Genomic DNA, 70,942 nt, shown 5'->3' with positions numbered 1-70,942 from the left:
CAATGAATTTAAACTTAATAAAACGAAATACACGTTTAACACAAACATTAATCAATACCATAATTCAAACTTTTAGGAACTATTAGTAGGGGCTATTCTTTCGTGTATTACCTTCCTGTGACATGGTTATCTACGGTAGAATACGACACGAAATCAAAGCTGAGGAACAATTAATTGAATACGGGAGTAGACCCAGGTTTTGCAGACTTGTTCCATTAAGTTCTTACTTCCTTGGCGTATTCTCAATAACATTTGACAAAGAAGCACTAGAATTTATAATTTCAGTAAAACAGAAAGACAAAAATAAAATTTAATGTTATCTCTTACATTATAAGGCAATTGTTTCGGCAGAAAATTGCTATGGTGGAGCTCGCTACAAATATAAAATCATAACTATTGTTCCAGTAGCGTAAATAATAATGAAATACTCGAAGTTCACGATGACCACATTTTTGCACTTCCTATTGTCAAGGTCTTGGTTGAAACTCAACACCTATACCACTACACCACTCTCACCATGGTGGGGATCAAACACACAATCTCTTGGTTGAGAGGTCGAAACCTGTACTTCTAGACCACTCTTAAAAAAACTTCTCAATAGATTATTGTTTTTAAATCTTCTTGTGAACCCCCGTTTTGTTTACCAGACATATCAGCAGAAGAAATTTTAAGTAATTGTTGAAAATAATACAACCATGCGTCATTGTTCATGTTTGGCAATGACACACTCCTTGCGCCTTGGACTAGACCTCAACATGTAAATGAACTGTCCATGGCATGAGTGTTCATCGTTGGCAATGACTTATGCCTAGCACCTAAGTCAGAACTTGAACATCTGTAATCAAGCTCTCTATTAAATGTTCATGGTTAACAATGGCATTTGTCTAGCATCTTGCACGATACATTAACATCTGCAATTAAGTTGTACATGAAATGAGTGCTCATATTTGGCAATGACATATGCCTGGCGTCTTGGTCTGGACTTGAACATCTGTAGTAAAGCTGTCCATTAAAACATGTTCATGGCTGACAATAAAATGTGTCTAGCACTTGCATTATACATTAACATCTGTAATTATGCTGTCCATTAAAGGATTGGTTGTGTCGGCAATGACATCTGTAATCAAGCTGTCCATTAGATAATTGTTTGTGGTGGGCATTGACTTATGGCAAGCATCTTGGACTAGACTATAGCATCTGTGATTGCGCTCTTCATAGAAAGAGTTTTCATGCCCGACAATAACATAAGCCTAGTACCTTGGACTATACATTAACATCTGTAATTAAGCTGTCTATGGAGGGAGTGTTCATGGTATGTAATGACATGTGCTTAGAACCCTGTCTTGGAGTAGAAGAACACAGAACATCGTTTGCAAATTTACAGGAGAACTGTTTAGGATCGGTGTCAAAAGTCAAACTTCCAGGATTAATACTTTTCCCAGAGCAATGCTTGTAACTGTTTATCACATACAATTTGTCTTTCTCATGCTTGTCAGTGAATAGTATTTCATTGCAGTTGGTATACTTTAATCTTGGTTTGAAAGTATACTCCCCCAAACCGATAAGTTCAGGTGATATTTCATTGCGGTGAGGGTCATTTAATTCTGCATTTCCACCAATGAGAATTTCTTTTTGAGAATCATTGTCATCGCTGTTGCGTTTGAACACACTGGAAGCCTGGTGATTTTCATTCTCAGTTGCAAAGAAGTCATTTCTCTCCGGTAATGGATTGTAGATTAAATAGCCTTTGCTATTTTCTTCTGAAGATTCGCACATCCAGTAGTAAATTTTTGCCCGTACCGGAAATCGGTCGCTGTAATCTCGGCTGTCCGAGGATTCCGAAATGTAACACTTCCGTAATGGTTCAGTCGCTGTGGAATTAATAAATAATGCTAAGTTGCATGGCTTTTTAACATTCGTCATCTTTTATCAGACTTACAATGATGAAATAACATGTTTCCAATTGTTAAAGTATAATATTCGGTTGTTATGATTAAGCTTTTGTACTGAAAAGGCTATGAATGATTGTTTATTGCTTTTCTTACCTGAGTTTGACTCCTCAGATTTCAGACTTCCGGTTCTTCTGGCGAAGAAGACAACAAACATGGCAGCCACGGCGAGGCAGAGGAACACGCATAAGGAAGAAATCGTTACCACGAACGCCATTGAGTTCCCCGCCGCGCTTCCGGTCTGTAAAGCCTCCGTGGAGATATCTGTTGTGTATATGACCTAATTCATAATTCTAAAAGGTTATATAACTATGAGTACTATTCTACTTGGTAAGTTTTTTGAGCATTTTTTGTGGATATTCAGATAATGTTTTTCTCCCCTTTTCAGAAAATGCTCTAGTGTCTTAATTTCTCAAATATTGTCATTACTTAAAAATGTCCTTGCAACCTTGCTTTGAAGCACTTAGATATTTTGAACTTTATAACTAGACAACCAGCTATTGTTAAAAGCCAAAAGTGCATTGATAGATAATCGGTTAAACGAATCTTATCTTGTTAATCAGTTATTATGTTACTTATTAAGTTGAGTTCGCAAACCAAAACTAGATAACCTGTTAATGTTGTACATCTAAAAAAGGTAACAGGTGGCAGTTCTTGGCACTTTTAAGCGAGTTTTGAGTCTCATGATACACGAAACACGAACTTTAACAGGTTATCTTACTGCAATTATATTGCTGCAAGTTAATCTGAAATAGTGACATAATAGGAGATATTCTCAATAACTGGAGTTATGAAGAAGTTAACATCAAAAGATGTTGATGTCGGAAAGATAATGTAGAGTAAAGAATGTTATTAAGCAACTGTCAGTTAAACAACAAATACTAAAATTGGTATTATGGCCTTAAATAATATGTGAAGATGCCGGTCGGTAAGAACCCTGCAACGTTCCAAAAGCTAATGGTCGGGTGCAAAAACGAGTAGAAGTAGCACTTCAAAACTTTTGGGGATTGCTGCCTTGTAAGTAAAAGTAACCTGTCTCCAAGAATGCATTACTTTAACCGGAAAAAAATAATCTTTGTTCAACAATTCAGTCAATTTCTTAGGACACCTCGTTATCAGTGTGTGAATAGAATAGATCTAGCTAAAAACTCTATAGTTAAAATTAGCCCATACACAGAAATGTGGGTGTAGGCGTGACAATGGGCTTGACATTTGAATGCTTACCATGACTTCAAACCTACCAAACATTCCAAGAGAAAGATAAAGCTCGTTTCTTAACTGAACAAATCCGAAAAAAATACCCAGCCAATATATTAGACTATCACAATGAAACGATATATAATGTACAAGTACCTACGTGGATGTCACGTGGTAAGAAACACAGGTGAAAGTATCAAAAGGTCAGCACAACTTTTTTGGAAATTCTGGTCGGGAAAGAACACTGAAATTGTTGCAAAATGTATCAATGGCCAACTAGTGACATCGTCGATAAATGAGAAAGCAGGAGTGACCTTTGCATACGACGAAAGTCGTTTTTGAAACATCGATCGTCGTTTGTCAGCATTAACTGTCAGTCCCATTGTTGCCATTCTCTTGCCAACTTTCAGATTAAATGTTAATATTTGTATTATTGTTTTATTATTATAAAACTTCAAACTTCCACTTACGACAGGTTTCATTTTCGTGTAAACACGTGTTGTCCGGGCAGACCTTGTACTGACCGTAAAGGCGAAAACACTCCCGAAAATCTGGTCCCAAAACTTCCATTTCACGTCTGGAAAATATGAATTAACACTTAGGTTTATAGGAAGAGATTACATGGCAGTATCAATCAAGTACTTTTTTATGTGTTTCTACATTAAAATATTCCACAATATACGTACGCGAAACAATTTGATCTGCGATAGTAAACTGTTTCCGACTTCAACCTTATCTGACAAATGCTCCTTATTCAATATTTCTACTTTAAATCATTTTCATATCCCCTTTTGTTTGAGATACAATGATAAGTTATCATACTGAAGTCTTCTATAAAAATTTAACCCATATTAAACACGCACAATAATTATCACTTGCTTTCTAGCTTGGCGCACTTAATGTCACATGCCACTCCAACTTTGTCTCTTTTTCTGATAATGTTATAAAATTTGTTAAATATCTAAACGTTTTAAAGCTGTAGTTTTCTTATTTTAGAAGAAAAAACTATATCTATTACAAATCTCTAGTTAAACTTCAAACAATCTAAAATGCTTGTTCAAATTAAAGACAACATCAGACCATTAATTTTGTAACATTTTAGAAAATGACATTTGAGTATATGATATTCAAGCATGACGATCATAATGACAAGGAGATATCAGAATTTTATCATTTAAGAAATATATCGTGTGTGCCACAAAACCGTTTGTGTGGGGAAGTTTGGGTATGTTAACCCAAGTAGACACTGCAACATTAGAATGCAAGTTAGTCTTACTCATTTATTTTAATAAGTATTGATATAACCTGGTTGTCACATTTAAATTAGAATAATACCATAGAAAGGAGATCATTATATACTAAACTTAAGAATTTTAACTTTCGCGGGTGTTTAAAGGTTCGCCCACTGCCACTCATCCAATACACAATCCCTACGTCAGATTATGTGTTGACAAGCCAATGAGGTTGTATTCTTATTCAGGTAGATGACCTCAAGTTATATCTTAATGACTTAGAAGGGTGTAGTCGCTACGCTTACTTGACCCATTCTTAATCATTAATGATTTACTTCATGCCATCTACATTTTACGTAATAACTATTAAAATAGAATATTCCATGGAAACATACAACAGTACTTAAAAATGATTATAATGTGGATGGATAACAATGCGAATGTTGTCAACATTTATTTCCGACGTATTTTGATTTCAATAAAAGAAGTTCAATATCACTAAATGGTCTATTGTTTCCCACAAGATGCTATCTGATCGTGAGAAACTGTGTATGCATTGTTATTACTTAGCTAGACAAAACAAAGAAAAATGTATTCATTTGTTAGTCATGCTGAATTTGAGATTATTTCAATAACATATTTTTGGTATTTTTTTCATTATAATATACACTTAAATCATATGATACGTCGTATAGCTTTCGTTTGTGCCTTTATAGCATTTTCATTACTGTTGTTAGGCCTAATAAATACATTTTGCTCGAAAGGTTTACGAAAGGCGCCGATCCTACCGTTTTTATAGTCAGTTGGTAAGAATGGGGGGGGGGGGTGAACGCAGTGAATATAACGCAGAACTACATGTACTTATTTAATACACGAGATTTCATCAAAATCGTTGTTTTCACCGCTGCTGCAAGATAACATATGCACATGTACATACCACGGCGCACAGTATTAATCACAGAACGTCACCGACGTCACACGACACAAAGTGTATCAACTCTTTTCAAAATATTCGCTGTTACAATCAATACAACGCCTGGTGTCGTCGCAGCCATTCGGCAAAAACTTCCCTGTACCACTCCGGCTTTAATTTAGCAACAATAGCTCTTGTTGTTTACTTCAGTTTGTCTGTGGTATCAAATCAGCGTCCAGGAATCACAAATTTATTTTCATTATTTTTTATAATTTAACTGAAGATGTTTTTAAATTTAATTAATTTAATTAAGTAACATTTTAATGATAACTGATGTAAAAAATAAACCATTATAACCTTTGAATAATATTCATCATTCACCGTCTGTCCAACGGATGCTGCATGCACAAGAAGCATCCCGCGGATATCCATAACGAATATGAACATGTTCTTTCGGGATGACTTCGGGACCTTTGGTTTCAGCAGAGACGGCGATGATTTCCGTTTCCATGCAGATGATTGTTGTTCTGGATCAAAATGGTACAGCCAAGTCTCCTCTGTGGTTACGATCCGGTTGATGAAGTCGTTTCCTTCCCTGGTGTGGCGCCTTAGAAATGACCTTGACAGACGCACGCGCTTTTCCTTTTTTTCAGACAATAGCCGTGGTATCCATCTTGCCAAAACTCTTCGCAAAATCAGATGTTCAGTTAAAATTGTGTGTACAGTATCAACGCTAACACCTACTTGTTGTGATATGTCCACAACGTTTTGTCGTCTGGCTTTTTCAATGGCGTCACTGACGTTGCTTATCAAGTTTTCCGTTATCTTCTTTTTTCTTCCGCGTCCGGAATCGTCTTCTACGGATGTTCTTACATCAGTAAAACGCTTGTGCCATTTAAACACAAGTGCACGACAAAACTTTAGGCTTTATATGGGCTTCTTTCAGCATATTCCTTGTTTGTGAAGGCGTTTTTCCTATATTATGGCGAGTATTAAGAAAACTCAATATTCTATTGCGATAAACACTAACTCAACAACGGTTGCAAGTATTACATCACAATTTTGTATGGAAGATGTAGTAACGTCAATACGCTTATTTAAGAATTTTCGTGACGTTATCCCGCCATTTTCGAAAAATATAGACCTTTGAAATATACCACTTTTTGATAAAGGACATATTTGTGACGTGCGCCGTACTACCTGATCGTTGGTTACTATAGCGATCTTTTATACTAAAATTTTTGAATTTATCTCTACAAAAGAATATATTGTAATTTCAAAATACTTTTAAAAGTATTTCAGCAAAATTTGGTAATGATCGGACGTTGAGAAAACTTAAATTCAACAATGTCCACGTATTTTTAATGGCCCTCGTACAATAGCCTACGAACCCCACTTGTTTTTGAAAAGGATGTTATCCTAACAAAACCATGTGTTACCTTAAAATAACAAAGGCAGCTGTATTATGTTTGAAATGTGAGTATATCTGACTCAAAATGAGAGTCTGTAAAACACACTCATATTAAGTTAGACTTTTTTCACTCGTCTTAATACTGCTGTCTGACAATAAGAAATCATCTATGTGGTTTCAGACTGGTTGAATCATTGCATTATCATAATAAAACAATATTTACCGTAGTGTTTATTCAGTCGCCAAATAGCACAAACTGTATTTTAACGATCTTTATCATGTTTAAATAGTATCAGTATATTCCACTTTCTAATACACAGCTTCAAAAGTGTTCATATGTTAAAGAACGCTTTGCACTAAAATTCGCGTGTATGTACTACTGTTTGCACATCTAGCAGGTCTGCACATCTGGATTGGTACATTGAAACAAAATGAACTTTCTCTATGAAGAAAGATAGACTGTGTTTCGTGTGTTGTTTTTTTTCATTTATTTTTAAATCCACTAAACAAACTGTGAGCTAGACAGGGTACCGCGCCTTATCCATTTAAAAAGCAACATTTTGCTCATGCATTCAGCCTTTAAAATTTGCAGGATGGTGTGCTCATATTATATATGTTATATGTTAAAAACTTATGTGGTTATAAACGCATGTATCCTTTAACCTACACAGGATTATCTAAACATGTTCATGTAATGTTAACAAAAACATATGTGGTTATAAACGCATGTATCCTTTAACCTCTACAGGGTTATCTAAACATGTTCATGTAATGTTAACAAAAACATATGTGGTTATAAACGCATGCATCCTTCAACCTCCACAGGGTTATCAAAACATGTTCATGTAATGTTAACAAAAACATATGTGGTTATAAACGCATGCATCCTTTAACCTGCACAGGATTATCTAAACATGTTCATGTAATGTTAACAAAAACATATGTGGTTATAAACGCATGCATCCTTTAACCTCCACAGGAATATCAAAACATGTTCATGTAATGTTAACAAAAACATATGTGGTTATAAACGCAAGCATCCTTTAACCTCCACAGGATTATCTAAACATGTTCATGTAATGTTAACAAAAACATATGTGGTTATAAACGCATGCATCCTTTAACCTCCACAGGATTATTTAAACATGTTCATGTAATGTTAACAAAAACATATGTGGTTATAAACGCAAGCATCCTTCAACCATCACAGACTCTAGTGCTCATGAGTATCAAAACAATGCTAATATTATATATGTTTAAACATCTTACATGGTTTAAAACCCATGCATCCTTTAACCATCACAGTCTTCAGCGCTAATGATTATCAAAACAAAAGTTAATATGATGTTAAGTTAAACTTATATGATAAACAATGCAAACACTCTTCACAAACTTGGTAATTGAAGGTTATTGGTTACCATTTAAACACGCTATTCTGGATTTTGTGTACAATGTATGTTATATATATATTCAAGTGCTTCATAGTCTGTGTCCTTTTCTCAAATGCAACCCGCCGTTTGAGTGCGTTGCAATGTCCAGTTTTAAACCTGGCTAAGCCCTTAACCAAAAACAATTGGTTAGGGTTACATCCGTTTTTAAAACAGGTAAGGTAGGTAGGCTTTTTTATCTGGCTTTTTCTTTTGTTAGAACATTTTGGTCATCATTGCTCAAACGTTTTGTATTATAACACAGCCGCAAATGTTGACGTTTGTTCACTTCTTCTCTTATAGTGATTGAATGTTTTAAAAATGGTTATGCTTCGGGGTGACTTTTGTATTCGATTGATATGATAGTAGATATGAGTTTATTCCTTTATGATAATAAAGAGCATACAACGATATTGATTACCATTTTCTACTAAAGCAATTTGATCAGGTTTTTATTTTGCTATACCCGACGGCTTTAAATTCAAAACTGTTTAAAATATTCAATATGATTTTTATCAAATTAAGTGTCTTTTTGTTCTAAATTGCTATTTGCAATGAGTTTGTTTTAGCCTTTTATCCAGTCTCTACAAAAGACCAATGGTGACACTTCAACATTTTATGATTTATCTCTTTATAATTGTTCAACTTCACGAGTTCATAAATTCAACTTGACGATTTCACGAGTTCGTGAACTTGTGATGTTATGATCGTGAAATCGTGAAATTTTCAAGTCGAAATCGTTAATATCTGAAAAAAATATGTGGAACCGTGAAGTTTAAATCCTGAAATGGTGCAGTTTAAATCGTGAATTCATTAATTCGTGAAGTTAAAATTGTGACAAGGAAATAAAAAAAAATATTGAATTTGTCAACACCAGTCTTTCGTATTTGTCTAATTTAAATGTTTTCTTAAATATTTGTATAAGCTGAAACAAAGCAGAGGTAACTAGGCCTTCAGTAAATTTGACACGCTGTTGCGTCCGAACAACAAAAGACATGATTATTCAAACATTATTATACACATCAACCAAATATATGTTGTTACATCCAAAAATCTGGTTGCTCTTGTTGTTCTTCAACTCTTCGGCGGTGCTCTCCAAGTCCGTAATTCTTCTACACATGAAGTATGCGCCAAATGTGCTGATCATCTCATCCATATGATTCTGAAACGTGTGTTCCGTTTTACAGTTCAGAATCATGACCAAGTCCTCATCGTATTCGTGTACTTCTTCACGAACCCAGAAGGCCATGCATCCCACCATGTTCATCATGTTCTTCAGGGTATTAACACTGATCTTGTTTACCTCCGATAGAAGATTGTACAATTGTGAATTCATGTTATATTCGTCATGCACGTTTTTATAGACATATCAGGTTCTTGAAATCACATAAACGTTTAATATCTCTATCGATGCATACATGCAATCTGAAGATAACGCCGGTATACTACAATCAAATTTGTTTGAACACTTCTTGAATTAAAAATAAATTAAGACGGCGTTACTGAAACAGTTCAGCAAGACAACATCAATATACAAAAGTCGTATGTAGGTGTTATGTATTTGTGTCAGTATACTTTAATGATACGAATTTCATTTAAAGATCAACCAAATGTAATTTCCTAGAATCTCTAAAAGTGACAATGTCAAATATTATAGAACAGGACAGAACAAAACAACATATTTTATTACAAGTAAAAAAAGTGGTTTGTGTTATATTTACATATAAATATATCAACATTGCAACTAAACCTATGCAAGAGCGATATATATTATTAACGTATTGATGGTGACAATGCATTAGGCTTGGATTTGTTTAAAGCAATAAGGAAATAACTTAGGATACCAAATAATATTTCAGAAAAATACGGCAGGTGTTTTAGGCATTTTCAGGGCATAAGTAAGACGAAGTTTCACTGCAAGACAAGTTTGAAAGAAATATATTGCAGAATCCTAGTATGCTGTCAACCATATGGACTTGATTTGTTTTAGGAACAGATTCTCTGTTTTTCACGACAACACATACACACTATATTCATAAAAGTTTTATTCGTTGATACCGAAATTACAGAAAAAATATAATTTAATTCATTTTTTTCTTAAAGCGTTAGTAGTGCTTTTAGCCATATCACATTACTTTTTTCGAACGTATATATGAAACTGCGAGCTGATCAGCACTCTGACATTACTGGTTTCCAGACATTTATCCAACAATTAGCTAATTCAAAAATGTCAACACGGTAAATATTTCAGAGTGCAGTATTTATGCAAAAAGCTTTAAAGTCATAAGTTATTATGATATTATACCTTGTATATATCAAATGAATGCAGAACAATTAAATTTTGTGGATGTTATCGCCTCTTTAAACATCTTCAAAGGGGTTAACATGCAATCATTCGCTACGGCTGAGCAAATGTTGTCATATAAACTCAACACTGAGTACACTGTTTGGTAAACCAATGGAAAGAATGTACCATTAAAAGCTTATACTCTACGTAATTATAGAAGTGAATCATAATAAATAGAGAACAAATGAAATATATATGCACGCATGAAGGTAAGAAATAAAACAGCAAAAAAAAGTGATAAAACAAAATCCAAACCTCATTAGCTGGCCTTTCTTGTATCCACTTTTCTACTTCAATACGAATCCAAAAATAGAGACAAATCATTTCATGCACATGCATTAAAGAAATATAACCTGTTTAAGAGGTATTGCGTATTGCGTAATAAGGCCAATATTAATCAATTGCTAGATTTCCGTCCTTTTGTTGGGGGAGGGGGGAGGGTAAAACTTTATTTACATTTCTTTTATTTTTCTTAGATGACTGTTTCAGCGTTTAATGTTTGTACAAGCTCTTCCTTATTGCATAAGATACCATAAATATGCGTTTCAAGAGGAACCACTAAAAATTCTCCTTTTGTACATGTGAATGTTTACATCGACACCGGCTGGTATGAATTAACGCCGTTCCCGGACAGAAAAGGACCGATACGTAAACACAGACTCCAGTTCAACATTTGTTTTTGAGTCAATAAAAATTACAGGGCGTCGGAAACAAAAGGGGGCGGGTGGGGATGACAATCTAGAGATTAATTTAAAGTCGCCTAAAGACTAAGTTTAAATAACACTCCAACTGACATTGATATATTAACGAGACGTATTTCATTGATGAAAAGCAGCGAGCACTGAAGAGAATATATGAATAAAATGATCGTATGGATGAGCAATAGAGTAAAAAAAACTGAACTGGGGGAAGTATGCATTGAAATGTTATCACAAAAAATGTCATACGTACAGTTGCATCTCGATGGTTGCGGTGAATTTGATTATATCATTGATCTCTCTCAGAGACTAAATATATAATGGAACGCCACAACTGTCTTATATTCTGACATCTTCTGTTATAATGTGTTAATGACATGCTTTTATGTTTAACAGACATGTAATCATGTCTAAATGCGATGTCATTATGTCTTACCAACATGTTATTATTATGTATAATCAACATGGACTTGTCAAACTTACTTTGAATTATGTCCAACCAACGTATCGTCCTTTTCGACATGATCATGTTTAAAGACGTTATATTATGTCTAATTGATACTCTATCATGTCATATCACTGTAACGTGCGAGCCAAACAAACACCAGCAGATCCCTTCAGAGATAAGCATGCTCGACCATGAAGGGGTCCACTGGTCTTTATATACACTAACTTCTCTATTCGCACATAGCCCGGGCTATGCTAATTTGTATATTACCAACCAAGTTTACATCCGGTGTGAACGTACTTCCGTTTTATACGGAATATTATTATGAACGCACCTCCGCCGCCTACAGCGGACCGTTACATTACCACGTCGACTTGTCTAATTGGGTCGTATACGTGAACTTGTCTAATTGTTATGCGAACTTGTCTAATTGGTACGTATAGGTGTACTTGTCTTATTGGTACGCATACGTAAACTTTTCTAATTGGTACGCATAAGTAAACTTGTAGTTTTGGTACGTATACGGTACGTATACGTGAACTTGTCTTATTGGTACGTATATGTGAACTTGTCTAATTAATATGTATACGCGAGCTTGTCTAATTGGCATGTATACGTGAACTTGTCTAATTAATATGTATACGCGAGCTTGTCTAATTGGTATGTATACGTGAACTTGTCTTATTGGTACGTATACGTGAACTTGTCTAAATGGTACGTATACGTGAACTTGTCTTATTGGTACGTATACGTGAACTTGTCTTATTGATACGTATACGTGAACTTGTCTAATTGGTACGTATACGTGAACTTGTCTTATTGGTACGTATACGTGAACTTGTCTAATTGGTATGTATACGTGAACTTGTCTAATTGGTATGTATACGTGAACTTGTCTTATTGGTACGCATACCTGAACTTGTCTTATTGGTACGTATACCTGAACTTGTCTAATTAATATGTAACGCGAACTTGTCCAATTGGTATGTATACGTGAACTTGCCTTATTGATACGTAAACGTGAACTTGTCGAATTGACACGTATACGTTAACTTGTCTAATTTGTACGTTTACATGAACTTGGCGAATTGGTAGGTATACTTGAACTTGACTTGTTGGTACGTATATGTGAATTTGTCTAATTGGTACGTATACGTGAACTTGTTTTATTGGTACGTATACGTAAACTTGTCTAATCGGTACGTAAACGTGAACATGTCTTATTGATACGTATACGTGTACTTAGCTTATAATTACGTATACGTGAACTTATCTTATTCGTACGTATACGTTAACTTATCTTATTGGTACGTATACGTGAATTTATCTTATTGGTACGTATACGTGAACTTATCTAATTGGTACGTTTACGTGAACTTATCTTATTGGTACGTATACGTGAACTTATCTTATTGGTACGTATACGTGAACTTATCTAATTGGTACGTATACGTGAACTTATCTAATTGGTACGAATAGGTGAACTTATCTAATTGGTACGTGTATGTGAACTGATTTTACTGGTACGTATACGTGAACTTGTCTAATTGGTACGTATACGTGAACTTATCTAATTGGTATCTTTATGTGAACTTGTCTTATTGATACGTATACGTGAACTTGCCTAATTGGTACGTATACGTGAACTTGTCTTATAGATATGACACTATTTTATAACGACATGGAAGTTCATGGTATTACGTCCAATCGAAAATAAATGTAATACCTTGTCAATTGGACACAATTTTAAGTTAATTGGACATTATAACATATCTATTCGACACAGATGTACAGATATATTACCATTCAATGTAGAAAAGAAACAAGTTTTTGTTTGTTGAATATTTGCTTCATGTAAAAATAAAGTTCTACACTTGCATATTTGTGCTTAGGAATGAACTTTCTGTATAAAACTTTCACACATGAATATGCGGGTTAACGTTAGCATATAATATTATGGTGCTGTGAAAAATAAATAACACTGCGCTACATTCATAAATTAACAAGCGAAATGCCCGGGAAACATAACCGTTTCAGGACACTGTTATCAACATAACCTTATCGCTATATGACTAACGCTTATCATAAATAAGGAAGTATTTGATCATGACAGGTTATTTGGCTTACTTATTTTATACTCATACATCCAAGTAAGCAATCTAATTCATTGTTCAATTGTTAATAATATAATAAAAATTCTATAGGGACAAGCCCAGTAGTAATGTTGACCGTAGTAATGGTCACTGTAAGTGATATTTAGTATATTCACGACACACGGCGATAATACATGGCACACATTTTACAAGTCATCTTTACCTACACTGCTGACATTTCTACTTTGTAATTATTCTTTTTTCACTTAATAAATTATATTGTACACAATAAGTGTTAAGGTTGTCCACCCTCGGCACCCAAGCGTATCATAACCTATATCATATAGGTTATGATACGCTGGGGTGCCGAGGATGAGGTTGTCAAACTCTTCCAAAAATATACCAGAACGTCATTGAGTGAAGCAATTAAAGTTCATTTAAAACAAAAACAAAATAGAGTCAGCGTAGTTCGATTGTATGTAAATATTCCATGTGTTTGTTTTTGTAATATCGAGTAGAATGGCAAAGCTTTTGAACATTGGTGTTTTAAAGGTTGACCAAGTCGCAAGTTTAATAACAAACATTTCTAAACAGATTGAAACAAATCAAAAGTAAAAATGCTTGTCAATGTTAGTCACCTGAAAATCCGAAAAAAACATAAAAAGATGAAAAAGATATAGAAGATAATTGTTTGTTTCAGTTCAAGATCGTTGTATATTTCACCGAGTAAGCACCAAAAGGCATAGTTCACGAGTGTTGTAGCAACGAGTGAAATATTTGCCTTAGGTGTTCACGAGATGAAATATATTGCGATCTCACTCTTAAACCAACATTTTTATATGCCTTAAAACGAATTGATATGACCGTTTATTGTAGTTTTTCAGAAAAGCGCGCCAAATTGTATGCAAACCACTTTCGGAAATGGAAACGGAGAGCGGACCAAAATTTCAAAACAGTTAAAATTATAAATTATTCTGGTAAGCAAAACATATTGCTAGTTCATAAGTAGAAGAAAAATTCTAAAAGCAAACAGCCAATCAGGAAAAACTGAATTAAAAGTAAGCATTACACATAAACCTTTATTCGCCTATGGAAAGGTTATCCACATAAATACAAACAAAATCCACCTTCCAAATTTCAAAGTATATGTAATTAAGTGTTTTTTCTTTAATTGCCTAAAATTACATACATTTCAGATGCAATCTTCGCGTATGTGTACTTGATTAATGCAACCATTTTTAATACTCTAATTTCGGATATTAAATGTATCAGTTGTTTTGCCTGCATCGATTGTTCTTAAATACGCGAGTTGTAATACATACGTAATTGAAAGTAAAGCAGTCCGTGAGGGAAGGACAGCTTGTTATTTTAAGCTAAAGAATGACAAGTTATCTGTTGAAATCAGTTAGATCTTAACTTAAGTTGATTTCTTAAAATTTTCAAATTTAAATCAATTTGTTAGTGTTTTTAAAATTTGAGTGTGTTTTTTTCCCAATAAAGTCTATAAAATAATGAATTTTGGAAATTCTTATTTCATGTGAGTAAAGAGATTCGGAAATGAGAAAAGTGACTTAAGTAAGGAATAAATTAAGAAGTTTTATGAATACCACCCCAAGGGTGAAATTCATCAAAGTCTTAATTGGGTGTTAAAACGATGTAGCTCTTCGGATTGCTCGGTATAAATAACGGACCTATACAGTGAATTAAAGTAAGTCAATGATGTATAACCATAATATTGAATTAAATTTCATGATGATTACCATCTCATTACATGTACGTTCGAAAATTAATGGTTTATGCCTAAAGGCGTTACTAACGTCCGGCTAGTCCAGTGGTTAGCTTAAATGAGCCATTCTCATCGGAGCGACACGAGCTCGATCCCCGGTCTAGGCACAGGCGAGTTTGGCGTGTGGTCACAAAGCCAGATAAGTAAGTTTCCCCCGGGTAAGCCGGTTTCCCCCACAACACAAGACCACACTCGCGCGTAACATCGTGCCAACGAGAATGATAAATATAATGTTGTAATAAGCTAAAATTAAAATAAGCTTTTGTAAAATTTCAGCTTAGATAATTAACACCACATTATTTAAAAAAAGAAGATATATCTTCAGTAAATGATAAGTTTTAATTTTAACAACAATATTATTCTAAACATATTATGTTTGTGAATGTTTGATCTTAATGTTTCAATTTTCACCGTTTAACAAGGTTTTCCTTTCAAAAACACTTGCGTAATGGTTCATACTGGACTAAAATGCACCTACCATTTCAGTGTATCAGCAGTAGCATTCCAGCTGAAACTGACGATTTTATATGTGGGATGAAGGACTCAATCTTACCGAGACTTTCGATGTAACGCGTGTGATGTAAGTCCAAGTCCAACAGAGACTGTCGGTGTAAACCGTGGGATGTAAGTCTCAAACTAACCGAGATTGTCGATGTAACACGTGTAAATGTGATGTCAGTCTCAATCTAACCGAGACTGTCGATGTTAAACGTGAGATGTTAGTCTCAATCTTACGGAGACTGTCGATGTAACCCGTTAGATGTCAGTCTAAATCAAACCAGACTGTTAATGTCAAGCCTGAGATGTAAGTCTCAGTCTAACCGAGACTTTCGATGTAATACGTGAGATGTATGTCTGAATCCAACCGAGACTTTCGATGTCATACATGATATGTATGTGATGCTTTTAGGTTGTGTTCTTGAGAATCTGTCCTCCAAAATTAGTTTCAGAATACGTTCAAAATCGAGTTTGCATTCTTCAAAAGACAATGTTGTCATGGTTCACGTGAAACCTATCACCGACATTGAATTAAGAGTTTGTTTAATTATTTTTCTATTGCGATTCACCTGATTATGTATGAATTATGCAAGTAAAATGTGTGTGTGTGTGTGTGTGTGTGTGTGTGTGTGTGTGTGTGTGGGCGTGTGTGTGCACGAACATTGAACATTCTACATTCATCATATAGAACATATCGATAGTACCAAATCAAACATTGTTTTTAGTTTTAAATTAACTTGATAGCAAGAAGTGTGTCTTTCTGTCTACCAATGATCAGGGAAGAAGTGCGGCTGCTGAAAAATAAATCACTCAGTCCGTTCATTCCGTTTTCTTCCCTTGCCAGAGTGGCTAACTTCTTCTTCCCGTCTTTGTCAACCTGCAGCACTGTACCGGAGTTATAGCTGCAGACGAACACGTGTCCAGCAGGTGTCACGTGTACTCCGGTGGGTTTTTCCATGTCAGGGTCAGTGAGTAAAGCCAGCTTGTTGCCGTTGTTGTCCAGGGTGATCAGTTTATGTTCATCGTAGTTTGTAATGTAGATTGTCTTTCCGTCGTTACTGATGGCACATTTCTCGACAGTCGTACCGTTAACCTTGCCCTGGTACAGCACCTTCTGTCCCGTTATCGTATAGACGTTCAGGGTGGTACCGGAGGAGATGTAAAGCTGGCCACCATGATGAGCTGCGCCAACACATCTATGACTGAAAGTGAATTTCCTCGTAGATACGAGTTTCCCTTTCGTTGAATTAATAAAATACAGTCCTTCTTTATCAGCATACCTACTGCAAACACAAACCGCCACTTCATTTCCACCAATGTGGCAAACGTCCCTTGGATTCCGCGGGACATCACAGTGGTCGAGCACCCTGTACTCCTTGTCCAGGAGCTTTACTTTACAATTACCCGTGTCTGTTATGACAAACTCTCCACAAGGTATTTCACATACGCCTTGGATAACACATTGACATTTGTCGTCACTCATCTTCACGTTGTACTTCTTGTACTCTGCAACACTGAAGACGTGGTTTGGATCGGAAAGGGGATCTGTTCGCTGTTTGGTCATACCAGTTTGTACTTCAATCGCTCCAAACGTCTTTATTGAAGATAATAGTTCTTCGATAAGGTTATTGGCTTGAAATGTTACATTGTAACACTCAATGACTGATATGTCACGAAGATGATCATTTGCTTATTCTGACTCTTTCTGTACGCAATATATGATTTTGACTCGCTTGATTTTGTTTTGGTTTGAAAAGCGGTAATCATGTTTTGCAGCTCGATAGTCATTCCATTACAAGTTTCGATATCTTTCTTTATATTTTTTTCAAGTTTAGCTATCATTCCGTCCAAATCCTGTAAAGTCGTCTTCTCAATCTGGTCAAGGATTTCGTTGATCATTTTCCGTATGGTTTTTAATTCATCAGAAATGGCTGCCCGCGTCTTTTTCAGAGGTGTCGTATTCTTCATTCTTGCTTCTTTCATCAGCTCGAATTGCTTTTCAAGTTTAGCTATTTTGTTTGGAATTCGTTGAAACTCAATATTTCTCTTAATACCTTTTGCTACATCTGGAATGGGATGGATTTTGGAACATTGTCTGAAACAAAGAAGTTTTGAAACAATTGTAATCAGATCTGCATAAACTGAATATTACCTTGCTTATGTGGGACAATGTTATAGAAAATGATTAATAATAATTTTGACGCAATTACGCATAGATTAGTTACCGTTTTGTGTCTTAAAGGCGCACAATATAGGTTGATGAAAAATGATTTTAATTTTTAATTCATTATTATGATTCATTAATTTGACTTGATTGATCAAAACCGAAAATAAATATTTGTGTACAGATTCACGTAGCTATTCATTGAAATGTTCAAAGACTAATACTTTTGTAAAATGTACACAATAATAAGGCTTTTTGTTTTAATCATGAAAAGTCATAGAAGTTAAAAATGATAATTTATAAAACTAATAAAATAGTTTTGCATCAACATATGTTGTGCGCCTGTAAATTGACGTTTTCTTCCTATAATCCTGTGGTCCACGGCGACACACGAATAACAGCAAAAGCACATACTATTGGTTTACGCATATGATGTGAATACGGATAAAAAAGATAAATAATATTTTGTACTTTTTTATCTTGGGAAATTGTTGCCACGTAGCTATTACATGAAAACTATTATATATAAAGACTGATATTACTATACACAAATCGTAAGCTTTGTTTTGTGTAAAAGTCAAATGAGTTGAACCTAATAATGCATAAATAATAATAATAATAATAATAATAATAATAATAATAATAATAATAATAATAATAATAATAATAATAATTAAATGAATGAACCTATGTTGTGCACCTTAAAATTGTCATATTTCTTACATACCTGTGGTCCACAGCGATGCACACATGACAGCACAGTTGGTCATGGTCAGCACATACCAGCTGTAGCGCCTCCCCGTGGTGCATACCGCAACTCTCCAGGGCGTCCACCACCCCTGGGGCTGCCTCCCATTTATTCACGTCCTTCCGTCCGAGCACTGCGTGCTTCTGATATAATCCGTTATGTTTTGAAACACAGTTTTGGCAGTAATATTCTGTGCATTGAGAACAATAATGATGAGCTTCTGTGTTAAATCCGTTCTCTCCACACGGAGAGCAGGAAAAATCATGAATGAAGTCCCTTTGAATGGATGATTGAAAATTAGATGCCATTTTCTCTCTTGAGATTATAAATGACTCACAAACTAGTTCAAACAGTCAGTTTCTGTTTATTTTTGTAACTAGGAAGTTAGTTATATTGCACTGAGATGATACGAAAAAAAAACAATATTTCGATCAACTTAACACTGACATAAAACACGATATCAAAATGATAAGCGTAGTAAAACCGTGATAAATTTACAATCATTTTTCAAAAACAAAAATGTTTTTAAATGTGCCGTAATTAATTCCTGTGTCAACATTTCGAATAGTTAAGTGGGCCTTCCCACGATCCCGAGTTTGCCGAAGACTGCCGAGTTGTAACGATTATCTATTCCGAGTTTACCGGAGATGGTCGAATAGTTGTAGGAAGTACCTTTCCTGTTTATTTTATAGCGAATTGACCCATTTCCACGAACATTTACACTGAGGTCTAGTTTCTCTCGAACCTTAACACCATCTATGGGAAGATATTGATGATTCAAAATTAGATTCCATTTTCTCTTTAGTTTCAAAAGATTCACAAACTATATCAAATATATGTTCATTCAGCCACGTCTGTTTATTTTGTTACAAGGAAGAAATAGTTTTGTGACTGATACGAAGAAACCACAAATTACGATCAATGTCACACTGACATAGTTCACGATATCCATATGATAAGCCTTGTTACAACCCTTCTTAATTAACAATATATTTTTGCAAATCTAAACACATTTTAAACATGCCGAGGTTGTGTCCCGTATTAATTTCAATAGTAGTTAACGACTTCTGGTTAAGTCGGCGTTTCTTCATTCGGAACGCGCAACGAAAAAAGTATATCCCGAGATTGTAGAAGGCTGCCGAATGGTCACGATTGCCTATCCCGCCACATTCGGAAATCCTCGGCCATTTTCGATCGGAAGTACATGTATGCCGGTTCATCTGTAGAAGTAGTTCGTAACGTTTTAGATAATATTATCTGTTAAGTGTAATTTTGAAAGGGTATATTATATATATAAGTTTAAATTGATTGCCAGTGAAGTGTATTTATGCATAAACAATTTAGATTCCTAAGAGTAAAGTATATTTGGTTAAATTGAAGTTACTATTCGATCTACTTTGACTTTGTAAACCGTACACATACATCCGAAGTTGTTTTCGATGGAAAAGAGCCGAGATGGTCCGAATGATCCCGCCGTTGCCGGAGATGACCGAGTTGTTGGGGTCACACAACACTAAATAATTTTCTTATAAATTATATCGTTCATTGGCACGACAATTAACACTGACTTGTAGTGTTTAATGACCCCGACATACTATTTATCGGAAGAAAGTTCGAAGTGTGTTACATATCTTTATTAACATTAGGATACCAATCGACCACATGTATACCACGGACCCATGAACCATAGTTTATAGGTCCGTCTGTATACCAAGTAACCTCAAGCGTTCCAATAAACACGAACACCAAGTCAGGAGCGATTCCAGGATTTACGGTAAAGGGGGCGTATACGTTTTGGTATTCATAAGGTGTTACTCTACATACCTTATAAATAGCAATAAATAGGCCGTATTTTCTGTTTTAATAATCTAAGCATAAAACTAACTGTGACAAACTTAATTTAACTCAATGCAGGGTAACAATAACTTTACAACTCTTAGAATTATGTTAGTGTACTACATATAAAACTAACAGTATCAGAAGTAATATTTTTATTCTGAGAGTGAATTTAAAAGTATCATACGTGGAGGATATTTTCTGGCATATATATTAGCATATGAGCGTCAGGTCTGGTGTGCAAGTGGCCGTGGGTCCTGCTGTAGTGGCGGGCGTCGCCTGAGGAGTAGATATGAGCGTCAGGTCTGGTGTGCAAGTGGCCTTGGGTCCTGGTGTAGTGGCGGGCGACACCTGAGGAGTAGACATGAGCGTCAGGTCTGGTGTACAAGTGGACGTTGGCCCTGGTGTAGTGGCGGGCGACGCCTGAGGGGTAGACATGAACATCAGGTTTGGTGTGCAAGTAGCCGTGGGTCCTGCTGTAGTGGCGGGCGTCGCCTGAGAGTAGCTATGAGCGTCAGGTCTGGTGTGCAAGTGGCCGTGGGTCCTGCTGTAGTGGCGGGCGAAGACCGAGGAGTGGACATGGGCGACAGGTCTGGTGTGCAAGTGGCCGTGGGTCCTGGTGTAGTGGCGGGCGACGCCCGAGGAGTAGACATGAGCGTCAAGTCGGTGTGCAAGTGGCCTTGGGTCCTGCTGTAGTGTCGGGCGACGCCTGAGGAGTAGACATGAGCGTCAGGTCATGTGTGCAAGGACGTGGGCCCCGTTGTTTTGACGGGCATTGCCTGAGGAGTAGACATGAGCGTCAGATCTGGTGTACAAGTGGCCGTGGGTCCTGCTGTTGTGACGGGCGTCGCCTGAGGAGTAGACATGAGCGTCAGGTCTGGTGGACAAGTGGTCGTAGGTCCTACTGTAGTGACGGGCGTCGCCTGAGGAGTAGACATGAGCGTCAGGTCTTGTGGACAAGTGGTCTTAGGTCTTACTGTAGTGACGGGCGTCGCCCGAGGAGTAGACATTGGCGTCAGGTCTGATGTGCAATTTGCCGTGGGTCCTGCTTTAGTGGCGAGCAACTCTTGAGGAGTAGACATTTGCGTCAGGTCTGTTGTAGAAGTGGCCTTGGGTCCTGCTGTAGTGTCGGGCGAAGAACGAAGAGTGGACATGGCCGACAGGTCTGGTGTGCAAGTGGCCGTGGGTCCTTGTGTAGTGGCGGGCGACGCCTGAGGAGAAGACATGAGCGTCAGGTCTGGTTTGCAAGTGGTCGTAGGGTCTGCTGTAGTGGCGGGCGACGTATGAGGAGTAGACATGAGCGTCAGGTCTGGTGTGCAAGTGGTCGTAGGTCCTGATGTAGTGGCGGGCGTCTCATGAGGAATAGACATGAGAGTCAGGTCTGGTGTGCAATTGGCCGTGGGTCCTGCTGTAGTGGCGGGCGTCGCCTGAGGAGTAGACATGAGCGTCAGGTCTGGTGTGCAATTGACCGTGGGTCCTGCTGTAGTGGCGGGCGTCGCCTGAGGAGTAGACATGAGCGTCAGGTCTGGTGTGCAAGTGGTCGTAGGTCCTGATGTAGTGGTGGGCGAAGAACGAGGAGAAGACATGGGTGTCAGGTCTGGTGTGCAAGTGGCCGTGGGTCCTGGTGTAGTGGCGGCAAAGAACGAGGAGTGGACATGGGCGACAGGTCTGGTGCGCAAGTGGCCGTGGGTCCTGGTGTAGTGGCGGGCGACGCCCGAGAAGTAGTCAGGTCTGGTGTGCAAGGACGTGGGCCCCGTTGTTGTGACGGTCATTGCCTGAGGAGTAGACATGAGGGTCAGGTCTGGTGTGCAAGTGGACGTGGGCCCTGGTGTAGTGGCGGGCGACGCCTGAGGGGTAGACATAAACGTCAGATTTGGTGTGCAAGTAGCCGTGGGTCCTGCTGTAGTGGCGGGCGTCGCCTGAGGAGTAGATATGAGCGTCAGGTCTGGTGTGCATAGTGGCCTTGGGTCCTGGTGCAGTGGCTGGCGATACTTGAGGAGTAGACTTGAGCGTCAGGTCTGGTGTGCAAGTGGCTGTGGGTCCTGCTGTAGTGGCGGGAGTCGCCTGATAAGTAGACATTTACGTATACGTGAACTTTTTTTAATTGGTACGAATACGTGATCTTGTCTAATTGTCCGTATATGTGAACATGTGTAATTAGTACGAATACGTGAACTTGTCTAACTTGTACGTATACGTGAAGTTGTCTATGACTGGTACGTATACCTGAACTTGTCAAATAGGTACGCATATGTGAACTTGTCTAATTGGTACGTGATCTTTTCTCATTGACATGGAATCATGTTCGAATGACTTAGTATTATGTCCTGACGACATGGTAGTATGTCCTAAGACATCGTTATGTGTCCTAGGGATATGGTATAGTGTCCTGACGGCATAGTATTATGTCCTAACGACATGGTATTATGTCTTAACGGCATGGTATTATGTCATAACGACATGGTATTATGTCCTTACGACATGGTATTATGTCCTAACGACATGGTATTATGTCCTAACGATATGGTATTATGTCCTAACGACATGGTATTATGTCCCAACGACATGGTATTATGTCCTAACGACATGGTATTATGTCCTAACGACATGGTATTATGTCCTAACGACATGGTATTATGTCCTAACGACATGGTCATATGTCCTAACGACATGGTGTTATGTCCTAACGACATGGTATTTTGTCCTAACGACATGGTGTTATGTCCTAATGACATGGTCATATGTCCTAACGACATGGTGTTATGTCCTAACGACATGGTATTATATCATAACGACAAGTTAATGCGATAAAATATGTTAATTTTAATGCATTATCATGTTTAACTCTTACCTTAAGTGATACACACAAAAAATGATATGATTTGCGTTCAGATAAAAATATAAGCCACCATAAAAAAAAAATGTTTTATACATACGTGGCCAAAAATCCCCAGTAAAAAGAGCCAACCAATCGCTTATTTTATATTTGTACTTAAATGACGTATGTATGTTTGCATGCTATTTGTTTAATAAATAAAGTTTAAACTAAATGATATGCATGTTTTGGTCTTAATCATTAAGTCAAATGAGTTAAACACAATTGTGCTGCATAAATAAATCATTTTTGGCATCAACCTGTAATGTGCGCCTTTAAAAGTTTAACGATAAATACCGTTTGTACATTGACATCAGACTTCAAACCATCTTTAATAGAGCAATGCTTCCTTTATCGACGCACTAGAAATAACTACAATGGACACATTAAACTATAATTGGTATGACAAGAAATTAATATCAAGTACAACAAATACAACAGAGCGAATACTTTAAATATATACGTAAAGTCGAACACCGTTGGCTCGAAGTTCCACGGACAGGCGAAAATACCTCTAGCCTCGGAGAATTCGAGCCATGCAGGAATGTTTACCTTCAGTATAAAGAAGGAAATCGAGCCAAGTGAGTTCGAGGGGGTTGGACTGTACATGTATTTGTTATGTCGTATTCTAAATGCTGTAAATATGTTAGTCTTTTATCATTTATCACACCGTCTTTTCAGGGAATATTTATTTTCAACCACTTATTAGATGTTAAATATTAATTCTAGGATACGCCATATTATGTTTGTATTATTTGAAAGGGCATATCACAAAAACATCAAATACAATATGAGTTTTTAATTTGTTTAAATAATAGAACTTCGGCCTAAAAAAACTTTTGGTTCGAGTTTCCCGGCCATATTCTTACGAAATAGGCGCCGACCTTACCTAACAAATAAGCACAATTTCTTACGTTTTTATTGTCTGTCGGTTAAATGTGTGTGTGTGTGTGTGCGTGCGTGCGTGCGTACGTGCGTGTGTGTGTTTGTGGGGTGTGTGTGTGTGCTTTCGTGGAATGTTAGTGTTTGTGTGCGTGTGCGTGTGTATGCATGTGTGCATATGTGTTTGTCAATATGTTTTGTAGTTTTTAAAAGCTTTTTACACCATTCCCCAATATTGACACTAAAGTTCTAATATTAAGCCGCATAATAAAAACCCTCTTTAACTTTCTTTTCTGGACAAGATGTAACCCTATCCACGCAATAGTTTGTTTTTTTGCCTTATTTGAAGTGCAGTGAAAAATAAATAACACTGCACTACATCCATAAAAATATCAAGCGAAATGTCCGGGGAAAATCACCGTTTCAAGACACTGTCATCCACATAACCATACCTTTAGATGACTAACGCTTATCTTAAATAAGAAAGTATTTGATCATGACAGGTTATTTGAACTTACTTATTGTATAGTCATATATCCCAATATTGACAATCTAATGCATTGTGAAATTTTTATTACATGTACTACAATGAAGTATATAGGGAAATATCTAGTGGTTGAACATTAAAAAAAACTGTTTAAAGACACAAGTTATGTTGGCCGTAGTAACGTCCTCTTAAAGTGACATGGCATCAGATGATACAATTTGCAAGAAAAAAGAAAATTGTCAAAAAGTTACATAAAAGTTATTATGTTGTGTACAACGCATTGAATTTTACTTGCTTATGTATTACATAACTAACGACACATGTAGCTTTCGCAATTTTAGGCCTCACCAAATTGATAACTTGTTCATCGTATTTTTTCCAAAAAATAATGGGGCGAGCAAGCGAAATGATAATAAAAATATTTGTTTTGCATTTAACAAAAAAGAGGAGCGAGCGAAGAGCGAACACATATATATAGCCATTTAGCTCACTTATGCTAACATTGTATTAACTTATTTACTAAACAATGATATTGTAAACAGTACAAGGATAACATCCCGTTAAAGAATGATAACCCTAAAAGATATTTCTATACAAATATTAGTTTTGAGATCAAACAAATGTTATTTGAGATCAAGCAATGTATTTCTTTCAACTATTTATTAAATGAGAGAACTCAAAACCATATTGTAAAGCATTTCAGCACCAAATATGTCACAGAAAATTCCAGCCAGCACCAGATTTATTTTAGGCTTTCTCAGAAATTAACGCGTAACTTTTTTAAACTTGCAGAATTTCCTTATATTTTGAGTTATCTTTTTCAAATTTAGACAAGTAATAGAAAACATAAACATAAATACCAAAGACACTAAGTCTTTTCTTTCTTTTGTACTGCAAATACTGATTGTGTCAATTTTCATATATAGCAAAACATATTTCAAGAAAATACAAAGATATGCAATATTCCTTTCATAGACAAAAAACAATCAGCATAAATATTTAACATTTGGATGGTTTCCATATATAGTTTAAATATACACATGAACATAAAAAAATATACAAACATTTATTCGAAACACAAAGTGTGATTAATACCTTTTTCCAATCACACATGGTGAATGGTAAAACTCATGGGATGGCATGAAGCACATAGAAATGCCAGTTAATTTTTAGCGTCATCATACTGTCCACGAACATTGACTCATCGGCGACCAAGGCCTCCACCACGAGCACGCCCTCGTTGCCTCAAGGGGACAGGAATTTTATGATCCGCTGCATCGGAGGAATCTGAAATTTTAAAAAGCAATATTATACATAATTTTTCATTGTAGTATAGTGTATTATGCATTACTGAAACAATTTGATGATAACACAAGAAAAGTGGTGCTCGTTTCTTAGCCAAACTTTATTTTCTATTACTGTATTTGACATGCATTGCATATGCATTAAATAAACACTATACTTTGATCTGTAGCAGAATAATAACAAACATGCATAAATCATTAAATGTTTATTTTTGAAGGAAAAAAATAATACAAAAAAATACATCATATTTGCTTTGTTAACAGAAAAACAACAAAAGAGGTTAAAAATACACACCGATTGGAAACTGTCTTTTCACTTTAACGGTCATCCGAATTCCCGTCAGACATGTCCGAATCAAATTCAAACTTTGGATAATCACTGTCATTCACGATGAAATTCAACACTTCTTGCCCAGTATGTATACGTTTACTTTTAGCGGGAGCCAAATTAAAACAAACACATTTGTCCAAAATTTATTCAAACTTTAAATGGTGGTAGAATTGTCATTTATTCACGTATTTTTCAAGAATCAGGAAGTGAAATAGATGTTTTCATGTAACAATTTAGTCTCGATCATCAATACGATTACATCTGGGTCTATATCGTTCATTGACTCTAATTCGAGCGGCTGCATGATTGAGACTAGCCGGTGTTTTGAAAATTATTACGATCGAAAAAAAACGCGGTTATAATGGAAAAGGCTACATTCTACTAAAGAAATTAGCGCTCGTAAAAAATGACTGTTTTTAGATGGTGCGGGCGCAAGTGATAAAAAAATAAAAATATTTTTTTTTATTTTTGCTTTTCTGAAGAAATAGGTGCGGGAAATCCGATGAACAAGTTATTAATTTGGTGAGGCCTTAGCGTATTTTTTCAATTCAAACTGTAATGCGTTTGTCTACGTATCTAAAAGTAAATTTAAAAATAACATCAGTATATGTATCTGTACTTATCACGTGACTTTCACATGTAAAATATAAAACACAATATAAACTGGGAAACAATTATGCTCGTATTGACAATTCTTTTCTTGTTTTGAGGATATATTGTATTTGCTGATTTGGGAACCATCTGGTGTCTGGTCCCTTATAAAGCGATATTTAGTAGATTCACGACACTTTGTCGTAAATACATGGAACACGTTTTAAAAATCATATTTACCTACACTGCTGACATTTCTATTTTTCATTTTGTTTTCACTAAACAAATTATAATGGAAGTATATAGTTGTCACGACTCTTCCAAAAGTATACCAGAACGCCTTTGACTGAAATGTGTATAATTCATTTAAAACAAAAGCAAAATTGTTAACACAAGTATTTGTGATTCAGAGCAGAATATCAAAGCCTTTAAACATCGGGTTTTCATTGGCTGACCTTTAAACATCGGGTTTTCATTGGCTGACTTTTAAACATCGGGTTTTCATTGGCTGACTTTTAAACATCGGGTTTTCATTGGCTGACTAAAAGCAACTTTAAAAGCAAAATTTCTCAACAGATTAAAACATTATAAGGCGACTAAAAATTAATTTCTAGATTTTCATCCCCCTCTCTTTGCCGCCGCCCCATAAATTTTATTGATTCGAATAAGATATTGAACTAGAGTCTGAATTTGTTTATCGGTCCTGTACTGTACAGGAACGGCGTTAATTCATACCTACGGTGTCGATGTGTTACGGTCGTGTTCCTTGTTGGTCTAAAAAACATGTGTATAGTCCCTTATGCAAAAAGAAAGAGCATGAACTCATATTCAACAGTGAAACAGTCATCAAAGAAAAAAATCACCCACGCCCCAATTTAGAAAAAAAATGGATACAAATCTAGTTATTAATTTACATTGGCCTACAAGTAAAACATGTCAATTATAGTTACCTGTGTAAATGATATATGAAAACAAAACTGAAACGAAAGATAATGTCTTAATCTGATATCTATAATTCATGTGTGCTTTTAAACATGATAGAAGTTAAATTTTAGGTTGCTATATTGATTTTCCCTGCATTGCCATTTGTTAACTAAAACAAGTTGTTATTGCTTGTTCATTGGTAGAAGAAACAGCTTTAAAAGCTAATAGCCAAAAAACTAAATTAAAAGTAAGCAAAAAAGATAAAACTTTACAAACAAAATTCATCTTATATGTTTTTGAACACAAAATAGTACCTGAAAACCACACCACGTCTTACTGTCAACACGTGTGATTTCAAATGTGTTCATAAATTTAAACAGGCGATGAGAACATGTTGCTTAAACATAAATCTCGAACTAATTGAATGTGATTCAATGTGACTTTATGACATATACATACTTGTCAGATCAAATCTACGCGTATGTTTACTGATTAATGCAACCATTGTTTAATAATCTAGTTTCGGATATTTAGATTTATCAGTTGTTTACCCAGCATCAGTTTAAAATAAATACATGTCGAGTTGTAATGTATACGTTATACATGTTAAAGCAGGGTCGTGAGAGAAGGAGGGTTTGTTATTTTAAGCCAGAGAATGACCATAATCTGTTGAAATCAGTCATTTCCTAACTTAAGTTGATTTCTTAATATTTTCAATTTCATATAAATTTATTAGTGTTTATAACACTAAAGAATGTTGATTTTTAATAATGTTCAATAAAATAATGAATTCTGGAAATTCTTCGTTTTTATTTCATATCACTAAAGAGATTCTTAAATTAGGAAAGTGATTTAAGTTGGAAATGACTTAGGAGGTTTTATGAGTACCGCCCCAGGGGTGATATTTATACTGGTCTTAATTGGATCTTAGAACGATGTATCTAATCGGATTGTTCGGTTTTAATAACGGACCTATACAGTGAATGGAATCAATGATGTATGGCTGTAAGATTGACTTAAATTGTATAATGAATACCATCGCGTTACGTGTTCGTTCGAAAATTAATGGTTTATGGCTAAAAGCGTTACTAACGCTTTAAGTATAATGAATATTTCGGCATAAGACGTTTTTAATGTAAATAAGAAAAATTGTTAATTGATCTTTATTCAGTAGTCTTTTATTACTGGTGTTCAGATGTTCACGCAAAAAATGGTTTATTCCAAGGCGAACAAAAAAGAAGTCGCAACGGTCACTCAGTGAGATTGAAGCTATGAAATAAATAATTAAAGGTAAAATAATATAAATGAAATTAAAGCTTGAATTTTTCAGGAATGATTCTTAAAACTAAGAACAAATAATTATTCATTTACGAAAATGGCATAGTCCAAAATACCGCGTTGCGCCTGTATATGAATACAATACATTGAACGTACCTGTTGGCTTTAATTTTGTTTTGTTTGCTTGTTTTTCTGTGTTTTCCAGAAAACAGGTGTCCCTTCCTAATATCATATGCCCCCTCCTAAAATCAGGTGTCCCTTCTTGGAGCCAGGTGCCCCCTCCTGGAATCATGTGTCCCTTTCTGGAATCAGATGTCCCTTCCTGAAATCATGTGCACCCTCCTGAAATTATTTGTTCTTTCCTGGAATCAGGTGTCCCTTAAATAAAAGCTTGTGTACGGTTTCAGCTAAAATAAATAACACCACATTATTTTAAAAACAGGAAAAATAATGATCTATCTTAAGTAAATGATAGGTTTCATTTCTAACGACAATATTGTTCTTAACATATTATGTTTGTGATTGTTTCATCATAGTGTTTTAGTTCTCACCGTTTAGCCTTTTGTATCAAAAACACTTTAGTTATGGTTCATACTGGACTGAAATGCACCTACCATTTTACTAAATCAGCAGTCGCATTCCAGCTTAAACTGACGATTTTATATGTGGGGTGAAGGTTTCAATCTTACCAAAACTGTAGATGTAACACGTTATATGTAAGTCCCAGTCCAACGGAGACTGTCAATGTAACACTTAGGATGTAAGTCTCAAATTAATCGAGATTTTCGATGCTACACGTGTGATGATAGTCTCAACCTAACCGAGACTGTCGATATTAAACGGAGGCAATAACTCTCAAACTCACCGAGACTGTTCATAAAACATGTGTTATTGTGATGTTAGTCTCAACTTAACCGAGACTATATATGGTTTACGCGGGATGTAAGTCTCAATCTTACGGAGGCTGTCGATGTAACACGTTAGATATAAGTCTTAATCAAACCGGTTTGTCAATGTTTTGCTAGTATGTGAGATGTAAGTCTCATTCCAGTTGAGACTGTTGATGTTTAACATGAGATGTAAGTGCCAATCTAACCGAGACTGTCGATGTAAAACGTGAGATGTCAGTCTCAATCTTACATAGACTGTCGATGTTTTACGTGAGATGTAAGTCTGAATCTAACCGAGAATGTCGATGTTATACGTGAAATCGATGTTATGCTTTTTGCCTGTGTTCTTGAGAATCGATCGTTCAAACATTTATTTCAGTATACGTTCAAAATCGAGTATGCATTCTTCAAAAGATATTTTTTCGTATGGTTCACGTAAACCCTATCACCGACATTGAAGTAAGACATTGTTTTATTATTTTTCTATTGCGATTCACCTGATTGTGTGTGAATCATACAAGTAAATCTTCATTATATTGAAATTTCCTTTATCATTATGATGGTGTTCTGAAAGTTATAATTGCCAACGTATTTATTGACACCAGAACGAGTTTGATAAAGCATTTATTTGCCTCTTTTTTAATGAGTTTATAAAACGGAGACAGTATAACAAGAAAAGAAAACGTTTATATGCTTGTTAATAGGCAATGTACATACATATTTCACATAGTGTGTTGGATATAAATTGTCCAAAATATGATCAAATAGAAGTATTCATAAGCAGCTTTTGGAATCATATCCGTATTGCTTATAGCATGCGGTGTAAACAAGACAATTATATATAGCCATACTACAATATATTTTACAACAATTAGAAAAATCCAAGTTCGATAGTACCATATCAACATTCATAGCATTAAATTAACTTGATAACAAGAAGTGTGTCTTTGTATTCGCCGACAATCAGGGAGACAGTGCGGCTGCTGAATAATAAATCACGTGGTCCGTACAATCCGTTTTCTTCCCTTGCCAGGGTAGCCAACTTCCTATTCTCGTCTTTGTCAACCTGAAGCACTCTTTCCCGGCAGCAGACGAACACGTGACCAGCAGATGTCACGTGCACTCCGCTAGGGGTTTTAAGGTCAGGGTCAGTAAGAGAAGCCAGCACTTTGCCGTTGATGTCCAGGGTGATCAGTTGATGTGCATCGCCGTTTGTAATGTAGATTGTCTTCCCGTCGATACTGATGGCACATTTCCACACTGTGGTACCACCAGACTTGTCCTTGTACAGTTTCTTACCTTCCTGTCCCGACATCGTGTAGACGTAAAGTGCGTTACCGGAGGAGATGTAGAGCTGGCCACCATGATGAGCTGCGGCATAACATCGATGGTTGAAACTTAACTTCCGCGTAGTAACGAGTTTCCCTTCCGTAGCATTAATGAAATAAAGTGCTCCTGTATACGCATTATAACCGTCAACACAAACGGCAACTACATTTCCGTTGATGTGGCACACGTCCCATGGTTTCCTTGGGACATCACAGTAGTCGAGCACCCTGTACTCCTTGTCCATGATCTTCACTTTACAATTACCCTTGTCTGCTATGACAAACTCTCCACTAGGCATTTCACATACGCCATTGATATCACATTGATGTTCGTCGTCTCTCATCTTCACGTTGTACTCCTTGTACTCTGCAACACTGAAGACGTGGTTTGGATCGGAAAGGGGATCTTCTTGCAGTTTGGTAATAACAATCGATTCGAACGTCTTTATTGAAAATAAAAGTTCTTCTATAAGAATATTGGCATGAAATGCTACATTGTAACACTCAATGGCTGATATGCCACGAACATGAACGTTTGCTTGTGAAATCATATCCTGACTCTTTCTGTACGTAATATATGATTTTGGCTCGCTTGACTTTGCTTCGGTTTGAAAAGCGGCAATCATGTTTTGCAATTCGATAGTCATTTTATCACAAGTTTCGATATCTTTCTTTAGTTCAGCTATCATTTCGTCTATGTCCTGTAAAGTTGTCTTCTCAATCTTGTCAAGGATTTCGTTGATATGTTTACGTATGTTTTTAAATTCATCAGAAACGGCTGACCGCGTCTTTTTCAGAAATGTTGTTTTCTTCATTCTTGCTTCTTTCATCAGCTCGAATTGCTTTTGAAGATCAGCTATCTTCTTTGGAATTTGTTGAAACTCAATATTTCTCTGAATTCCTTTTGCTATATCTGGAATGGGATGGATTTTGGAACATTGTCTGAAACAAAAATGTTTTAAAACAGTTGTAATCAGGTCTGCATAAACTGCATGTGACCTTGCTTATGTGGGAAAATGTGAAAGAAAATGTTTTAAATTTGACGCAAGGAAGCACTAGCGGTTCCAGGGAGACGCCCCCAACCCCCTCTTAAATCGCCCACGTTTACTTAATTGCTGTGTAGGGGTTAAAAGATAATATAATACGCACCATTCCGGGCTAAAAAATGATATTCTTTTCTTCGGAAAACCAAAACCCCATGACAACACTTTAAACCAATTAAATTTCGGTTCTGAGGGTGTTGCGCAAGCCAACCGGCTACACCCCTGAGTTACGCCCCCTCTTAAGTTAAATCCGTGAGCCGCCCCTGGTAAGTACAGCTTATTTACCGGTTAGTGTCTTAACGCGCACAATATAGGTTGATACAACTATTAGTTTTTTCTTTTAAATTTAATTGCATTTAAAAAAATTAATTCTACTTAAATGATCAAAATCACAAAAAGGGTATGATTTGTTTTCATATTAAAAAGATAATAATTATGATATAAATGATATATTGGCGATTTTTCTACTGGAGAATTGATTGCCACGTTATTATTTATACATACATGTGGTCAATGGCAACGCATACAGAACAGCACAGATGGTCATGGTCACCACATACCAGCTTCAGCGCCTCCCCGGGGTGCATCCCGCATCTCTCCAGGGCGTCCGCCACCCCTGGGGCTGCCTCCCATTTCTTCACGTCCTTCCGTCCGAGTACCGCGTGTTTCTGTTATATTCCGTTATGTTTTGAAACACAGTTTTGCCAGTAATATTTTGTGCATTGAGTACAATAATGGTGAGCTTCGGTGTTAAATCCGTTTTCTTCACACGGAGAGCAGGAAAAATCGTGTATGAAGTCACAGCCCCTCTGAAGTGATGATTTAATATTTAAAGTCATATTTAGAATTTTACCGAATGTTTAACGCAACAACCCTTTGTCCATTTTGTAACTATCTGATCCCATGATTATTTGACCTAGCTTTAACTACTGATAATATGGTTTTATTACGACCTGCGGTGCACATAACTTACGAATATTATCATATTATAGCTCATTTATCGATGATATCATAAAGAAATTAGATATATAAATGATAATATTCTATTTTCAACCTTCTATGACTTTAATTGAGGTTACATGTATTTACTATTTACATAAAATAGTCTGGTAGCCTAGTTGTAGTTTCCTCTTCGGGAGCGAATGTCGCAAATCTGTTCACCGACAGCGCCTTAACAAAGACGTTCAAATGGTACCGTTTTATTCCTTCCCTGGCTTACGTCTTAAAGGTAGAGTCGCGATGTATAGAATATTGGAAAACAATGTTAAAGTAACTCGCTCATGGTTTGTAAAATGCCCTTTTTAAAATTACGAAATAAAGTGTTGGAAGAGTGTTAAAAGAAAAATACCAAAAGCCGAAACCCTTCAGCAAATGTTGATATGAGCTCAAAAATCGTCTATCAAGACCACAATTTTCTTTAACGTGAATAACGCGATTGAAAATTAATTACGGCTGCGGTGTTGCGTGATTGGTTGATTGACATTATCACGTGATGCTATCAATGTATCTTTATTAGGCCAACATCTCCACTAGTATTGTTGAAGTCCTGGTGCACTAGCCGCCTGTTTTCTGTTGTTTTTTCTTGACTATAGCGGCGTGGGTTGTAACCCGACTTAAACTAAAATACTTTTTATGCTATAACCGTTTGCAATTTCGATATCATAGAATAAAATAATGATAAAATAAGTGTTGGAAAAACTACTTTTTGGTCCAAAAACATGAGCGAGTCACTTTAACGGACACATTGGTATTTCTCATATAGCTCAGTGAGGTAATGTTGTCTCTTTAAGTGCAGACCCTGGGATAACTCAATAATATTACCAACCGCAGATCATTAATTAATGGACCATCATTTAAACTTAAACCCTTTTTAACTGATTTCCTGATGACCTGGCTATGGGGGACATTCACGAGTAACATGATTTCAAAAACTTAGGTGACCACTAGTCAATGGTAATACTAAAATCCTTTTAAACGGAGGACCTGGTTGTGGGGCACATATGATTTCAACAAACTTAGGTGACCACTAGTCAATGGCCGTCCGTGCTTAACCTTTTTTATAAACGACTCAAAAATTAGTCTTAGATAATATAATTGAAATACTTTTCTCTCACCTCAGGTAAGTAGATCCAAAAGTTTAACCATGCTAGAAATTATTATCATGCCCCACGGGCGAAGATAAAGCAAGTACCCGTATGGAACTCCTATTTTATTGTCATCACACAATTACCTCCCTTTTTGAAGACTGTCGTCTGTAGCATCATGGAAACCTTGTCTTGTGGCAATATTAAGAATGTTAATTAATTATTTCTCGCTTCAAATGGCACCATAAAAGGTTTTCACGCACCATTCAAGAAATTATGCTTCACTCTCCTCAGAACTATATAAAGACCGATTTGACTATTAGCATAATCTGAATCACTGCGCGTATGTGCACGACAACCACGAATTATCACATATCCATAGGTAATTATTTTCACTACGCACAAAATTATTCCAGCAAAAAATACATTTTTACTTAATTTTGTTTAACTGAGGTAGGAGAAAAGCATCTACCATAGCCGCTCGTGTAAGATCGGTAAACCTTGTTTCCGCAAAACACCCTACGCTCGGGTCGGGATGAACCTATCTTACACCCTCGATCATGGAAGATACTTATATGTTTTTATTTTTGGTCAATCTAAAGACATTTAAAAAGAAAGCCATTGTAAATCGTTAACAAGACATATTTCTACAATATATTATTACGTTCAAAGGGAAGAATAGTTTCTCAACCAAGGTAGTCGAAAGGTATTATAGCAAATATTTTATTTTTATTTTGTGTATGCCGGTATTCCAACATTAAGACACACTATGCTTTGTAGTTTAAGGTGGTGGGATACGTTGCTTCTATCAAACGTTGACCTGAAAAAGATAAGGTTTAACTTTTCATTAATAATGAAATTGCGCAATAGCCAAACAATTTACAAGGACTCTGTTTAAAGCCACAATGTCGAAACCCAACAGACACTTCAGTAGAGACACAGACCGTACTTACGTCTTATTTGAAATGACGTTGACGTCAATGACACTAGACGGTGAACCTGTAAAACTGATACGTATATGTGAAATTGTATTGTTGATATGTATATGTGAACTTGTCTAATTGGTACGTATACGTGAACTTGTCTAATTGTTACCTATACGTGAACTTGTCAGATTGGTACGTTAACGTGAACTTGTCTAACTGGTAAGTATACGTGAACTTATGTATTTAATTTGTATACGTGAATCTACATATATATATCTCCGATTATATTTCTAACACAGCTAATTTTCTGTTTTTGCTATTGTTATTTATAGCATTGCACTATTTATTATTAGATACCGTTTTCCCCTAGTTAGAGGCCCGATTTCAAAATATTTTCGCAGAAATGATTCTTAGGTAAGAATTTTATCAAATTTATTAATAATATCGTTCTGTATATTTATGTCATATACTGGTCAGGCGCGATAATCAGCTCATCAGTCAAGAGTTGTTGCCTCCTTTAGTAATTGAAATGTCCAGAGCAAAATAAAAATTTATGTTTATGTAAGTAAATATAATAATATTGCAGTGTTTCTGTTTTCTTTTGATTCAATTAAATTCAATTGAAGTGTCCACTAATGTCGAAACCCAACAGACACTTCAGTAGAGACACAGACCGTACTTACGTCTTATTCGAAATGACGTTGACGTCAATGACACTAGACGGTGAACCTGTAAAACTGATACGTATTTGTGACTTTGTCTTATTGATCTGTATATGTGAACTTGTCTAATTGATACGTTAACGTGAACTTGTCTAATTGGTACCTATAAGTGAACTTGTCTAATTGATATGTAAACGTGAACTTGTCTAACTGGTAAATATACGTGAACTTATGTATTTAATTCGTATACGTGAATCTACATATATATATCTCCGATTATATTTCTAGCACAGCTACTTTTCTGTTTTTGCTATTGTTATTTATAGCATTGCACTATTTATTATTAGATACCGTTTTCTGAAAATTAAACAATTTTTGGATGATAAAACTAAGCAATTGCGTTAATCTATAAGGATCCTTATATGCATAACAAAGTACAAAAGTAAAGTTTTATGCTAGAACAGTTGTTTGTATTTTCTAATAAAATAGAATGTCCCAAATATATTTTCATTGAATAAAGTAAAATATCACAAGTATATATTTTAGTCGTTTTTAAAAACATCTCGCAAGCATATTAAAACACTTCAAATAAATCATTCTCACATGACTTATATATAAAAAAAAAAGTGTAATCCTCTTGCCTGCGCAACTCGTGAAAATATTTCTTCCTGGTGTCTCAATGAAATATATTGCCATCGGACGACGAAATTTAACAAATATGTTCTATTTAAACACTAAACAGGGAAAGAGATTGTCAAGTGTTGATCCATTACAAGGCCCGTCTTGGGGTAAGTCAAGGTACTTTTGAATTGTGTCAACTTATTCCGAGAGCATCATAAACATGTGTCAAAATCACAATCGTCAGTAAGATCAATAGAGCCTTCATGTCATTCAGAGCGCGTGTCAAGCTCTACAGCAATGTGTTCGTTGCTTTCTACTCAATCCATTTAATTTCTTTCGCTTAAAATACAGCCACGTTATTTTGAGATTCAGATAAAAGTCGGTGATTTGTCTGTTCCGCTGCATTGCGAATCTTGCGAGGATCGCTCCAAGGGATACTCAGTTTCCATATAGGAGTAATTGTCATGGCAGTGCTAGTGGCCGGACATAAGCATCATATCCAATATTTCAGTGTGCTTCAAAAATGAAAAAGCAAATAACAGTAACGCATCTTTGTGGTAGAGTTACCTAAAGTAAGTTCATTGCAAATACTAGCTTTACACAAACTGATTATATAAAATGTCTCCAGCAGCGCATGCTTACATTTCTAACTTGTTTGTATTGAACGTTGCTGTTACTTATGATATTTAAGTTTAGTCCTTTCAGCGTTTTATATGTCTCTGTATTAAAAAAAGAAAGACTGCATTCAGGTTCAAATTTGGGCGGAGAAACATATACCATTTAAGTCAATTAACAGCTGTACTCGAACTAAGACTGTCAATGCTATCCGTGGTATGTAAGTGTCAATTAAACCGAGAGCGTCGATGATCGAAGGCATACGTCAGATGTACGTCTCAATCTAAATTAGACTGTTGATGCTATATAGTGGGATTTAAGACTCAGTCTAAACGTAAGATGTAAGTCTCAATCAAACCGAGACTGTCAATGTTAAAGGCGAGTTGTGAGTCTCAATCCAACGGAAAATGTCTATGTTATAACGTGGGATTTAAATTTCTATCCAAGCAAGATTGTCGATTTGACAACGTAAGGGTAAAGACTCAATCTAACCGAGAGGGTCGATGTTAAATATGAGTCGTAAGTCTCAATCCAACCAATACTTTCGATGCCATTGTATTACTTCAGATGTATTTTGTGCTTCCGGTATGTGCTCTCTGGATGAATTATTTATCAGATAGGTTTTTATTAAACGCTCAAAATCTATTTAACTTTTTCCAAAAGAGGAGTTTGATTCGTTTCATTTGGATCCTATAACTACCATTGAGATTGCTTTATTCATGATTCGGTTGCAAGTGATTTAAGTGTGTGAATAAGGCAAGTTGATGTTTGCCTTACGTATACCGATTAAATCAACAAGCTTGTTTTCTGTGCATAATAAATGCCAATCTATTATATGAAGACAGATCTAGTTGTGATAAAGATAAAAACCTTTCGTTTCGATCATCACTCATCTGTTTATTTGGTTCTTTTCTTTCAAGGTTTTACAAATAGAAGATAAAAACTACAAGAGGAAAGAAATACACTATTGATCTGCTAATCTGTTTCAGGCTATAATAAAAATTCATTATTTTAGGTGCAACGTTTTATGTTTACCTTCAGTGCATAATGTTATAAATGGTGTATGTCATTTAAATACTTCCAAATTTAATCATAGCCTCTGAACAATTTTATCGTTTTAAATGAAGTGTTTCTGAATAAATATTCAATGACATTACTGAACAAATAAATACTCACACAATACATGGATTCATATCATATTTCATATAGTCGGTTGTCAAAACATAGCAATTATATATGACCAAACTGCAATAAACTTTGCAACAATATGGAAGAACTGTAAGATAGTGCCAAAGTGGGCATTGTTTGTTTACAGTATTAGATTATCTTGAAAACAAGAAGGGTGTCTTTGTACCCGCCGACAACCAGAGAGGAAGTGTGAGTGCTGAAGTATATATCTCTCGGACTTTCAAGTCCATCTTTTTCCCTTGCCAGTGTGATCAACTTTGCCTTCCCGACTTGCAGTCCCGTGTCAACCTGCATCACTATTTTGGAGTCATAGCAGCACACGAACACGTGTCCAGCAGGTGTCACGTGTACTCCGGTAGGTTTTTTCATGTCAGGGTCAGTGATTGAGGCCAACTTGTTGCCGTTGTTGTCAAGGGTGATCAATTGATGTGCATCCTTGTTTGTTATGTAAATTGTTTTCCCGTCGTTACTGAGGACAAATTTCACCACCGTTTTGTCCCCATCCGTGTCCTTGTACAGCTTCTTCACCTTCTGTCCCGACATCGTGTACACGTACAGGGCGTAACCAGATGATACATAAAGCAGGCCACCATGATAGGCTGCGGCATAACATCTATGTTTGAAACTTAACTTCCTCGTTATTACTAGTTTCCCGTTCGTAGCTTTAATGAAATGAATTTCATGTTCGTCATCATATGAACTATGACAAACGGCTACTTCATTCCCATCTATATGGCATACGTGCGATGGATAAGCCGGGACATCACAGTGGTCGAGCACTCTACACTCCTTGTCCAGAAGCTTTACCTTGCAATTCATTTTGTCTGCTATAACAAACTCTCCACTAGGCATTTCACATACGCCATGGATAAAACAATGTCCTTCGTCGTTCATCTTCACGTTGTATTCCTTTTTCTCTGCAATATTGAAGACGTGGTTTAAATCGGTAAGTGGACCTTCTGGCTGTTTCGCTATTAATGTTTGTTTTCCAAATATTTTTATTAAGGATAGAAGTTCTTCAATAAGGTAGTTTTCCTGAAATGTAACATTGAAACTCTCAATGACTGACTTGCCTCGAAGATGATAATTTGCCTGTGAAATAAAATCCTGGCTCTTTCTGTAGGCAATGTATGACTTGGACTCGCTTGATTCTGCTTTCATTTGAAAAGTGTCAATCATATGTTGTAGTTGGATATTCATTTGAGTGCAAGTTTTGATATCAGTCTTCAAAGATTCGTCAAGTTCAGTTATCATTTCTTCCAAGTTTCCTAATGTTGTCTTCTCAATATTGTCTAGGATTGTGTTGATCTTATTACGTTTGGTTTTAATTTCATCAGAAATGGCTGACCGCGTTCTTTTCAGTGATGTCGTATTTTTCACGTGAGATTCTTTCATCTTCTCGAGTCGCTCTTGAACTTCAGCCATCATCTTTGTAATTTGCTGGAACTTAACATTCCCCTGAATACCTTTAGCTACATCTGGAATATGTTGGATTTTGGAGCAATTTCTGAAAAAGGAGTCGTGAAACGGTTATGAAAAGTGCATAATGTGTATTTGGCCTGGCTTATATTGGACAATGTTTTAGAAAATGAGTTGATGCTTGAAGCACGTACGTATGGATTATTTACCGTTTTGTATCTACAAGATAACGTTTAAAATTTAACTTTTTCGTACTTACCTATGTTCCACGGCGACGCAGATCTGACAACATAGCTGGTCATGGTCACCACAAACCAACTTCAGCTCCTCACCATTGTGCCTCACGCATCTCATCAGGCTGTCCACCACCCCTGGGGCTGCCTCCCATTTCTTCACGTCCTCCCGTCCAAGCACCGCGTGCTTCTGATATAATCCGTTATGTTTTGAAACACAGTTCTCGCAGTAATATTTTGTGCATTGAGTACAATAATGGTGAGCTTCTGTGTTGAATCCGTTCTCTTCACACGGCGAGCAGGAAAAATCATAGATGAAGTCACAGCAACTCTGAATGGATGGCTCAAAATTGGATGCCATTTTCTCTCTTGTGTTTGAAAAAGACTCGCTGACTAGTGTCATTAGTTTCCATTCCGTCCCTTCTGTTTATTTTGTAACTAGGAAGTATTTTTTGAGCGGAGCTGATAAGAAGAAATCCAATAGTTTGATCAATTTGAACACTGACATTTAACTCGATATCCAAATGATTAGCGTTGTTACAACTGTGCTTAGTTAACAATACTTTTTCCCGAATCTATAACTATAAACCATAAACTATATTTTTAAACATGCAGCGATGAAGACCCGTTTTGTTTGGGGTTCCTACACTCGGAACGAACAATATCCCAAGCTTTTCGCAAACTGCCGAATACCCACGATTGCCTATCCCGAGCTTGCCGGAGATAGCAGAGTTATGAGGTCAGAGACATCTAAATAATATTCCTGTGTATTCGATAGTGAATCGACCGACTTACAAAAAAAATAACACTATTTCCAGTGTTTCGTGACCCCAACAGGGGTAATTATCATATCGGCGTGTAGTTAGTTATACCGATGCGTTTTGTAAACCGTATCGTCTCAACCCTAGTAAATACTACAATGACAAAAAAAATATTTTTTCGTCACGAAGGCATGAAGTTCACAAACATCAAACCTTGCAATATAGATAAGCGGATATGTTTATCATTGATAACATGTGTGATTAAGGTCTGTATTTGGGTCTGAATATTTAAGGTTATTATATATAACAATGTTTTAGGAAATGGCAATAAAACAATGGGCGTTGTTGTTTTTCGTGCCAACAGGGAACTGGGGTTAAGGTGAACAACTTGGAAAGCGGATACCAACCAGTGTATTCTTTCAAAAACATTGGCTTTTTCAAGTTTACGGTGGAAAAAGACTGGGTAGTGTATAAAATTGCGAGATACATAACTATAAAAAGTATGCAATTTTACGACTTACGTTTTATCAAATAAAGGTGGAGTAGGATGATATCATATATAAACTTTTTTATAGGCGGTGACCTCTAATTTAAAGATTCAAGCCCCAAGCCGAGACACTAGCGGAATAATCTAGCCTTTAAATAACTGTTCGGTCGAATATACCATATATATTTTTTTATATATATTTATGCTTCGTTTTGTTTCAGTAAATCATCAAAAGAAATAAAATGATCAACATAATGGACCAAAAACTGGTAATGTAGTTCTTTATATTTGTATTTAGGTACAGGGTGGCACGGATTCAGGGATAAGTCAGTCCATATGTTCATATTAATACTGCACACACACTTGTTAAAAAAGCTACACCAATCTCAATTATAATCGTGTTTATTATTTTGTTTAGAAACACAACAACTTTGCATCTCTTTTTATTAATCTTAATAAACAGTTGTTTGCCAGATTATATAAATACTGAAATTAATATATTGTATTCGGTTAAAATATGTTATTGTGCACAGTAATAGCATTTCGAAAATATGTAAAAGATCAATAAATATACTAGATTGGTGTGATTCACATATACCTTTCTAATAGCCTGGTTGTAGATTCCTCTTCGGGAGCGAATGTCGCAGATTTGGTCAACGGCACCGTCCTGACATTCTAATACTACCGTTTTATCTCGTGCATGGCATTCATAAAGATTGAATCGCGATGGTTATCCGGCGTGAGACCACAGTTATTTTTACCATATGTTTCATATAGACACTAACCTGGCTTTTGACTTTATACACATCCCAATTGAAATACAAGGACATGGCATCTTTAGAACAATTCAAGACACAAAGCATAATCACAAGAAAACACCATATTGGCCATTGACCCGACTGTCAAAATTGAGTCAAATACATAACCCTTCCGCCAAGGAGTCAATCGGCTACAAACAACTAATTTTTAGACTTCCACAAGCTATGATTTTTCCAATATTTACACTGAAAACTATCAATTTCTGCAATAGAGTGTCAAATTCAGTCAAGTTCTCTGCATTTTTTGCTTCTTTTTCATTTAATTTTAATAAAATATTGATACTTGAACACAAGCACTCTTTTGTCTGTATTCACATCCGGATCTTGGTCACCGGGGGGCAGATAACTGTGGTCTTGAGCCATCCACAGAAATACAAACAAACTCCGAATTGTATGTTTTTGAACACAAAGTAGTACCTTAGGACCACACAACGTCTAACTGTCACCACACAATGTGTGATTTCAAATGTGTTCATAAATTTAAACAGGCGTTGCGAAAATGTTATTTAAACATAAATCTTAAAGCTATTGAATGTAATTCCTTCTTGACCTAAACATACTTGTCAGATCAAATATAATAATGATATTTAATAATAATAATAATAATAATAATAATAATAATAATAATAATAATAATAATAATAATTTTCATTCGGAACCTTTTCACGGGTTTCGGTCTTTACCATAAGTTTAACATGGGACCTGTAATTCGTACAATACGGAACAAATATGGGATTTTTGTACGCGCGTGCGTCCCAATACGGAAATATATTTTACGGCCACGTGGTTCAAAATAGCGTCTACGATTGGACGTATAAATTAGGTATGGAATAATATACAGTACAAAGTGCATATTTATAAAAAAAAATATTTTTCTCCTTTTCGTAACTATAATATTTAGTTCGGAATTATAAGATTTAAAAAAAAATGAGTTTAAAAATCCGGTGCCAGTGATTAATGCAACCTTTTTATAATAAATTAATTTTGGACATTTAGATTGATGAGCTGTTTATCGTGATTTAGTTTTAGATAAATACGTGAGTTGTAAATGTATATGTAAAACATACTGAAGAAGGGTCGTAAGAGAAAGGGAGTATGTTATTTTAAGCCAGAGAATGACCAGTTCTGTTGGAATCAATCATCTCCTTACTTTAGTTGATTTCTTAAAATTGCAAATTCAAATAAATTCATCAGTGTTTTTATTATTTATGTATGGACATACAACAAAATAACAAAAACAATGTCAAAACAGTCAACCTTTGAGAGTGAAGCTATAAAAAAATAATTTAAGTTAAAATAAATGAAAAATAAAGCTTGAATTTTTCAGAAATCATTCTTGTTTTGTTTTTAATTATTCATTGAAATGGCATAATCCGAAATACTGCGACACGCCTATATATAAATACAATACATTGTTCGTAATCATGTGTTCCTTCCTAAAAACATGTGTCTCTGTCTGAAATCATGTGTCCCCTCATGAAATCATGTGTCCCTTCCTGAAATTATGTGTCCCCTCCTGAAATTATGTGTCCCCTTCTGTAATCATGTGTCCCTTCCTAAACTGATGTGTTTCTTCCTGAAACCATGTGCCCCTTCCTGAAATCATGTATCTACTACGCAAATCATATTTGCTGTCCAGAAATCAAGTGATCCGTCCTGAAATCATATGTCGCTTCCGGAAATCATGTGCCACTTCTGAAATCATATATTTCTTCCTAAAAGCTGTTGTGACTTCCAGAAAAAATGAACTGTCACGGACATTATATTTATTGATACATTTGTGTTATATCTGTCACGGACATAACATTTAATGGAACGTCAGAACTGTCATATGTTCTAATATCTTATGCTTTATGTGTAGTTGACATGCTATTGTGTTTAACTGGCATTTTATTGTGTCAAACTGACATGTTATTATGTCTTACAGACATGTTGCCATGCTATCATGTCTAACCGACATGTCATTATTCGTACATAAGTGACATGCTATTATGACAGACTGACATGATGTTATTATGCATAACCAGCATGTTATTTTGTCTAACCGAAATATGATTATTTGTATCTGAAATGTTATTATGTCTAACTAGCATGTTATCATGTCTAACTGACAGATCCGCATGTCTTACTGACAAGAAACTTTGTCCCAAAAATATGTTATTTGTCTAACTGATATGCTTTAATGTCTAACTTACATACAATTACGTCTGACTAACATGTAAGTATGACAAATCAACATTGAATAATGTGTGTGTGTGAGTGTGTTTCTGTGCGTGTGTGAGTGCGTGCGTGAGTGCGCGCGTGCGTGTGTATGGGTGTGTGTGCGTGTGTGTGTGCGTGTGTGTGTGCGTGTGTGTGTGTGTGTGTGTGTGTGTGTGCGTTAAAGCTTTATATTAAAGTTCGCTTTTACGCCATTCCCCAATAGTGACAATAACGTTCATACATAAAGCCGTATAATAAAACAGTACCTACCCTCCATAACTGTCTATTGATAAATGACAAGATGTAACCCTAACCACGCAATAGTTATTTGGCCTTACTTGGAGTGCAGTGATTGCTAAATAAAACTGCACTACATTCATAAATTAACAAGCGGAATGCCCGGGGAATATCAACGTTTCAAGACACTGGCATCAATATTATCTTACCTCTAGATAAGGAAGTACTTTATCATGGCAGGTTGATTAAACTTCATAACTTAAAATGATAAAGCTCATTTTAACCTTATATTGAGAAATCTAATGCAAGGTTATATTTTAAATAAAAGAATGAAAACTACAGGGATAAGCCCAGTAGATAAACATTTTAAATTAAACCGTGTTTAGAGTCACAAGTTGTGTTGGCCGTAGTAATGTCCACTTAAAGGGACTAAGCACCAGATGATACAATTGCAAGAAAAAACATTTTCAAAAATGTTACATAAAATTCATATTGTTGTATACAGCGCATTGAATTTTACTTTCTGATTTATCACATAGCTTACGACACACGTACCTTTCTCAAATTTTAGCGTATTTTCCCAATTCAACATTTATTGCGTTCGTCCACACCGTATATACCAGTAAACCCAAAAAAAGCGTCGATATATAAACACGTATCTGTACTAATCGCGTGTGCTCTATTTTCGAACGGGTAAACTCAGCTGAGACAGTGGCAACATGGTTTTTATCTGTTTCATTCTAGCTCGTATTGATTTTGTTCGCTTGTTTTGGGGAAATACTGTATTTGCTGATTTTTGACCATCTGGTGTCTAGTCCCTTTAAAGTGACGATGAATAGATTCACTACAGATGTCGAGAATACATGATACACGTTTAAAAATCATCTTTACCTACGCTGCTGACATTTCTGACAAATTGAAGTATTATAATGGTCACAACTCTTCCAAAAATATACCAGACTGTCTTTAACTGAAACGTGTAAAATTCATTAAAAACAAAAACAAAAAATTTAACACCAATATTTTTATATCGATAATTTATCTATGCGGCTGTGCATGGAATGATGATTGTTTTGATGATCATAGGCTGTATATTCTTGAACAGTCGAACCCTGTTGGCTCGAAATCACTTGGCTCGAATTCCTCGTAGGCTCGAACTGGATTTAAGAGCCGACTTCGTTATATTGTAGGTAAGCATTGCCGATTGGCTCGAATTTTCCGAGGCTCGAGGAAGTTCCAGCCAACAGGGCTCGACTGTATCTGAATAAATGTTCCGTTCTGTTTTGTGATATCGAGCAGAATGTCAAAGCGTTTGATCATGGTGTTTTATTTGTTGAATAAGACAAAAAATTAAAAGCAAACATTTCTAACAGATTAAAACAGATCAAAAGTAAAACCAAATGTCACCTGAATAAAGGCTATCCGAAACAATCTAAAAAGAAAATAATATAGAGGATATTTAGTTGTTTCAGTTCAAGATCGTTGTTTCTTCCATGCTTTTCGGTAAAATATGGGGTTTTATCAGTGAAATAACAGCAGTGAAAATGTCAATTTGATATTTTCACTGCAAAATAAGAAGTGAAAATATCAACTTTTAGAACTACTTTTAAAATCCTATGTAGCATCTCCCCCTTGATCAAAACAGAAAAATTCACTTTGAACCAGAAAATGTTGGCAAATTTAAAGAAATGTTTTATAAATTTAAATAAATATATATTTAGAAATTAACAACTCACCGTTTACACTGGTTATCCCGTTTTTCTAAAGTTTTCTTGATCTTGAAGCTGAATGTTCGAACATTTGCTTTCATACCAAACAAATTACAGACGAAAACAACTGTTTGAACATAAAAAAGAATGTTACCGACGACAATATATCATCGTTCACATGTATTTCGAACTGTTTGTTGTTGTAATAAGTAAAACGAGCTTCCCGGAAAATTCACACAACAATTTGCAGATAATCTGACATTTTTTACCCCACCCACGCCTCAAAATATGTCAACAAACTAGCGTGGTCCTCATCATTACCTTGAAAACGACCTGTCTTCAAGCAAAAAAGACTGGTCTCTGACCGTAAGATCACTGAATATCCATGTAACATGAAACACACTCTAAAACTAAGAAAAATGTTTATAATCCAATGATTATCCGCATTTGTTTTGCTAACACATTTGACCTTTCAAATTTCATTCATTAAATCGCGGCGTAGTTATTTGGTTATGTATTTATGTCCCGCTTAAAATAAAAGTGTTTTCGTTATATTTTGGAACATCTGTGCATTTATAAAACTTCATTGATTACTGTTCATAAAAGCTTTGCATTAAAAAACGAGCGAATAATAAACTATAAGAATGAATAGCAGAGAACTTTTTCTCAACAAACCGGAAATAGAAAAGTTGACAGCTATAATTTTGCGTGAGGGGCGCCCTACGGGTAGCGGCGTAAATAACACCTTTTTCAAAAAAGGGGGTAATTAAGAAATAAATATTTTTTTTAATACAACTCCGAAAATAAGCATAAAAGAAACAGAAAATTTGTCAAATATCCTCTATATATTTCCCCGAGTAAGCACCAGAAGGTATATTTCACGAGTGCTGTACCAACGAGTGAAATATTTACTTTTGGTGTTCACGAGATGAAACATAGTGCGATCTCACTCTTAAACCAACATTTTTTTCAATATGTTTTAAAATGGATAGGAATGACTGTTTATTGTATTTTTTCAGAAAAGCGCGCCAATTTGTATGCGAACCTATTTTGGAAATGGAATAGGAGAGTGGACTAAAATTTTAAAACAGTCAAAAATATCAAATTGATATTTTTACTCCTTGAAACAGTAAAATATCAATTGTACTGATAAATCTATATATACAAGCGGAAGTCATATAATAAAAAGAATGTCTTTGATTGAAATGTATCATACATGTGTGCCTTTAAACTGCATATTCCTTTGTATTATAAAAACGAATAGTTATGGTGAGCAAAGCATATTGCTTGTTCATAAGTAGAAACAATTCTAAAAGCAAATAGCCAAACAGGAAAAACTGAAATAAAAGTAAGCATTAAACATAAAACATTATTGATCTATGAACAGGAAATGCTAAAAAATCCTCCTTTAGTCTTATATGTTTTTGAACACAAAGTAGAACATTAAAACCACACTATGTCTAATGGTTAACATACATTGTGTGATTTCATATAAATTTAAACAGGCGTTGAGAAAATGTTATTGTAAAATAAATCTCAAACTCATTTAATGTAATTCCTTTATGACTTATACATTCAGGTCAAATTAAATCTACGCGTATATTTACTGATTAATGCAACCATTGTTTTAATAATCTATTTTTGGATGTAAAAATTTATCAATTGTTTACCCTGCATCGTTTTTGTATTAACTTAGTGAGTTGTAATATATATGTAATGCAGAACCGTTAGAGAAGGGAAGTATGTTATTTCTAACCCGAGTATGACCCAGTTATCTGTTGAAATCATTGCACTCCAATAAATCACTTTTGTAGATATTCAATACTGGTCGTAATTGGATTGTAGAACGGTGAAGCTAATCGGATTGCTCGTTATATTTAACGGACCTTTGCAGTGAATGGAGTCAATGATGTATGACCATTAGATCGACTTAGTAATAGTTAAATGACAAGCTCTTCTTAATCATTAGAAATTACTTGGGTGTGTATATCGGATGACTGGCAGGACCTTTAAACACCCGAGAAACACCCGAGAAATTTATTCTGATTAAGCCTAGAACTTAATGATTGATTATTAATGAATCATTTAGAATTGTCAAACAACAATTTCAAAGAATGAACTTACCATTTTATGTATGAACTATTTCAGGCAATATATTGTTACAATTAACCCGCTTGGTAGGTATCGGTTGAATATTTATTTGGCCACATGTGCTAGTAATAGGGTTGTAGATCATTTCTACCTTCAAACTCTAACCGCTTACATGAATGCACACACATTTTGAATTTGACAAATTTCCTTCAACAGTTTACCTTCAATGGCGTAGCTACATATAAGCATTATAGGCCTGGGCCTATAAATTTTATGAAAAAATGACAAAATTCAATAACCTCAAAATGCAATAAAAACAAATAGCTACTCACACATTTTGAACAACTTGAAAATTTTGTTTTATTTTAACCAAAGCAAATTTGTGTTTATTTAAACTGCATGCAGATGGTATTGCTTGATTTTATTGTAATCATTGCAAATATATTAAAGTGGTCGTAATGTGCATATAAAAGTCCCCAAACTCATACAGAATCATCGCGCCTACAGGTTTTTAGGCCCTAGCTACGACCCTTTTCATCAGTTCATCAATTCAGTTTTCTTTTTGAAAAATAGTATAATGCTTTGAAAAGGCTTGCCCAAAAGCTGATCGATAATGGTGTCCCGCCTAATCGAATAGTTTAGATCATCGGCCATAAATAATTGAACAATTATAGTAGATTGAAAACCAGACACAGAACAGCACAAAAACAGAATTCCGTTGATTTTACGCATACACACTATTATAGTCCATATTTTTTAATCTAAATCTATTGAAATTGTTTTTGAATGTACAAAAAAGCCACATGCCACGGTTTCATTCACTTCTATTTCTACGCGATATGTTTTTTTTATTTCCGAAATGCTTTTGATTAAATACATGTTTTGTGGCTCAATAAATGTTAAAATCATATGTTTCAATGATGCTAGAAGGGTTTTATTTAAAGTTAATTTAAATTGCAACAACCATTTCCATAAGGTAGGGAAATGTTTTAGTGGACGTACTGCTCGCGCGAAAAGGAGTAACCTTGACACATCGGTTATGCCATCGTTACTCGTGGTAACAGAAACATATTTTCAATATTTTTTCTGTGACCACTCGTAAAAAAAATATATATGATCTTATTCTAAGCATAATATGTTTGTATATGTTATATACTATTTTCAGTTCTCACCAAATTGTATAGGTGTATGTAACAAAAACACAGGCGTTATCGTTCAATTATTGCATGAAATGTGTGGGTCCGTTATCGCGGTGCGTTAAAGCGTAAAACCCCGGGCGTTTTCAGTAGAAAACGTGCATTATTCAGTAAATTCACGTGCCGTTAATGACCGGCTTTTTGTTTTACATAAGCGGTATCAGTGACCGCATCAGAACACTGGACGCTGAGCGACCTGGTTTCTGACCGAAATTGGGTCCACGATGCAAACCTCTTGCACAAAACATATTTCAGCATGCATAGATGTATACAAATATTAAACAACCATTAACATACATTTCTTCTTCTGTGTTGTCTTTTCCTGGCAAGCTGAGGCGTCTTTCTAGACAGTACTTTCTGCAGTTGTTTGACTATTTATTTGCTTAAAAAGCACTAAATTAGGTCTAAAAACCTTTAACTCTTCCCAACTTTAGTTATTTCTGTCGATTTTATTCAGAACAAACGACTTAAATGGACATGATTCCATAACGTCGTATGCAATGAAGAGAACATTTTAACATTTTTTTCCGTTTTAAATTAGTTGCCAAAACATATTAATGTTAAATTAGGAATACATCGGTATTAATCGATTACCCGATAGCTATTGTGTGTAAATAATCCAAGTTATCCAATAAATTTAAAAAAAAACACAACACTTTCCATTCGACTGAACACTTAACAAAATGGCGTCGAAACAAAAATGGAACTGTCGAGTTATGTTGCGGCCCTAATCGAGCTTAATGTTAAATTTTTTCAACGACATCACTCGTGACGTCACACACGTACCTGTTATGGAGGTTAGTTTGAACTAAATGTTTTTACATTTTCGTGACATTGAATAGCTTTTTTAACATAAAAGTTACTCATGGTGTGTATTTTTATGCAATAATAACGATAATACACATTTTTTCGGTTGTTACCATCTGCAAAGGCCTGCAAAATGGTTTACAGCCCGATCGCGAAGGTGTATTAACCCTATAATGTGGAATGAGATGCACCGACTAGTTCAGCCATCGCAGTCCAGCTGAAACCGACGATTTCAACCGAACTAACCGAGACTGTCAATGTTATACGTGAGATGTAAGTCTTAATCAAACCGAGACTGTCGATGTTGAACGTGGGATGTAAGTTTCAAACTAGCCGACTAGCCGAGAATGACGATGTTGAACGGGGATGAGTCTATAACTAGCCGAGACTGTCGATGTTAAAGGTGAGATGCAAGTCTCAATCTTACCGATGTATCAATGTTATATGTGAGATGTAAGTCCCATTCCATCGGAGACTGTTTATGTTAAATGTCAGTCTCTTTCTAACCGAGAATGTCGATGTTTTACGATAGTATACGTCTTACGTATTATACGTAAGTCTCAATCAAACCGGGATGTATATGTTATATGTGAGATGTAAGTCGTATTCCAACGGTGACTGTTGGTGTTAAACGTGATATGTAAGTCTCAATCTAACCGAGACTATCGATGTTATACGTGAGCTGTAAGTCTCATACCAACGGAGACTGTCGATGTTTAACGTGAGATCAAATTATGTGTTCTGGAGATGAACTAAGAGATTGTTTTATTATTTCTTATTGCAATTCACCTGACGACTGTGATTCATTATGCAAGTAAATTGTCATTACAGCTCGAATCAATAATTCAATATGATGGTGTTCTGAAAGTAATTAGTGCGAACGTATTAATAGACACCATGACGAGTTTGATAGGCGGTTTATTTGCTTCTTTTTTAATGATTTTAAAAATAGGATACAACATATTAAAACACAACAACAACAATACGTTCATTTTCTCGTTTATAGGCAATGTATATTCACGAATATTGAATAATCTACATTCATCGAAAAGAACATATTATTACAAATAGTTTGTGTCATATAAAATTGACACAAATTCGATCATATATAAGAATTCACAAGAAGCTTTTGGATTCATGTCATATTAATTATAACCAGGGGTCTAAACTCAACATTTATATATGCAAATACTGCAATAAACTTTGAAAAATCCCCGTTTGATAGTACCAATTCAAACATTCATAGTTTTAAGTATCAAATAAACTTGATAACAAGAAGTGTGTCTTTCTCTCCAACAACAATCAGAGAAGAAGTGCGGCTGCTGAAAAATAAACCACTCGGTCCGCTCATTCCGTCGTCTTTCCTTGCCAATGTGGCCAACTTCTTCTTCCCGTCTTTGTCAACCTGCAGCACTGTGCCGGGATTATAGCAGCAGACGAACACGTGTCCGGCAGGTGTCACGTGTACTCCGGTAGGATGTTTCATGTCAGGGTCAGTGAGTAAGGCCAGCTTCGTGCCGTTGTTGTCCAGGGTGACCAGTTGATGTTTACTGGAGTTTGTGATGTATATTGTTTCCCCGTCGTTACTGATGGCACAATTCCTCACCGTGACACCCCCAGACTTGTCCTCGTACAGCTTCTTCACCTTCTGTCCCGACATCGTGTAGACATACAGGGCGTCACCGGAGCAGATGTAAAGCTTGCCACTATGATAAGCTGCAGTATAACAGTCATGGTTGAAGCTTAACTTCCTCGTAGTTACGAGTTTCCCTTTCGTAGATTTAATGAAATGAAGTTCTTTGTTAATACAAACGCCCACTTCATTTTCGTTAATGTGGCACACGCCATAAGGACTCCGCGAGACATTACAGTGGTAGAGCAACCTGTAATTCTTGTCCAGGAGCTTTACTTTCTTACTATTGAAGTCTGCTATGACAAACTCTCCACTAGGCAATTCACATACGCCAAAGATACCACATTGACTTTTCTGATCACTTATCTTAACGTTGTACTCCTTGTACTCTACAACACTGAAGACGTGATTAGGATCGGAATGGGGATCTTTTCGCTGTTTGGTCATAACAGTTTGTTCTTCAATCGCTCCAAACGTCTTTACTGCAAATAAAGGTTCTTCGATAAGAGTATTGGCTTGAAATGTTACATTGTAACACTCAATGGCTGATATGCCACGAAGTAGATCGTTTGCTTGTGTAATCATATCCTGGCTCTTTCTGTACGCAATATATGCTTTTGACTCGCTTGATTTTGCTATGGTTTGAAAATCGGCAATCATGTTTTGCAGTATGATAGTCATTTTATCAGAAGTTTCGATATCTTTCTTTAGGTTTTTTTCAAGTTCAGCTATCATTCCGTCCAAGTCCTGTAATGTTGTCTTCTCAATCTTGTCAAGGATTTCGCTGATTTTTTTACGTATGGTTTTAATTTCATCAGAAATGGCAGCTCGCGTATTTTTCAGAAATGTCGTATTCTTCAATCGTAATTCTTTCATCTTTTCGAATTGCTCTTGAAGTTCAGCGATCTTCTTTGGAATTTGTTGAAACTCAATATTTCGCTGAATACCTTTTGCTTCATCTGGAATGTGTTGGATTTTGGAACATTGTCTGAAACAAAGAAGTTGTGAAACAGTTGTAATCAGTTCTGCATAAACTGTATATGACGTTGCTTATGTCGGAAAATGTTATAGAAAATGATTTACATATGACGCAAGTAACCAATAGCGGTTCCTCTTAAATCGTCCAAGTTTACTTTCTAATGTTATATTAGAGAACAAAAGATAATATAATACGACCAAAAAACACCATTTCGGACTAGAACTTGTAAGATATTTTTTGGAGTAACCAAACCCCTATGCCAACACTTAAAACCAATTAAATTTCGGTTCTGAGGGAGTGGCACAATTCAAACGGCTACGCCCCTGAGTTACGCCCCCTCTAACGCCGAATCTAAGAACCGCCCCTGGTTAGTATAGCTTATTTACCGGTTAGTGTTTTTAGGCGCACAATATAGGTTGATTCCAAAAAAAGATTTTCCTTTTAAATCTTAATGCATTTTAATGTTTTATTAATTCTATTTAAATGTTCAAAACCACAAAAAGCGTATGATTTGTTTTCAGATTAAAAAAATAATAAGATTTAAACTATATATTGGTGCATTTTTAACTGGGGAATTTATGGTCACGTAGCTATTTATTAAAACACCGTATGCATGTATAAAGGCTTTTTTAATCATCAAAAGTCGAATTGGTTAAATATTATAACTTATAGAAATATAATATACTTCTGCAACAGCTTATGTTGGGTGCCTTTAAATTGATGTTTTGTTCATACATACCTGTGGTCAATGGCAACGCATATAGAACAGCACAGCTGGTCATGGTCAGCACATACCAGCTTCAGCGCCTCCCCGGGGTGCATTCCGCATCTCTCCAGGGCGTCCGTCACCCCTGGAGCTGCCTTCCATTTCTTCACGTCCTTCCGGCCGAGCACCACGTGCTTCTGATATAATACGTAATGTTTTGAAACACAGTTTTGGCAGTAATATTGTGTGCATTGAGTACAATAATGGTAAGCATCGGTGTTAAATCCGTTCTCTTCACAAGGAGAGCAGGAAAAATCGTAAATGAAGTCACAGCCCCTCTGAATGGATGATTCAAAATTGGATGCCATTTTCACTCTTGAGATTAAAAATGACTCACAAACTACTTCAAACAGTCGGATTCTGTTTATTTTGTAACTAGGAAGTTTATTATTTTGTACTGAGCTGATACGAAGAAAACCAATAGTTCGATCAATTAAACACTGACATCTAACACGATATCAAAATGATAAGCGTAGTAACAACCGTATATAATTTACAATCATTGTTCAAATACAAACATCCCGTATTTTATTCCTGTGTCAACATTTAGAATAGTTATCGACTTTCCAGTGGGCCTTCCCACGATCCCGGGTTTGCCGAAGACTGCCGAGTTGTAACGATTGTCTATTCCGAGCTTACCGGAGATGGTCGAATAGTTGTAGGGAGTACTTTTCCTGTATATTTTATAGCGAATTGACCCATTTCCACGGACAATAACACTGAGTTCTAGTGCTTCTCAAACCCCAACACCATATATTGGAAGATATTGATGATTAGAAATTAGATTCCATTTTCTCTCTTGAATTTCAAAAGATTCACGATCTATATCAAATATATGTTCATTCAACCACGTCTGTTTATTTTGTTTCAAGGATGTAAATTGTTTTGTACTGACACGAAGAAAACACATCAATGTAACACTGACATATTACACAATATCCAAATGATAAGCGTTGTTACAACCTTGCTCAGTTATTCTTGTCAAAATCTAAACACATTTTAAACATGCCGAGATTGTGTCCCGTATTAATTACAATAGAAGTCAACAACTTCAGGTTTAGTAGGCGTTTCTACACTCGGAACGCACAACGAAATAAGTATATCCCGAGCTTGTAGAAGGCTGCCGAATGATCACGATTGCCCCAGAGACATTGGGAAATCCTCGGCGATTTCGATCTGATGTATGTTAGTACATCTTTGGAAGTAGTTCGTAAGGTTTTAGATAATAGTATCTATTTTAAGTAGTTTTGAATGTGTATTTTGTGTATTCAAGTTTAAATGGATTGCCAGTGAAGTGTATTATTGCATAAAAAATTTGGATTCCCAACAGTAAAGACATTTTTCCTGTTAAATTGAAATTACTACTCGATCTACTTGCAGCGGAATTAAATGTATTTGTAAACCATACACATACATCCGAAGTTGATTTCGATGTTCCGAATGATACCGACGTTGCGGAGATGGCCTAGTAGTTGGGGTCACACAACTCTAAATAATTTTCTTATAAATTATATCGTAAATTGGCCGATTTGCACGACAATAAACCCTGACTGAAGTGTTTAACGACCCCAACATACTAAATTTGGAAGAAAGTTCGAAGTGTGCAGTTATCCTTATCAACATTACGGTACCAATCAACCACATGTATACCATTAACCATAGTTTATAGGTCCGTGTGTATACCAAGTAACCTCAAGCGTTCCAAGTAACAAATACACCAAGTCAGGGGCGGTTCCAGGATTTGGGGTGGGGGTGGTGGCGTAATTGTTTTACCTGTATAAGGTGTTACTATACATACCTTATAAACAGCAATAAATAGGTCGTTTTTTTTGTTTTAATAATCTAAGCATAAAACTAACTAAAACAGACATAATTTAACACAACGCAGAGGTTGTGCGAGTAAAATAACTATACAACTCTTAGAATATTGTCAGTGTACTACATATATAACTAACAGTATCAGAAGTTTTAAATTTTTATTCTGTAGGTGGATTAAAAAATATCATACGTGGGGAATACTTTCTGACATATATATATGAGCATATGAGTGTCAGGTCTGGTGTGCAATTGGCCGTGGGTCCTACTGTAGTTGCGGGTGACGCCCGAGGAGCAGACATGAGCGTCAGGTCTGGGCCCCGTTTCATTAATGGTCGCATCGCAAAATTAGACTGCGACGTCGCAAATTTGCCGATCGCATCGCAAAATGCGTTTCATCAAAATTGCGACGTCGCAAAGAGCACCTGCTGGTCGCAAATATCGGTGCTTTTTTTGCGACGTCGTACTACCAGTCGCAACTTGACTTTAAGACGCAAAAATGGCCGACGCAGTTGCGGTTATTTTCCAACAACGACGTTGTCGTCGAAGAAAAGTGCCCATAAGGCGAGTTTTTAATGCTCGCATTTCATCGATAGTGGTACGGGATCTTGATTTTGTTTCCCGTTACCGTTTGGATCGGGTGTTGTTTCAAAATTTGCTTGAAACAGTCGGCCAGACTTTGGAAAAGACCTATCGCGGTGGACATACTATTCCTCCCGACACTCAAGTAAGAGTCAAATGTACTTTACATCATTATTTAATGTACTAGTCGGTACGAAATCGAACGGGAAATACGGTGTACATAGGTATGTATGAAATCAACATCCGGTTGACCTTCACCGTCACTGAGCAAAATGCAAATACGTTTGGGATAAATGCAGCTAAGTTTTCCATCTTAGATACGTTTCTTTCTGATAGTTTGGGCATTCATAATGTAGATATACAGCCCCTTTATTGAATTATCTCGTCATTTGCTGTTTAATTCGCTAAATTGTATGTTAATGGACAATTCTATGGATATTGGACATCACAATCTGTCAGACCCAGTTGTCATTTTTAATGTTGACATATCTGTTCTATTTGAAAAGTGGTAGGAAGTGTTTAGTCTTAACAGTACTCAACATGAAAACCAAATATGCTTCTGTCATATCATTGGAGGTATATTAGGTGTTATGAAATGGGTGCCTATAGCCTATAGGTTTCATGTACAATGTAGAGTAAGCCGGAGATTCAAGTAAAACTTTATAATTTCATCATCATTTAAGAGAATACATGGTTCTTGAATTAACCCCAGTGAATACTCTGAATGTAAATGTTTGCGTGTTATTCTCATATTAACATTGAGAAATTATTTCAGGTTCTTGTTGGTCTCCGGTGCCTGGCAAAAGGTGCCTTTTTTTCGGAGGTTGCTGACACACACGGAGTGAGCAGATCGAGTGTCTGCAGAATTATCCATGGATTTGTCGATGCTGTAATCAACAACGTTGACAATATCAAGTAACATCACTCATTCACCTTTCTGTTCATAATTAACATATTGATATTATATCAATTCTCTACAGAAAATCAAATGCCATTTAGGATAGCATGGTGTGAGTGCATAACATAGTGATGTAATTGTCCACTAAAGGCTGATGTAAGCATACTTGCTTATGACAAAGACGACCAGAATTGGTGCACGGCTTAAGCAATACAATTTTTATAGATTTTTACCATGTTCGACAAGTGGGTCTCATCTTGGTACTCCATTGTGCCTACATGATGGACTGTGTATGTAATAATACAATGCAATCTTGTAATAACCCAATAACAACTTTGTTCACAATATTTTTGCTAGACTGTGAATAGTAATGAAATAAGTATTTTTGAATTGTTGATATTGTCAAATTCAATGCTCATACCTTTTGTTTCAGAGTTACAGTGATAAAACAGTCATTGTTTACTGACACCTATATCCATTCATCTTATACACATATATCTGTTCTTGACTTCTTATACACCTATATCTGTTAATCTTATACTTTGCTTATATTTAAAAGAAACACTCAAAAATTTGCAGGTTTCCTGTTCAGAGGGATGACCAGATGTCAGTGAAGAGGGGTTTCTACAGGAAGTGTAAATTCCCAAACATTGTAGGTGCTGTTGATGGTACTTTAGTACCGATTCTGGCCCCAACAGCAAATGAAGAGTCATTCGTATGCCGTAAGGGGTTTCATGCCATCAATTGCCAAGCAGTGGCTTCCTCAGACTTGAGGTAGGTGACTTATTCCTTTTGACATGAAATAAATCTTGAGATGCAAAAAAACAAAAACAAAATAATTTAAATGATATACTTGCCTATTTGTTTATATATATTATTAGTATAACTTTTCTGGAGCATAACTTGTTGAATGAATTTTTTTGTTAAATCAATGATGTTAAATGAAGAAAATGGCTTTGTATTAGTTAATGTTTTAATTATTGGCAATTTCAGATTCATTGACATAGTGGCAAAGTGGCCTGGTTCCTCACATGATGCTGGTGTTTTTGACAATTCGGTGTTAAAGGTATAAACAATGCATGGTTAAAGAAGTAATCATGTCTCACAATGTGATTTTACTTCAATGTCATACACAGGTCTTGCATATTATTTTAATATGCCTTGTTATATAAAGTATATCAACAACTGCAATTATTGTATCTACTGTAAAGCTGGCCTGTTATCTCTTCGAAAGCCCCTGTTTATTTTCATTCTCTTTTTTCGTCTTAATTCATTGAATAAGGGAAGGTACCGATAAAAGGCCCTGTATATATATATAAAGAAATCATGGCTGTGTAAGAAAAGCTTGAAATAATTTCAATTTATATAAATTTTATATTACAATGTACATGGAGTGTCACCCATATTTAATTTATTCTCACTTCAATATGCAATGTATTATATCTACATGTAGGACTATCTAGAAGCAGACTTGGAGGCTGTACTTCTAGGCGACAGTGGGTACCCGCTGAGGCGTTATTTAATTACTCCTATTCTGCACCCATCAAATGAGAATGAGGAGAGGTACAACAGACGCCACAAGACTGCAAGAGAAGTTGTTGAGAGGGCTTTTGGTGTTTTGAAGTCAAGATTTAGGTAAGCCATTTTTAGCTCGACTATTCGAAGAATAGGTGGGCTATACTACTAGCCCCAGCTTCAGCGTCCGGTTAAAGTTTTAGGGCAAGTTAGGATTTTCACTTATAAGTCCAATACCCTTCATTCAATTGACTTTATAATTCACACAGTTGTTCAGTGCCATCACATGATGAGGTTAGATAACTCTATATTATCTTTTATACAAATTATGGCCTCTGATTGACTATGAAACTTAGGTTCAAGTTTTAAGGCAAGTTGGGATATTTATTAATAACTTCTATACCCTTCATTTAATTGACTTAATACTTCACATAATTGTTCAGGACCATCACCCAATAAGGTTACATAACTCCATATCCTAAATACAAGTGATGGCTCCTGATTGACGTAGATTAAAGTTTTAGGCAATTAAAAGTTAAGGGCAATTTGGGATTTTAGAAAAAACAACCCTCTATACCGTTTTTCAATGCACTTAAAAAAAATCTAAATTATTTTTGAATAGTACAAAGACTATATTTTTGAGTATTTCCCGATTAACTTTAAATACAAATGGTTTCAATACAACATTCAGCATCACCACATCTAGTAATTTTTACTTAAATGTTTATATTTGTTTGTTCAGCTATTCATCTGTATTAATGGTTGTGTTTTTTTGCTATATAACAATTGATTTTTTTCCAGATGCCTACACAGATCGGGGGGTGTGCTGCCATTTTCACCAGGAAAGAGCTGTCGGGTTTTTTTAGCCTGCTGTAAACTACACAATCTGTGTATTGACAACAATATGCCACTTCCTGCTCTCTGCCAACAGTTCCCTCTGTAAACTGATCAGCTCGTCCGAGCACTGGCAGTCTATAAAGATACATATTCAATTTTTTAAGTCAATGTATTGAACTGATAATGTTTAAAACACCTATTTGGAAACAATATATTGTAATGTTATCTTCATTCAAACTTTAACAGATAAATGGGATAGATGTAGTAGGGTTTTCAATTTAGAAAACAGCAAGTAATGAATAAATTATGTACTGTACCACTGTATTGAATCAGTGTTTAATAAAAATGATTATGTAATGATTCTCATCAAACATGTCATTATAAATCATTTGAAGGAGTTTATGCATATACAAAATAAAGGAATTAAGAGGTATGACTACCAGCAGCAAAAAATCTCATTTCAAATAATATAATAAATACATTGTTATCAAGGCTTTAAATCATTACTAAATTTCAGTGGTGAATCTGTGTTCTAATGGTAACACACTTGTTTATCAATCAAGGGGTCGCAGGTTCGATTCCCAGTCTCATCACTAAAAAGTACTAGTTGTCGTCCGGGAGTCCCCTGTGACAGTGCTATACACCTTTTCATGTTTAATAACCAGGGAAGCTTCTTACCAGGGTAACATTCTGTCTGTGCAATCTGCTAAAAAATATGAAATGACTTTCAATCTTAACAGAGCACTGGCTGTATGGGTAATGCCTGAGTGCATGTATAAAAAGCTAACACACCTGACCTCCATCAATTATTATTACTTAACAGACAATGATAGTAGCAAACACAAAGCTTTTTTTTTAAACATTGTTTGTGAAAAAGGTTTTGTTGGCAAAACAATTGTTCTTAAGAGTTAATTTTATACCATAATATTCACGCTTCCTTTTTCCTGTTGAGGATGTCCCAGAACTACATCTTATATTTTTTACTGTGTCACTTGACGATTCTGTAAGGAAAGAAAAACTTGTAACAAACAACATTAATTCTTGAAGCTATTTATTAAACTTTGACCGCACACTGGCTACATATTGGAAAGTATTATTTATAAATGTTATGCAAAAAAGTGCATTTATTGCATGTGAAATTTGTTTCACTGAATCTAAATGTGCCAAAGAATTGCAATTAATGTACATTGCGGAATATTGGAAAAAAAATGGTACTGGTTAGTAACATAAACTCATCATTAAACCTTTATTTAGCTTATTTAGCAAAACATATTAATACCAGATCAATGTTGTGACCTTGACTTTAAGTTTGAACGTAAGTCTTGTGAATGACACATCATTTTGTTAAGTTAGGTATCTTTTATGATATATGTGGTTAAAATCAAACCATTAGGAGAAAGAGTAGGACAGGACAAAAAAAGAAACCGATAAGACGAAATTGGGCTGCAATCAGATCTACTGACACCTTCTCACCTACGGGAATTTTGTATAGCTGCCACTTCAAATTAATGTATATAGAACACCTTAATACACTACAAAAAGAATTAACTGTTGAATACTTTTAGTTCTTACCAGCACAGTTTGTGTAGTCAGCCGCTGAAGGGCAATTTTCTTTAGCGGCCACTGCAAATACAATAATGTCAAAATAAATGTATAAATATTTTATTGATGATAACCTAATAAGCAAATTTTGAATTAAATTGGTTAAATTTCTTTACTTCAGCTTGTCAAGAATACACTCCTTTAATAGTTAAATGCAAAATCATTCAAACAATCTTGAACTGCTGTATAAATCATCATGTTTCAGTGTCAAAAATTAGTTATCCAAAACGTTTCTTAAAGCTGCCCCCTCACAGATTGAACGATTTGACAAGTTTTTATTTTTCATCCTTGAACGAGCCAATCTTTGCAAATATCCATGGAAACCAGTTATTTACGACTGCTGACAAAATTAAATTACAGGTTTTTATATTTAAGTTAATTTTTTAATGTTTTATGCATTTTTCTTAAACCGTTAGTAAACGGTTTAAACCATAAAACTTTAATTTTCGAACGGAAATATGAAAATCTACAATCTGATCTTTTGTCACCAATCTTATATCATTGGATTGCAAATATTTACGCAAAAATGTACTCTTTCCAAGACAAAAAATGAAAAAAAGTTGTAAAAATGGTTATTCTGTGAGAGTGTAGCTTTAACTGCCATAAAGTATTGAACATTATGGAAATACTTTTATAATAAAACATGTTTATAAATCCTTCTTCCTCATCTTTTATTATGATACAATTGTTAATACATACCTTCTACCTCATCTTCATTGGCCACTCCTAAGAACTTGGTAACTAAAAAGTAATACATAATGGCTCATTACATTTCACTTATCACAAATCAAAACAATGATATATAATGATAAAATACATATATTTATATGTCAACACCAATATAAAAAAAATGCTTTTGATATAATAAGTAAGACATTATTAAGTGAAACAAATGACAATTGAATAATTTCAATATTTAAATATTTAAGTTAAAAGATGTTTCATGTTGCTGTTTAGTGGGAGTGTTTTACAACTCACATGATCTGTTAGTGTCCACTCCAGTCTGAATACCGGTCACAGATACCGCTGGAATGCATGATAGGACCTGTAGCAGAAATGAGTGACACACATTAAAGAAACAGCATTCACTGCACCTAAGCTTTAATGTAAAAGATAAGAATGAAATTTACATCTTTAGAAATATAACAAAAAATGATTGCATATGTCTGCCTGTCATTTTTTAACTATACTGAAATTAGAAGACCCCCCCCCCTTCCGACACACACACACCTGGTTCTTTTTTAACTATAGGCAAATAACAAATTACCCACCCTTCCCTCTCCTTGCACACACTTACATAAACACACGAACAATATATATTTCTCAAAATGTTATCGATGATTTTGTTTACATACCCTTTCCTCCAGCTCTGTTAGGATAAGGGTTTTTGGTATCTCCCCCAATCCTGAACTCCTCAGGGCTTTCAGGCGACCCTGCTCCTTTTTCTTTGTTCGACTCTGTGATGAGTAGAACAATTCTAGCATTTTATATAAAAACAAGCATGACATGCATCAGGAAAATTGTTTTGAGTAATTTTTATGAATATTTTGGGCTAGAAATATTGATCAATATCACTATACATTGTAGTTGTCATAAGAGTAGGTTGACCTCATGAGTCATGTAACTTATATAAATAGTGATATAATTTTATCATTGTTATTTTAAACATACTTATATATAATTACTAAGACAGTTCAACATATAAATAATACCTTCAAATCCTTCCACTTCTTGGACATTTCATCAATCGTCCTCCCATTCCCGCCAACACTGTTCACACTGATATAAAAATGTTGTAGAGTTGAATATACAGTAATATACGTTATTCTCTGTTATAACATTGATTAGATGGCATATGTCGTTCTACTCGTGATATATAATCATTTTTATGACCCGGGCTGACTTAAATATGAAATAATTTGAACAAGATGCATAAAGATAAAACTCATCATTGACAGCATTGCATCCACTAACTTAGTATTAAAGGGGTAAAAATCTACGCACATTGAAGTGGCAGCTACTGTACAAAATACAAACCTCAACAAAATTTCATTTAGAACTCTTTTCTTCTCTGCCTCTGAAGAACTTGGGCCGTGCTTGGAAGTTAAAAAGGTGCTGTGTTTTGTGTGCCCAGTAGCGAGTTCTTCCAACTCCCGCGACGACCAATTTTGCTTCCTTTCTGACATTGTGAAGTTCTATGCAGAAGTCCGTCTGTCAAATCTGACAGATGGCGCGTAAACAAACAGGTACTCGCAGTGATGCTGTGACGTCATTTCGTAGACTGCGTATCGCAAATTATCGATAGAGGAAAAAGTCGCAAGCTCTATTTTGCGACGCGATTAATGAAACGCAAATTGCGCTGTGTCGCAAACTCGGTCGCATTTCTTGCGACTTTGCTGGATTTGCGATGCGACCATTAATGAAACGGGGCAAGTGGATCTGGGTCCTGCTGTAGTGGCGGGCGACACCTGAGGAGTAGACATGGGCGTCCGGTCTGGTGTGCAAGTGGCCATGGGTCCTGCTGTAATGGCGGGTGACGCCCGAGGAGTAGACATGAGCGTCAGGTCTAGTGTGAAAGTGAATCTGGGTCCTGTTGTAGTGGCGGGCGACGCCTGAGGAGTAGACATGGGTGTCCGGTCTGGTGTGCAAGTGGGCGTGGGCCCTGTTGTAGTGGAGTAGACATGAGCGTCAGGTCTGGTGTGCAAGTGGCCGTGGATCCCGGTGTTGTGGCGGGCGACGCGTGAGGAGTAGACATGAGCGTCTGGTCTGGTGTACATGTTGCCGTGGGTCCTGCTGTAGTGGCGGGCGACGCCTGAGGAGTAGACATGAGCGTCAGGTCTGGTGTGCAAGTGGATCTGGGTCCTGCTGTAGTGGCGGGCGTCACCTGAGGAGTAGACATGGGCGTCCGGTCTGGTGTGCAAGTGGCCATGGGTCCTGCTGTAATGGCGGGTGACGCCCGAGGAGTAGACATGAGCGTCAGGTCTAGTGTGAAAGTGAATCTGGGTCCTGCTGTAGTGGCGGGCGACGCCTGAGTAGTAGACATGGGCGTCCGGTCTGGTGTGCAAGTGGGCGTGGGCCCTGTTGTAGTGGAGTAGACATGAGCGTCAGGTCTGGTGTGCAAGTGGCCGTGGATCCCGGTGTTGTGGCGGGCGACGCCTGAGGAGTAGACATGAGCGTCTGGTCTGGTGTGCATGTGGCCGTGGGTCCTGCTGTAGTGGCGGGCGACGCCTGAGGAGTAGACATGAGCGTCAGGTCTGGTGTGCAAGTGGCCGTGGGTCCTGCTGTAGTGGCGGGTGACGCCTGAAGAGTAGACATTAGCGTCAAGTCTGATGTGCATGTGGCCGTGGGTCCTGCTGTAGTGGCGAGCGACGCCTGAGGAGTAGACATGAGCGTCAGGTCTGGAGTGCAAGTGGCCGTGGGTCCTGGTGTAGTGGCGGGCGATGCCTGAGGAGTAGACATGGGCGTCAGGTCTGGTGAGCAAGTGGCCGTGGGTCCCGCTGTAGTGGCGGGCGACGCCTGAGGAGTAGACATGAGAGTCAGGTATGGTGTGCAAGTGGTCGTAGTTCCTGTTGTAGTGGCGGGCAACGCCTGAGGAGTAGACATGAGCGTCAGGTCTGGCGTGCAAGTGGTCGTAGGTCCTGCTGTAGTGGCGGGCGACGCCTGAGAAGTAAAAATGAGCGTCAGGTCTGGTGTGCAAGTGGCCGTGGGTTCTGCTGTAGTGGCGGGTGTTGCCTGAAGAGTAAACATGAGCGTCCGGTCTGGTGTGCATATGGCCGTGGGTTCTGCTGTAGTGGCGAGCGTTGCCTGAGGAGTAAACATGAGCGTCCGGTCTGATGTGCATGTGGCCGTGGGTCCCGCTGTAGTGGCGGGCGACGCTTGAGGAGTAGAAATGAGCGTCAGGTCTGGTGTGCATGTCGCCGTAGGTCCTGCTTTAATGGCGAGCGACGCCTGAGGAGTAGGCATGAGCATCAGGTCTGGTGTGCAAGAGGGTCGGGGTCCTGTTGTAGTGGCGGGCGTCGCCTGAGGGGTAGACACAAGCGTCAGATCTGGTGTGCAACTGGTTCTGGGTCCGGCTGTAGTTGCAGGCGTCGCCTGAGGATTAGACATGAGCGTCAGGTCTGGTGTGCAAGTGGCCGTAGGATGCTGTAGTGGCGGGCTTTGCCTGAGGGGTAGACATGAGCGTCAGGTCTGGTGTGCAATAGGGTCTTGGTCCTCCTGTAGTGGCGGGCTTCGCCTGAGGGGTGGACATGAGGGTCAGGTCTGGTGTGCAAGAGGGTCTTGGTCCTGCTGTAGTTGCGGGCTTCGCCTGAGGGGTAGACATAAGCGTCAGTTCTGGTGTGCAAGAGGGTTTTGGTCCTGCTGTAGATACGGGCGACGCCTGAGGAGTAGACATGAGCGTCAGGTCTGGTGTGCAAGAGGGTCGGGGTCCTGCTGTTGTGGCGGGCTTCGCCTGAGGGGTAGACATGAGCGTCAGGCCTGGTGTGCAAGTGGCCGTAGGCCCTGTTGTAGTGATGGGCGTCGCTTTAGGAGTAGACATAAACGTCAGGACTGGTGTGCAAGTTGTTCTGGACCATGTTGTAGGGGCGGGCGTCGACTTATGGGTAGACATTGGCGTCGGGTCTGGTGCACTAGATGACGTGGGCCTTGCTGTAGTGGCGGGTGTCTCCTTAGAAATAAACATGGGCGTCCGGTCTGGTGTGCAAGTGGGTCTCTGTCCTGTTTTAATTGCGGGCGTCTCCTGAGGAGTATACATGCACGTCGGTTCTGGTGTGCAAGTGGACATTGGCCCAGTTGTAGTGGTAGGCATCTCCCTATAAGTATACGTGGTCGTCGGTTCTAGTGCGCATGTTGAAGTGGGCCCTGTTGTAGCGGCGGGCGTTGCCTTAGGAGTAGACATGGGCGTCGGATCTGGTGTGCAAGTTTTTCTGGACCCTGTTGTAGTGGCCGGCGTCGTTTGAGAGTATACGTTGGTGTCGGGTCTGGTCCCCAGGTTGTCGTGGGTCCTGGTGTAGTGACGGGCGTTTCCTCAGAAGTAGGCGTGGGCATCGGGTCTGGTTCGCAGGTGGATCTGGGCCCCATTGTTGTGTCGGGGGTCGCATTAGTGGTATACCTGGGCGTCAGGTCTGGTGTGCAAGTGGGTCTGGGCCCCGTTTTTGTGGCGGGCGTCGCCTTAGGAGTAGACATGGGCGTCGGGTCTGGAGCGCATGTGGACGTGGGCCCCGTTGAAGTGGCGGGCGTCGCCTCAGGGGAGACATGCGCGTTAGGTCTGGTGTGCAAGTGGGTCTGAGACCCGTTGTAGTGGCGGGTTCGCCTAAGAAGTAGACATGGTCGTCCGGTCTGGTGGTCTGGTGTGCAAGTGGGTCTGGGCCCCGTTATAGTGGCGGGCGTCGCCTCAGGGGTAGACATTGACGTCAGGTCTGATGTGCAAGTGGACGTGGGCCCCGTTGTAGTGGCGGGCGTCGCCTCTGGGGTAGATATGGGCGTCAGGTCCGGTGTGCAAGTGGGTCTGGGCCCTGATTTAGAAGCGGGCCTCTCCTGAGGAGTAAACATGGTGAAGTGGCGTGCGTCTCCCTAGGAATATACGTGCACGTCGGTTCTGATGTGCAAGTGGACGTGGGCCCCGTTGTTGTGGCGGGCATCGCCTGAGGAGTAGATATGGGCCTCAGGTCTGGTGTGCAAGTGGCGGTAGGTCCTGTTTTAGTAGCGGGCGTCGCCTTATAAGTACACGTGAGTGTCAGGTCTGGTGTGTATGTGGCCGTAGGCCTGCTGCAGTGGCGGGCGTCGCCTTAGAAGTACACTTGGGCGTCAGTCTGGTGTGCAGGTGATGGTGGACCCTATTGAAGTGGCAGGCGTCGACTGAGTAGAAGAAGTGGGCATCAAATCAACTCTAAAAACGGAGGTATCAAGCAACATAGAACAGGCGGGGGCATTTAACGTAACATAAACATAATGAACATGATAATAATATTATTTTAAATGATCGTGTTTTACAAGACGATAAATTTTAAATGCGGGCAGCCACTCGTGTACCTGCTTTAAAGTCTTACGTTTCTCTAGTATGCGGACAGATGTCGAGTGTGGGTGAGACGCATGGGTTGTCTCAGGGTCCGATGCAAACAGGTTTGTACACGAGGTCTAGGGGTTGTCTCAGGGTCCGACGCAAAGAGAACCATGGTTTGTCTCAGGGTCCAATGCGAACAGGTTTGTACACGAGGAACAGGGGATGTCTCAGGGTCCGACGCAAACAGGTTTGTACACGAGGACAAACGTCCTCTCCACTGAAATATGATTTTTTATCGTTGACGTATAGTAGGAATCTATAGTCGAGAGCACATGTTAGCCACTGAGTTTAATGTTTTCAACCAGAATGTTATTTGATACGCATAAATATGTTATTATTACTATATCTGTATGTAAATACATGAAAAAATGTTGTATAACAGTTTTGCGATTTGACATATGCACCTTTCCATGATTGATGCAGCTATTCGAATTACACATTGGTGTCAGTGAAGATAGGTCGTGCAAGATCATCTACATATTTGCACACTTAGTTCTTGTTTACAATTTCTACACCAGTTCATGTTTCCTTTTTTACAAGTTCAACACCCGTTTAGACACCAGTCCTTTATTTCACAATGTTAACGTTACCTCATATAAACCTTCGCTATATACCAGGCAAAATATGTATAAGACGGAGGTTTCAGTTACGGGTGGAATTTCAGGTAACGGTAGGAATATCAGGTTAAGACGGGAGTTTCAGTTACGGACGGAATTTCAGGCTACGGGTGGAATATCCGATTAAGACGGGAGCATGAGTTACGGGTGGAATTTTACAAAGGCTGAAATTCAAATTAAGACGGGAGTTTTACTGGCGGAATTTCAAAAACAATCATTAAAAAAAAATATTATAATTCCCAGTTAAAAATGATTACACCATCAATGTAATTTTTTTTTATAAATATATATTTTGTACTGTGTACTTTTAATCAAAAATTACAACAAAGGTTTAAAGGAACTGATGTTCCATTTTTTTGTCTGCGGAGAACGCCGCTGATCGGTTTATCACGCTCGTACGAGAAATACATTGTAACTGCTGATCTTAATTCAGATTTGTTTAATTGTAATCCCAGAGACTCTCCGTTATGTAGTCACTGTATTGCTGAAAAAATGCAAAACGTGAACTTGTCTTATTGGTACGTATACGTGAACTTGTCTAATTGGTACGGGTACGTATATGTGAACTTGTCTAATTGGTACGTATATGTGAACTTGTCTTATTGGTACGCATATGTAACCTTTCTTATTGGAACGCATACGTGAACCTTTCTAATTGGAACGCATACGTGAACCTTTCTAATTGGAACGCATACGTGAACCTTTCTAATTGGAACGCATACGTGAACCTTTCTAATTGGAACGCATACGTGAACCTTTCTAATTGGAACGCATACGTGAACCTTTCTAATTGGAACGCATACGTGAACCTTTCTAATTGGAACGCATACGTGAACCTTTCTAATTGGTACGAATACGTGAACTTGTCTAATTTGTCCGTATATGTGTACATGTGTAATTGGTACGAATACGTGAACTTGTCTAATTGGTACGTATACGTGAACTTGTCTACTTTGTACGAATACGTAAACTTGTCTAATTGGTACGTATACGTGAACTAATCTAATTTGTACGTATACGTTAACTTGTCTATAACTGGTACGTATACCTGAACTTGTCAAATTGGTACGCATATGTGAACTTGTCTAATTGGTTCGTGATCTTGTCTCATTGACATGGAATCATGTTCGAATGACATAGTATTATGTCCTGACGACATGGTAATATGTCCTAAGACATCGTAATGTGTCCTAGGGACATGGTAATATGTCCTAACGAAATGGTAATATGTCCTAACGACATGGTGTTATGTCCTTACGACATGGTATTATATCCTAACGACAAGTTAATGCGATAAAATATATTAATTTTAATGCATTATCATGTTTAACTCTTACCTTAAATGATACACACAAAAAGTATATCATTTGTATTCAGATAAAAATATCAGCCTCCATAAAAAAATGTTTTATACATACGTGGCCACAAATCCCCAGTAAAAAGAGCCAACAAATCGCTAATTTTATATTTGTACCTAAATGACGTATGTATGTTTGCATGCTATTTATTAAATAAATAAAGTTTAAACTAAATAATGTGCATGTTTTGGTCTTAATCATTAAAGTCATATGAGAAAAACACAATTATGCTGCATACTAATAAATGAATTATTTTTGGCATCAACCTGGAGTGTGCGCCTTTAAAAGTTTAAGGATAAATACCATTTGTACATCGACATCAGATTTCAAACCATCTTGGAGCAATGCTTCCTTTATCGACGCACCAGAATGATCTGCAATGGACACAATTAAACTATAATTGATATGACCAGAATTTATTATTAACAAATACAACAAAGCGAATACATTAAATAAACGTGAAATCGAACACCCTTTGGCTCGAAGTTCTACGGACAGGGGAAAATACCTCGAGCCGTGGGGAATTCGAGCCATGCAGGAATGCTTACCTTCAGTATAAAGAAGGAAATCGAGCGAAGCAAGTTCGAGCCAACGGGGTTGGACTGTACATGTATTTAATATGTCGTATCCTTAATGTTGTACATGTGTTTCTCTTTTATCAATAATCACTTCTTCTTTTCAAGGAATGTTTATTTTCAACCACTTATTAGACGTTAAATATTAATTCTAGGATACGCCATATAATGTTTGTATTAATTGAAAGGGCATATCACAAATACATCAAATACAATATGAGTATTATTTTTTAAATAATAGAACTTCGGCCTAAATATACTTTTGGTTCGAGTTTACCGGCCATATTCTTACGAAATAGGCGCCGACCCTTCCTAACAAATAAGCACAAATTCTTACGTTTTTATTGTCTGTCGGTTAAAGCATAGTGTTTTCTATGAATGTGTGTGTGTGTGTGTGTGTGTGTGCGTGTGTGTGTGTGTGTGTGTGTGTGTGTGCTTGTGTGTGTGCGTGCATGCGTGTGTGCGTACGTGCGTGCGTGCCGTGAGTGCGTGCGTGTATGTGTGTTTTAAAAAGCTTTATACTTAAGATTGCTTTTAAGCCATTCCTCAATAGTTACAATAATGTTCTTACATAAAGCCGTATAATAAAACAGTACCTACCCTCTCTAATTGTTTATATTCGACAAGATGTAATCCTAACCACACAAAAGTTTTTCTTGGCTTTACTTGGATGGAAGTGAAAAATAAATAACACTGCACTACATCCATTAATCAACAATGCCCGGGGAATATCACCGTTTCAAGACACTGTCATCAATATTATCATACCTCTAGATAAGGAAATACTTTATCATGGCAGGTTGATTAAACTTCATAACTTAAAATCACAAAGCTCATTTTAAGCTTATATTGAGAAATCCAATGCATTGTTAAATCGTTAATAATAGAATGAAAACAACAGGGACAAGCCCAGGAGTCGAACATTCAAAAATAAACCGTGTTTAGAGCCACTAATTATGTTGACCTTA

General features: G+C 36.8%; 10 protein-coding genes across 12 annotated transcripts in view; 1 reads left to right on the top strand and 9 right to left on the bottom strand.

Moving 5' to 3' along the window:
• The window catches only part of LOC128218156 (uncharacterized), a 10,982-nt gene extending 162 nt beyond the window's left edge, over positions 1–10,820 (bottom strand). Inside the window, exons 1-4 of one of the 2 annotated variants that reach the window (XM_052925727.1) lie at positions 10,732–10,820; positions 3,617–3,723; positions 2,046–2,229; positions 1–1,871 (exon numbers count right to left, since the gene is read on the bottom strand). The exon at positions 1–1,871 is cut by the window's left edge and continues 162 nt beyond it. In XM_052925727.1, coding sequence (XP_052781687.1) covers positions 1,264–1,871; positions 2,046–2,229; positions 3,617–3,628 — 804 coding nt within the window. In that variant the 5' untranslated portion in view covers positions 3,629–3,723; positions 10,732–10,820 and the 3' untranslated portion in view covers positions 1–1,263. The remainder of the gene's footprint in view (positions 1,872–2,045; positions 2,230–3,616; positions 3,724–10,731) is intronic. The other variant, XM_052925726.1, reaches the window with a different exon arrangement.
• Positions 10,821–17,429: 6,609 nt separating this feature from the next.
• Positions 17,430–19,256, bottom strand: LOC128218157 (E3 ubiquitin-protein ligase TRIM33-like). Its single transcript, XM_052925728.1, has 2 exons — positions 18,891–19,256; positions 17,430–18,094 (listed from the first exon to the last, which is right to left on the bottom strand). The coding sequence occupies exons 1-2, from the start codon at positions 19,217–19,219 to the stop codon at positions 17,641–17,643; spliced, it is 783 nt and encodes a 260-aa protein (XP_052781688.1). The 5' UTR covers positions 19,220–19,256; the 3' UTR covers positions 17,430–17,640.
• Positions 19,257–20,960: 1,704 nt separating this feature from the next.
• Positions 20,961–23,084, bottom strand: LOC128216107 (mucin-5AC-like). Its single transcript, XM_052922696.1, has 3 exons — positions 23,022–23,084; positions 21,540–22,738; positions 20,961–21,456 (listed from the first exon to the last, which is right to left on the bottom strand). The coding sequence occupies exons 1-3, from the start codon at positions 23,082–23,084 to the stop codon at positions 20,961–20,963; spliced, it is 1,758 nt and encodes a 585-aa protein (XP_052778656.1).
• An 8,141-nt stretch (positions 23,085–31,225) lies between these two features.
• LOC128216106 (uncharacterized) lies at positions 31,226–33,313 on the bottom strand. The gene is made up of 2 exons (XM_052922695.1): positions 33,241–33,313; positions 31,226–32,550 (listed from the first exon to the last, which is right to left on the bottom strand). Exons 1-2 carry the CDS (start codon positions 33,311–33,313, stop codon positions 31,226–31,228), a joined length of 1,398 nt encoding a protein of 465 aa, XP_052778655.1.
• A 5,592-nt stretch (positions 33,314–38,905) lies between these two features.
• On the bottom strand, positions 38,906–40,789 carry LOC128216105 (uncharacterized). The gene is made up of 2 exons (XM_052922693.1): positions 40,455–40,789; positions 38,906–40,283 (listed from the first exon to the last, which is right to left on the bottom strand). The coding sequence occupies exons 1-2, from the start codon at positions 40,787–40,789 to the stop codon at positions 38,906–38,908; spliced, it is 1,713 nt and encodes a 570-aa protein (XP_052778653.1).
• An 11,166-nt stretch (positions 40,790–51,955) lies between these two features.
• Positions 51,956–54,507, bottom strand: LOC128218155 (uncharacterized). Its single transcript, XM_052925725.1, has 2 exons — positions 54,088–54,507; positions 51,956–53,357 (listed from the first exon to the last, which is right to left on the bottom strand). The coding sequence occupies exons 1-2, from the start codon at positions 54,420–54,422 to the stop codon at positions 51,992–51,994; spliced, it is 1,701 nt and encodes a 566-aa protein (XP_052781685.1). The 5' UTR covers positions 54,423–54,507; the 3' UTR covers positions 51,956–51,991.
• Positions 54,508–56,729: 2,222 nt separating this feature from the next.
• On the top strand, positions 56,730–60,194 carry LOC128218158 (putative nuclease HARBI1). Of its 2 annotated transcripts, XM_052925730.1 has the most exons (6): positions 56,730–57,141; positions 57,275–57,426; positions 57,989–58,183; positions 58,403–58,475; positions 58,863–59,044; positions 59,726–60,194. In XM_052925730.1, the coding sequence occupies exons 1-6, from the start codon at positions 57,133–57,135 to the stop codon at positions 59,865–59,867; spliced, it is 753 nt and encodes a 250-aa protein (XP_052781690.1). In that variant the 5' UTR covers positions 56,730–57,132; the 3' UTR covers positions 59,868–60,194. The 2 variants fall into 2 exon arrangements, with proteins under 2 accessions (XP_052781690.1, XP_052781689.1); XM_052925729.1 differs by having other exon boundaries at positions 56,731–57,426; positions 59,726–60,193.
• Positions 60,195–61,322: 1,128 nt separating this feature from the next.
• On the bottom strand, positions 61,323–63,744 carry LOC128216104 (myb-related transcription factor, partner of profilin-like). Its single transcript, XM_052922692.1, has 6 exons — positions 63,401–63,744; positions 63,076–63,142; positions 62,719–62,820; positions 62,342–62,408; positions 62,063–62,104; positions 61,323–61,384 (listed from the first exon to the last, which is right to left on the bottom strand). Exons 1-6 carry the CDS (start codon positions 63,547–63,549, stop codon positions 61,323–61,325), a joined length of 489 nt encoding a protein of 162 aa, XP_052778652.1. The 5' UTR covers positions 63,550–63,744.
• A 1,718-nt stretch (positions 63,745–65,462) lies between these two features.
• LOC128216103 (mucin-2-like) lies at positions 65,463–66,170 on the bottom strand. Its single transcript, XM_052922691.1, has one exon. The coding sequence runs from the start codon at positions 66,168–66,170 to the stop codon at positions 65,463–65,465; it is 708 nt and encodes a 235-aa protein (XP_052778651.1).
• Positions 66,171–66,199: 29 nt separating this feature from the next.
• LOC128216101 (anti-sigma-I factor RsgI2-like) lies at positions 66,200–66,913 on the bottom strand. Its single transcript, XM_052922690.1, has one exon. The coding sequence runs from the start codon at positions 66,911–66,913 to the stop codon at positions 66,200–66,202; it is 714 nt and encodes a 237-aa protein (XP_052778650.1).
• Between the last annotated feature and the right edge of the window lie 4,029 nt (positions 66,914–70,942).

The sequence above is a fragment of the Mya arenaria genome, chromosome 14 (assembly GCF_026914265.1).
Source record: "Mya arenaria isolate MELC-2E11 chromosome 14, ASM2691426v1".
Classification (NCBI taxonomy): Eukaryota; Metazoa; Mollusca; class Bivalvia; order Myida; family Myidae; genus Mya; species Mya arenaria.
The sequence above is the reverse complement of the archived record's forward strand: the minus strand, read 5'-3'. Positions and strand labels throughout refer to the sequence as shown.

Bases quoted from the DNA above. Each gene is read 5' to 3' on its own strand.
- LOC128218155 (XM_052925725.1), bottom strand. From the start codon at position 54,422: ATGGCATCCAATTTTGAATCATCCATTCAGAGGGGCTGTGACTTCATT. The intron at 53,358-54,087 runs GTATGTATGAAC...TCTTTGTTTCAG, and splicing joins TGCGTTGCCATTGACCACAG to ACAATGTTCCAAAATCCAAC.
- LOC128216101 (XM_052922690.1), bottom strand. From the start codon at position 66,913: ATGTTTACTCCTCAGGAGAGGCCCGCTTCTAAATCAGGGCCCAGACCC.
- LOC128218158 (XM_052925729.1), top strand. From the start codon at position 57,242: ATGTTTGCGTGTTATTCTCATATTAACATTGAGAAATTATTTCAGGTT. The intron at 58,184-58,402 runs GTAGGTGACTTA...TGGCAATTTCAG, and splicing joins GTGGCTTCCTCAGACTTGAG to ATTCATTGACATAGTGGCAA. The intron at 59,045-59,725 runs GTAAGCCATTTT...ATTTTTTTCCAG, and splicing joins GTTTTGAAGTCAAGATTTAG to ATGCCTACACAGATCGGGGG.
- LOC128216104 (XM_052922692.1), bottom strand. From the start codon at position 63,549: ATGTCAGAAAGGAAGCAAAATTGGTCGTCGCGGGAGTTGGAAGAACTC. The intron at 63,143-63,400 runs GTTTGTATTTTG...TTTTTATATCAG, and splicing joins CTAAATGAAATTTTGTTGAG to TGTGAACAGTGTTGGCGGGA. The intron at 62,409-62,718 runs GTATGTAAACAA...TTTCTGCTACAG, and splicing joins TAACAGAGCTGGAGGAAAGG to GTCCTATCATGCATTCCAGC.
- LOC128216103 (XM_052922691.1), bottom strand. From the start codon at position 66,170: ATGCCTACCACTACAACTGGGCCAATGTCCACTTGCACACCAGAACCG.
- LOC128216105 (XM_052922693.1), bottom strand. From the start codon at position 40,789: ATGGCATCCAATTTTGAGCCATCCATTCAGAGTTGCTGTGACTTCATC. The intron at 40,284-40,454 runs GTAAGTACGAAA...CTCCTTTTTCAG, and splicing joins TGCGTCGCCGTGGAACATAG to AAATTGCTCCAAAATCCAAC.
- LOC128218157 (XM_052925728.1), bottom strand. From the start codon at position 19,219: ATGGCATCTAATTTTCAATCATCCATTCAAAGGGACTTCATTCATGAT. The intron at 18,095-18,890 runs GTATGTAAGAAA...TCTTTGTTTCAG, and splicing joins TGCATCGCTGTGGACCACAG to ACAATGTTCCAAAATCCATC.
- LOC128216106 (XM_052922695.1), bottom strand. From the start codon at position 33,313: ATGGGAGGCAGCCCCAGGGGTGGCGGACGCCCTGGAGAGATGCGGGAT. The intron at 32,551-33,240 runs GTATGTGGTGAC...ATCCCATTCCAG, and splicing joins CCGGGGAGGCGCTGAAGCTG to ATATAGCAAAAGGAATTCAG.
- LOC128216107 (XM_052922696.1), bottom strand. From the start codon at position 23,084: ATGTCGTCAGGACATAATACTAAGTCATTCGAACATGATTCCATGTCA. The intron at 22,739-23,021 runs GTACCAATTAGA...CTACTCCTCAAG, and splicing joins TGTCAATGAGAAAAGATCAC to TATCGCCAGCCACTGCACCA. The intron at 21,457-21,539 runs GTCTACTCCTCA...TCTACTCCTCAG, and splicing joins ACACCAGATCTGACGCTCAT to GCGTCGCCCGACACTACAGC.